At 46.4% G+C, this 72,089-nt stretch overlaps 2 protein-coding genes across 2 annotated transcripts; one reads left to right on the top strand and one right to left on the bottom strand.

Moving 5' to 3' along the window:
* Positions 1–13,929: 13,929 nt before the first annotated feature.
* FBXO15 (F-box protein 15) lies at positions 13,930–54,056 on the bottom strand (the record flags this gene model as incomplete). Its single annotated transcript, XM_082853061.1, has 10 exons — positions 13,930–14,303; positions 15,770–15,894; positions 32,431–32,573; positions 33,539–33,621; positions 34,803–34,929; positions 38,094–38,303; positions 38,871–39,113; positions 42,626–42,730; positions 46,765–46,875; positions 53,929–54,056. The coding sequence occupies 10 exons, from the start codon at positions 54,054–54,056 to the stop codon at positions 14,034–14,036; spliced, it is 1,545 nt and encodes a 514-aa protein (XP_082709187.1). The 3' UTR covers positions 13,930–14,033.
* Positions 54,057–54,779: 723 nt separating this feature from the next.
* Positions 54,780–62,173, top strand: TIMM21 (translocase of inner mitochondrial membrane 21). Its single transcript, XM_082853382.1, has 6 exons — positions 54,780–55,324; positions 58,813–58,875; positions 58,971–59,068; positions 61,323–61,396; positions 61,483–61,588; positions 61,684–62,173. Exons 1-6 carry the CDS (start codon positions 55,024–55,026, stop codon positions 61,777–61,779), a joined length of 738 nt encoding a protein of 245 aa, XP_082709508.1. The 5' UTR covers positions 54,780–55,023; the 3' UTR covers positions 61,780–62,173.
* Positions 62,174–72,089: the final 9,916 nt, after the last annotated feature.

Genomic DNA, 72,089 nt, shown 5'->3' with positions numbered 1-72,089 from the left:
CCACACCTACCTCTACCCCCGCTTCCCCCCGGCAAATTTTATACAGGGAGGACCTCTGTCCTGTCGCACCATGCTTGGGCCACACCGGACGTTTTTACTTTCATCGCTCATTGATTTCTTTGGAGAACTCCACTCCACGGGACCCAGGACACGCGGATTCTCGCTGTGTAGAAAATGCACGATTGCCTGCTCAGAGAGCGGCGTGCTCTGCCCATCATGGGACCACCGAGGAAACAGCACTGAGCTCCTGGTATCGAGCTCCCGGAACGTTCCCTTCTGGCTCCTCTACCCGACCGGCCGCATCTTCCCTAGTCAGGCCGGGCCCTCCTGGCAGCAGGAGACGCCTTGGCTCGGCCACAGCGTGGACACTCCCTCCCTGGAGGTCACAGTTCCCAAGAGAGGCCCTGGCTAGGCTGTGTGCATCCTGAAAGCAGGGAGGGTCTGAGGTATCCCCAGGTACATAGACCAACACCCCCATGTGCTAGGAGCTTAGTGAGGGTTTCATGAATGGATTAATGAATGAATGAATGAACGCACACATGCATTCCTCTTAGATTCCTTCTGCTAGTGGCAGTTTCTCAGGTGGAAACCTACAAACGTCAGTTGTGCCCTGGTGGACTCAGGGCAGATAGAGAAGGAAGAGTCTTCCTGCCCTGACCAACCACCATTACACAGGATCGGATATCCATTCGTGGCTTTCAAGAGGGACATTATGTTTATTCAACGAGAACTTAGCAAGTGAGTCTTTTATGAGCTAGACCAGCGTGAAGCTTCTGGGACACTGTCCCAGAAAACCAGCCAGGGTGCAAGCCATCTTACCCAGCCTCTGCTGCTCTTTCTGAGCCCTTCTTAGGACCGTTTCTCGCTGCGACTCCCCACTGCTCCCTCAACCCCCAATCTTCTTGACCGTGACCCCCGAGATGGCTCACTCCACACTCTCCCGGAGTCGGGAGCTCCGCGTAACCTCTCCTCTGCTCTGGTTCCTGACGCTCTGGTGACGACGTCGGCCGTGAGGGGCTGCCTGGAGACCGGTTCTCGAAGTGGGGTCCCAGGAGCAGCAGGCTTGCCTGCATCCAAGAACCTGCCGGCAGTGCAGGCTCCAGGGCCCCGCTGCAGGCGTTCTGAATCAGCAATTCTGCGGTGGAGCCCAGCGAGGGCATTTTAACAAGTCTCCCCTGACTCAGCCGTGAGCTAGACGGTGCGAACCCCGGCTCGAACCTAACCTAACAACCCCGAGACCCTCCTGGGTGACTCTGGCCAAGAAGGGCAGTTCTGGGGCTCGGACAAGCCCTCAGGAGGGACGTGTCTGAGTGGAAACTGCAATCGGGGCGACAAGCACTGGGGACGGGAAGTGGGGACACTGTGCCACCAGGGTCCCCAGGGAATCGGCACCAACGGGAGACAGCATGTGTACGAGTGATTTGAAAGAACTGGCTCGGTTGTTTGTGGGGACTAATAAGTCCAAAATCCATCGGGCAGACCTGCAGACTGGACCCTCGGGCAGCAGCTGTGCTGCAGTCTTGGGACCGAAAGCCACCTTCTCTGCAGGCAACCTCAGGTTACTCTGAAGCGGCCGCAAGATAACAAAGGGTCATCTGCTTCACTTAGCATCAGCGGACCGTAGGTGTTAACCACCATCTACAAAATACCTTCCCAGCAGCAGCCAGGTTAGTGTCGGATTAAACCACAAGTACCCTAGCCCGGCCGCCGTGACACATAAGACCACCCACCACAGACTCCAGGGTGGAGATTTTCTGACGACCAGCATCAGAGCAGACGGTCTCATCTAAGACTGCAGTTCCCCGGGACCCCAGTCCCAGCAAAGGCAGAAAACCTGAGGTTTCAGCATTACGTCTCAGCCCAAGGATCACATGGCCTGAGGGTAACATCAGATCAATTTTGCTGCCGACACGAGTAACTGAAGTCACAAAATAGTTATTGAACAGCTACTAAAGACACAAAATCAGGCACTGGGGATATCCAGTATGTAAGACAAAATCCCTAACCTGAAGTTTATTGAAAATCATTAGCATAATTATTAAGGAATCTGAGTTTGATGAATATTTATTAAGACATTGTGTTCTTCATTAGCTTATCTACTGCTTTAATCATTTAATTACATTAATTCCCCCCCCATCAAGAGAAATAGTTGAAGAATTATGCACGGGCGCAAAATCTCCTTCCCCAACATTCCTGGAGAAATCTGGGAAACAGGACAAGCACTTCTGCTCCCAAATTTCATTAGGAAGCTAAACTGTCAGAAAGTACTGCACAGCGCACAGCGTAAAAAGGAAGCGCTAGTGCCAACTTGGAGGGTGTGGCTTAGACACAAGGCATGGGTGAGGGATCTGCCTCCTCCATCCCCACAGTCCCCTTTGCCAAGTTCCGGGGCACAGACTGTTCCAAAACGTTCCCTGTGCCCACCTAGCAGCTCCACGTCTGTGCAGAAACAGTGGAAAGGGGGAGGACGGGAGGTGGAGTCTGGCCCCAAAGCCACGTCCAGTCTGTGCCTGAGGCCGGAAGCACAGAGGGGACAAGACCCAGGATCCTAAGTTCAGGGCACAGTAAGCTACCCTTTTGTAAACAGAGCCACTCCCTCTAATTAGGGCCTCACTACTCCAAGTGTGATCCCCTGGGAGCTGGTGAGAGATGTGTTAGCTCCGGGCCCACCCGGACCTACTGGATCCCAAAATGTACTTTATCAATATCTGCAGGTGAAGCATCAGCATATCAGGACACACCTGAGAGCTGCCAGTGGGCAGACGCGAGGAGGTGAGCGGAGGAGAGCTGCAAGGGTGAGGGACACACCTTCTCCTTCCAGACACCCCTCCTCTCAAAAAATATTTAGAGATTTAAGCCTGTAAGCCTAGCAAAACCAACCTAGAGTAGGGGTTGTGCTACTCAGAGGAGAACCTCAGCTCCTGGGGAACTCAGACACCTTGCCCCCCAGCCCATCCTCCACCCACCCCGTCCCTGACCCCACTCCGCACCCCCCCACTCCCTACACACCCCAGCCACGACCGCAACACACGGACGTTTTCTGTTGTCCTTCATCACCTTCCCGGGCTCAGTTCAGCCACTGCCTCCAGTCTTCCCTGACTTGGATCAGAGCACGGCAGTTATTAAGTTAAATCTAAGGCAACAGCCGCTTCCACTGGGGGGGGCGCTGGTCTGCTTTCACCCCTCCTAGATAGACAGGGTAAGAATTAACCTCCCGGCTCACGCCAGCCCTCGCACTGCACCGAGAGGCCCTGTGGCCCACAGTGATCAACTCTGGAATCCACTGCTCCTTTCAGGGGTAGGGACAGACTTCGACAACTAAGCGAGTTTAAGAAACCTGCCCCAGGTCACAGAGCCAATGCATGTCAGAGCCAGGTATGAGCTCAGACCGTCCCGCGTGGGCCGGTACCCTCCAGGCCAGGCCGCGACGCACGAGGTCTCCTAAACCATGACCCATAAATGTCCCTTCCAGCCCCACTGAGAAGACAAGTGCTTGCTGTTACACTTTTGCACATAAACATGTTTCACTCTATTTATATAGGACGGCAGGAAGTATACACACCTAGGGTCATTTACAAAGGGAAAACATTATGGGTTGTCATGTGTGAAATCAACTAAACTGGGTCCTGTAACATATTAATTTAGAAAAATTAATAACAACGAGCTGTATAATGTACAAACTCTTTCGATGCTACTTCGATAAACTGTGCCCACCTGAGCTGCCAGGCGACACCATCACAGCCTGTTGTCCAGGACTCAGCCACACGCATCGCCCCTAACAACACACAGCAGTACTGACGGCACCTGGAAACACCACCTGCCTAGCGGGTACCAGCTGGCGATGCATATGCTACCCAGGCACCGGCACGGACTGAAAATGGGAACTGCCGAGATCACTGACAAACATCAAAATGATAAGATTACACCCCAAAAGGCCTGTGAGAGACACTGTAACAATGATAGTATATTTGACTCCACTGAGGGAAAAGGAGAAGAACCCCTGGACTCAGGGGTGCAGCCTGCCCCTCATACCACTTCCCCCCGCCCTCCCTGCTCTCTGAGCCCCCATCCCACCGCCCCGCCCCCCCATCTCTGTTTCTCCCCTCTGACTCCCTCTGCCTCACCTTCTACCCTGGCCTCCACTTTCCCTTTTCACACTCTTGTTCAGAACCTTTCACTGATGGTGAGCATTTGGATAAACGAGCTCCCTCCTCAACGTGAAAATCAGGCCTGCTGAATATTGAATAGGAAACCGCTGGGGATTTCTTTCACATCTTTTTCATACTTTCTTTTCCATTTTCTTTCCTCCCTTCAGGCCCTTTTTTATGCTCTTCTCCCGACCCGACAACCTCAAACTTACACAACAAAAATCAACCCGTATTTGCCTTCCCAGCTCCCGCCCACCGAGCCCGACCCTAGGCCGGGGGGCTCTACAACCGGCTTTACCAGTCAGTGCGGTCGGTACCTCTTCAGCTTTGCATCTGCAGCCCCCAAGGCAGCGCCTCAGCACCCAGGGCAGCGCCTCGCGCTCAGTAGGTGCTCAATAAATGTTTGCTGGGTTTCCTTCTTAGGGTCACTGGTCGTTGCTGAAGGGGAAAAAGCTTTCCCCTCTGTGGTTTAGGATGAATGCCGGGAGGTATGAGCAGGACCTTGCAACAGAAAGGTCCCACGCGCTCTGGGGTTCAAGGAGAACCCACGCGGCTGAACCCCAGAGCCCGTGGGGAGTCAAAACGCTCATGTTCCTCTGCCCTTTCTCAAATTTCATAGGCTTGAAGGCAACCCTCAGTAGTCTGTCCAAGGAGCCGTATGCCAACTGCTGGCACGGGGCCAGGTTTCAAGCCCGCACAGAACATCAGGGGGGACAGTTCCCTCCACGGTCCAGCCACCCACGGATTGGTGGGGGGACACGCCACACACATGGCGTGATGCTCCCCGCTGCGATAAGGTTTTGAACATAAATCACAGTGATTAAGGTGCATGGTTATAATTCTTAATGTTAACAACACCCTTGTGGAGTAAATGCAATGGTGACATAAATCCATGTGATTACTTCACCTGCTCTCGGCCTCCAGAATGAAACTAACCTTTTCCTAATTCCGTTGTGGAAGGAGTTCCATTTTTGCCCCCACCCCCACCCCATGCAACAAAGTTTTGCCACCTGGGGACTTTCTCCTACAGAAAGCTTTGAGAATCACTTTAAAAGATAGTTATAAATGTCCCATAATTATCTCCTCGTGCAAGAGAGAAAAGAAGAGCCTCCAGCTCACGCTGGCCTGTTTCAGGGGCGCGGAGAGCACGTCGTGAATAGGAGCATCAGCTTGGCCACTTCAGAGAGCTGCCGCAAAAACAAATCCCTCCTGCGTGACCATTCACTCCACTTACGCAGAAGGAAAAATCGGGGCAAATTAGCAATTTAGTTGTGGAACAGTGGCCAACAGCATCTTATTACAGAAAGAACATATCTTGTTCTTGAAAAATGGGCGGATGGGGTTTATAAACCTTTATGAAATACCACTTAGTATCTTATTCCATGACAACTGCAATTTCTTGTGCCCTAATCGAAGGCAAGAAATCAATATGCATTGGAAAAGCACAGGAATCAGGGGCAACAGAGGACCACGGGGGTGTAGGTTGTATGTAAATAAAAGATCAGATAATTTTTATTGCAGGCCCCATAGTCTAGTTACGTCGGAATTTAACAATAGCGTTCATATTACCATGACCTAAATTTCAGGTTTTTAAGTATTTTATTACATTATAGCAACGTTGATAGAATTACAAATAAAATGTACTAGAATCCCATGACTTCAACAAATCAAACTGCATTTCTTTGTCCATTTCTCCTTCTGGTCCCTGGGACCCTGCTAAATAAAAATAACTTCTGCATAGCTTAAAGCGCACTTCAGGGAAGAAGTACTCGACATTTGAAATCAATACAGAAGGTTTTAACCCCATCATTTTGACCCTGAGGCTGTTTAGACTCTGTTTATCAATAAAAACATTTTCCTTAGAATTTAGCAAGATTAAATGCCAATAAGTCAACATAATCCTTTGACCAGCTTTCTAGAGCACACAAGTAAACTGTGTGCATATTTTCATTTTCATCAGGACCAATCCCTTTCCATGTATGTTTCACAGCACAGATTTAATGCACTGATTTTGGGGGGTGCCTATCAAATTAACAGTTTTTCGTCACTAAGCATTTTCTTACATGCTCATTATTACTTCCACGTCTAATGTTCTCAGGTGATGATTTAGCTACCATCAGTCTTATTTTGGGTTTACGATTTCCACCAAGTCTAAATTTCCCTAATAATGTATGTAATCAAAATATCACTGCAGCTAAAATGGTCGAGTCCAGACACTCTGCTTTATTTATGCATACATTACATAAATAGACTTCTCTTTTTTCTCGTAGGGGTAATCACCCATGACTGACTGAAATCCCCTTAGTAACTTAGATTACTCCTCAGGCTTCCTCAGCTGATCCTTTGAGACCTGCTTCAGCTTCCCAGTAAAAACAACAGAGGTAGGACCAGGTGGGATCAGACTTCCTCTGTGCATCTCTGTGGGGCACTTAGAGGCCGGTGTTGGCACAGCACAGGGAAGAATACTCAGCACGAGTTATCAGAAGAGGGAGTATGTTAAGACCTCCCTGGCGGTCCAGTGGTTAAGACTCCGCGCTTCCACTGCAGAGGGTGCGGGTTCCGTCCCTGGTCGGGGAACGGGGAACTAGGATCCCGCATGCCGCGCAGCGACCAAAAAATTAATTAATTAAAAATAAAGAACACAAACACGAGTAAGGATTGTTAAAAAAAAATTTAAAAAAAGAGGGAGTATGTTTCTGAGACAATGAGGGTCATGTTTCTAAAAGAGTTAAAAATGGTGCCCGAGTTGAGTGCCCACCAGGGATGCCGGCACGTGGAAATACTGCCCAGACTGTCTTTTTTTAATAGTGGTAAGAACGCTTAATCTAAGATCTACCTTCTTAATACATTTGTAAGTACGTAATACAGTATTGTTTGTTAGCTACGGGCACCATGCTGTACAGCCGAGCTCTGGAACTCATTCATCTGGTGTATTGATAACTGGAACTTTACACCCACTGAACAGCAACTCCCCATTCCCCCCTCCCCCCGCCCCTGGCAGCCCCCATTCTGCTCTCTGCTTCTGTGAGCTTCACTATCTTAGGTACCTCATGTAAGTGGAATCATCCAGTATTTGTCCTTCTGCGACTGGCTTATTTCACTGAGCATAATGTCCTCAAGGTTCAGCCCTATGCGGCAGGATTTCCTTCCTGTCTTAGACTGAATAGCATTTCATTGTACGTATACACCACGTATTCTTCACCATTCATCTGTTGGGAGATATTTAGATTGTTTCCATAGCTTGGCTATTGTGGATAGAGCTGCAGTGAACATGGGGATGCAGAAACCTCTTCGAGATCCTGATTTCAATTCCTTAGGCTATATACCCGGAAGTGGGATTGCTGGATCACATGGTAGTTCTATTTTTAATTTTTTGAGGAACCGCCATGCTGTTCTCCATAGCGGCTGCACCATATTACATTGCCACCAACAGTGCACGAGGGTTCCGGTTTCTCCACACCCTCACCAACACTAGTTGTCTTTGGGGGTTTTTTGATGGTAGCCACCCTAACAGGTGTGAGATGACATCTCATTGTTGTTCTCATTTGCATTTCCCTGATGAGTCGGGTTGAGCACCTTTTCACATACCTGTTGGCCATCTGTATCTCTCCTTTGGAGAAATGTCTATCAAGGCTTCCACCCATTTTTTAAAGCGAGTAATGTGGGGTTGTCTGTCTGCTTTTTGCTCTCGAGTTGTAGGATGCCCATACTGTCTCCCAGAGGCTTTCTTATTTTGCTCTTCACACTTAGGTCTACAGTCTAGCGGGAATGTGTTTCTGGGCACGGCGTGGGTGGGTTCCTTTTCTTTCCTCCAGACTGCCACCTAGTTGTCCCAGCGTCAGCCATTAAAGTCCCCTCTCCTCCTCTGCCCTGATGCCACCTTTACCATCAACACGTGTCTGTGTGCGTCTGTTTCTGACAGAGTCTGGGAAGGCTCTGCCTTCTGCTCCGTCTGTCCCTTCTTTCCTTGCACCAAGGGGCACCCTCATACTTCCCGGCTTTACGCCGAGCCTTCCTCGTGGGAGAGCAGGCCCTGCTCCTTGGCTTCTTCAGAGTGACTGGGTTAGTCTTAGTGTTCACATGGGTACATGCCAGTTTCACTGGTTGAAGGCGTAACCCCTTTGAACAGCTGTATCCCTGTCGGGCAGGACTGGCTTCACTGCATGTACTTATTTACGTGATGCTGTCTACTTGACGGCATTTTCTCAAGTGTTAGATGTCCCCGATGGTGCGTATACCTCCCGGAGCAGCGGGGCACACGGCAGAACACGGTCCGCGGATGTGGCACAAGTGAGGCCACCGGCTTCAGACACAGGCAGGTCCTGGCTTTGTGCACCTCTGGGTGTTTAACCTCTGAGCCTCGCTCCTCACTGGACGATGTCACTATCGTACCATCTACCCCACAGGGTTTCCTTCAAAAGGTACCGGTAAAGCTTGTTGCACAGTGCCTGGCACACGATAAGCTCCCAGTTTTTGTAAACGGAAGTTGTTATTATTCATCACGGTGAACTGCTCGCTTTCTCCGCAGGCAGCATTAAGTCGGTGAAAGATCACAGGTGTCTCATCTCAAGTCCGTGGACACTTTTCTGAAGCAGACACATAAAAATGAATGTGTGTCTTACACCCATTTCACTGTGACTCAGTCACATGACTGTATGTCAATCAGCAAACACACATTTGCCTTTGGTGCAGTTCCTGGAGTTCACTGTATCCCCTGAGAGGCTGGAAAGTGAAGTGAGAGGCTTAACTAAGGTCAGCAGTCCGGGCTGAGGCTGAGCCAGTTCAGGAAGACTCTAAAATCCCACCTTCCGAAAGCAAATCCCAATTTCTACACATTTCTCAGAGGACGCACTCATCCTGTGTGTCATCTTCAGGGACAAAGCGGCATTTTACGTGCACCTGAAATGATACGTGTGTGAGTCCGAGTCCCCGCCTGAGCAGCTGGCTTCTCTTGCTCCGCTGAAGGGCCCAGCACTATCTACAGCTGGCCTCTTAGCCCACTGTGGCCCCAGACCAGCCCTTCCTTTTCCCAACCTCCCAGCACTGGGACATGCATCGCGGAGCCGCTCCTGACCATGCCTTACTATGTTACTCCACAGCAGCGCCTCGCTCCTCTGGGCATCCTACCACCCACCCGCTCCACCCCACCTCGTGCTGAGTCCTACCCTGCTGTGCTCAGTGAGCATGGCTTTCAGCCCCCGTGGCATCTGCAGCCCAGGGCTTGCCTAGCGGAAGCTCATAGAAAATCCACGTGTTACTCCTTGAAACCGCAGGAGACCACAAAAGACGCCCTGTGCTGAAGCTGGATGCCATATTATTCCATGTACAAAATACATGCGGTGTGTAAGACCAACACTTCTGCATGCGGCTTTTTAAAGGCACATTTCTTTACACTACAAACACTGGAAAAACATTTTGCACAGAGTGACCTGCCTGTGTGAACATTTTCTTTCTGCAGCAGTTATAACCATTAGACTTATAAGGAGATGTTAATAAAAATAATAGGCAACTGTCAAGTCACATATAAAAATCATCTTTGCAAAGGCCAGTCAGATCTTTGGTCTCATTTTAAATCCGACAAGATTTCACATGTGGAGTATACTTCAAATAAAAGTATGTCTCTTTGACTGCACACTAGTGGTAGGTACGTTTCTCTGTGTGTAACTCACACTTGTTTCCTTTGCCAACTGCATACGGAAGGGTTTGCACCCGTTACTCTTCTTGAATTGATTCAACTCAACGAGCCCTGCTCCTGGATCCTTTGTATTTAAGATATCCCAGCATAAGTTCTCTCGCTTTGCAGACAAAGAGGCTTCCTGACAAAGGACTATGATTAGCAAATGCTTTTATTTCGTGCCTGATACCGTAATTTCAATACATATAATACTAAGATGGCCAGACCCCAACAGGGCTAACTTATTTATACTGGGCAGAATCTGTGGACATTCACGACATGCAGAACTAACACAGTGTCAGTATGTTAACCCTTGAGAAATCCCACCTTCCCCCACGTCCATTCCTGCAGCAGGCGGGGTGCGGGACCCACATGGCCCAGGCGGGGTGCAGAGGCTGCACACGCAGGAGCAGGGGCGCAAGAGGCATGAGGCGCTGGGGCCCCGGCAGAACGGAGAGCGTTTCCTCAGGGCACGGCACCCCACCACAGCAAACGGGAACCGGAGAGGGGGAAGCACGGGCCAACAGGAAACTGGGTTGGGATGTAGCCTTTCCGGGTCCCTCCACTGTGGACTGACTGTCCTCTCCTTTGTTAACAGTACGTATCTTGTGGCAAGATACTCTGAGACTACATCAGTATCCTGTTTCTCATCACACTTTGACCCACTAACTTAGCGCTGATGATTCTTGCTGTAGTTTTGCCAAATGGTGAAGATGAAAACTTTTTTGAAAACTAAAATTGATAACCCCAGAGACCGGTGTGCAGGGTTGCAAACTGCCGCCTGAAGGCCAAATTCAGCCTGGTTGGTAAATCAAGGTTTTGTGGAACACGGGCCCTTCACTTGTGTACTGTCCGCAACTGATTTCATGCTCGACGGCACAGCGGAGTAGGTGCAACAGACACCGTACGTTCCACAAAAGCCAAAACTACCATTGGTCCCTTTACAGAATAAGTCTGCCAACCCCTGCCTTAGAGAAGAGACTGCATTTATGAAGCAGGTACAGAATGTTTTATATGCAGTTAGAAAAAAATTCGTATAAAGTAAAATCCTGGTCATCAAAATAAAAAAGAAAATTAGCTAAAAGGGTTGAAAAATAAAACTGAGACACTATTACAGAAAGCACAACAAAGGACTAAGAGACAGAAGATGGAAAAAATAAGAGACTTCACAGGATCCATCCAGAAAGGATTACAGTTGATTAATAAAAGTTACAGAAAAATACAAGAGAAAATACTGACAGATTTTTTTAACCCATAGCTGAAGTACACAAATTCTTAGATTAAAATGACCCATAATGAAGGATAAAGACCCACTCCAAGGTACCGAGCATAAATTCCAAAAGCTTCCAGAGAGAAGAGAAAAAGAACAGAGCACATGCAAAGGAAGACCAACCAAAATGGCGTCATATATGTCAAGGACAACCACAGGATAAATGCTCACGACAAAATGTCCTCCAGGTTCTAAGAGAAAATATTCTTCCTGCTACAATTTGTACCCAATGAAACTATCTAACAGACGTTCTCAGAAATTCATGGATCCCAAATGCATCTCTTGTGTCACTTTCTTAGAGACCGATAGGAGAACGCATGCCACTGAAGAAAGGATACACAGCTGACCTCTGAACAACATTGGTCTGAACTGTGCGCATCCACTTATACTTGGATTTTTTTCAACAGTAAATACGACTGCACTCCACAGTCTGAGGTTGGTTGAATCAGCTCATACTGAGGAAGCTCAGATATGGAGGGCTGACCTCACGTTATACTCAGATTTTCAACTGTGTAGAGGGTCCACATAGGCACTGTTCAAGGGTCAACTTTAAATCAAGAATGAAGACAACATTCCATAAGGCAGGATTCACACAGGAAACTTCCCAGGATGTGGGCTGTCCAGTAGGGCTAGAGAGAAGTTTAGATTAAAGCAAACAGAGGCAGATCTCAGGGGATGAGCCTGGCAGGGGAAGAAGTAGTAGAATTTAGAGATTATTTGACATGTTTAAGCATTTGGGGGGGGGAACACTGAAACGCTGACCAACATATGAAAGACTGGACAGATCTTTAAGGAAAATTTTAGGTTCGTTGAAAACCATGTAAGTAGAAAAAGAAGGCAATTACTAATCCAAGAAAAATAAAAAGTTGTAAAAGAGAGAAGCATCCCTGGGAACAACATTATAGACAGCAACAAACCACAACAACGTATTTTCAACTGCAGGAATTATCTGGTATGATGCAAGAGGGGAAGCAGCTGGTGTAAAAGAGAGATATTTTATCTACTGTAAGTCAATATATGCCCAAATTGACAAATCCAGAAACAGCCACAGATTATTTTAGAAATATGAAGCCAAATAACAGCTTTACAAAGCTGAACATTATCCCAGACCCGTGAAAGGGCAAGTGGGGGCCAGGCTGAGTCCTCCAGCATCACTTGGTGACATGTGGTGTGCACGCACGGCTTTGGGGAGGCGCCATGATGGTGACTACCTCGTTCACCCCTCCCCCAACACCTCCCGATAAACCTTCCTTCAGGAGTTAGCTCAGATGGGAAGGACTCCCACCCCCATCAATCTCTGCTTCCTGCACGCTCCCACAGCTGCTGGTATATCCCTTATAGTAGTTTCCATGGATGTAACAAACAGCTACTGAGGATGGATTACGAGCCCGGCATTGCATTACCTGGACCAGCCGACTGGGATGCAGACAAGTGCTGTAACTGTGAGCTCCACCTACAGGTTTCCCCACGGTATTGCCAACGTGAATTACCCGGCTCCCATTCCATCCAAATACCATTCAACCAGGGATAAAGAGATCAGCACTCTTTCTCCAGGGCTACCTCACTTCTACTACTATTTTCTAGGACATCTAGTCCCGCCACCATCTAACCCAGTGAGTCCAAGGAGTCACTACCCACACTATTCTGTGGTTGTTTCCAGTTCAGTCCTGCTGGTGACGCATGGCTTCCGCCACCTGCCTCTCGGGGCATCCTGTCCTCTTCTAACTTCATCTTGAGCTCACGGCTCAAACCACTGCCTCTCCACCCCCCAAATGCCACTCAGGTGGGGCAGGGGCAGGGGCTCCACATCCCCTTGTTGGCAAGACCACGAAGTAGCATCGCCCCGTGCTCTCAGTGTCTGACACGGATCTCAAATTTCTCCCTCCCCAACATCTGCAGCCCAAGACCTAGGACGGCGGGAGGGTGAGGATGGCTTCAGAGCAGGGATCCTTTTTACTCTCACGTTTCTTTGGTTGAGAACCTTTTCTTTTATTGCTGTCTTCAAGCTCTTTATTCTACACACAAACACCTCTCAAGAGAAAACTGATATTTCAATAAGAGAAGAAGAGAGATAGAGGGGGGAGGAGTTTAATCGTGTATGCCCCTGTGGGAGCAACATGGCATTTCAACGATCACTTCTGAGAACAACTTTAAGTGGGAGATAAAAATATGATAGAAAAAGATAATCGATACAATCTCAAACAAATTTAGAACCAGATCCCTGAAAAACGTGATTAGGTGGATGTTACCTCCATTTGAACCCCAGGTGTCTACGGATTCTCCTAAAGCACTTCTGCAGAGGGAGCGTCCTTCCCGCCCCGTCCCACGGATGCAGAGCTGGGTGTCTGAACTGCATGTGCGTCACGCTTCGCTCTTCTAAGGGATAGCAACTTCCTCTGATGGTTACAGGTGCATCTTTCCTTGTGAAGCAGGTCACTTGTCTATTTTACTTTGCTTTATTGAACACTAATGTGGCTGCTAAATGCCATGAACACAGCACTTTCTAATTTTAATGAATACCATGAAGTTCACATTGAAATGTATTTCTTTATTTGGGGCTCTAACCAATAAAGAAAAAACCCTACGTATACAACACACGCACACGCGCACACACACACCCTCAAGAGAAAACTGACCTGTTTTCAGTCTGATCCGTTTTCTTGTTTTTTTAAAGTGTAAGTGCAGAAGAGAAGCAAGTATCTTTTTTCTTTTTCTTTTACATGAATTTCCACTGTGATGTGCTATTTTCACGGTTTTAAAATTTAACTTAATCTTCTAACCTTAACTTTAAAATGACTCAGAAATCATGATTTCTAGTGTGAAATAAGAGGACATCGAACAGACTACTGCTTTATTTTAACTTCCAACAAACACCAAGAACAAAACCAGTCAGTCCAAAAGAAACAAACAGCAACAATAATTTGCCGCCTACTGCTAATGCTCAGTATTTGGTCCCAAACCAGTGGTTTATCTTTGCCACCCGCAGGTAGAGCGCCAGGCTGACGATAAAGTACTCTCCCGTCTCCTCGATCCACACCAGCTCCAAGTGCACCCTTCCCTCCGCGTCTGCGTAGTCCACACGGTACGTCTCCCCCAAGAAAGCAGGGCCGTCAGAGGGCCCGGGAGAGGGTCTCATGCACACCGGGGAACTGAAACACCAGAAGGGTTTCCCATATTCTTCCAAAAGAGTTAAGTCCATTACAGAGCAACTCTACAAAATAAACACAGATGTTCGTAAGTGTGAGGATAAAATGGCCAATTAGACCTGACTTCATAAATGTAGATGGAGCCTCGTCATGAAGGATTAAGTGAAGGAGGAGGGAGAAGAGGAAAGAGAACAAAATTACAGGAAGCGGGAACAGCATGTGACAAGCATGTGACAGTCCTCGGCAGGGGGTGTGGCGGGGAGGTGGGGAGGGCGGCCAGGTCAGCTCTGGCCATCACTGAACTGCTGCGCCTGCGCGTAGCAACCGGCACCAACAAACGCAGAGACTGCCTTTCCAATGGTCAGAGCTGGGATAAAGCTTTGTTTCCTGTACGATTACAACGCTTCCCTTCCCACCCCACAGTGGGAACTGAATATCTGCTTCTCGATTACCAAGGAACACAAAACAAATTATATTATTTTTATATTATGCTGACCCTTTAAGTCTGCCATGTTGATATTTTGCCTTTCTAGGTCCTCAAGGTCCATTGTGACTTCAACATTTTAGCACGTGTTTTTGTAAGACTCATCTAAATCCACTTTAAAAAGTCAGGTCTGTGCTCCTGAAGACATGAAATAATATTCCTGTGTATGTGATAAATCTTTCCCAAGGTTTAAACAACTGCTCACAAATAAACAGAATAAAACATCTCAGTATATCAAATAGCAAGTGGATCAAGAGAGAATCCTTAATGATACTGAAGTGCTTGCTTTTCACGCTCAACAACAACGCTACTCTTGGCCTCAGCCATCACCCCTAGTCACTGTCACAAGGCATCCATGCTTGTAGGCAGAATTAAGCCAGCTTAACTGGGGCCCTCTGCATCCACAGCAGACGCATCCTGTGGAAATCCTGTTCATCCCACAACACACAGATGGAGAGGAGTGACAACCAGGGCACCCACGGGCACAGGGATCACAGGAGAAGCGAGACTGCGTGAGAACCCTCCTCGCCGCCCCTCTGCCAGTCCCCGGCCACCACATCCTCCCTCCCCTCCATGTGGCTGGTTTGTGATAGAGGTAAAAACTGATTTAACTGTTCAAGGAAAAATCTGTATGCTGGAACTTATAACTGCAATAAACTTTAAGTTGGTGTCCTAAGATGTAACTGAAAAGTAATTAAGATGTTTCTGAGTAAATGTTACTTGCCTGGTCCAACCTACGGCTCCACTCTTTCTCCACAAAACGAACAGCCAGAAGGACTTGGAGGGAACAGAGGCTGCAATCAACACCGCTCAGCAACGCGCTGCGCGCCACCTACGCACCAACTCCACCACGCCCAGTGGAAAACGAAAGGCCCTCAATACACATTGGATAAATCAATCAACTGATCGCCACTGGCTAAGAGGACGTGCACAAATCTTCAGACACCAGAACAATAAATCTAGGACTTTCAAAGCAGCATCATACGTATGCATCAACAGACACATTCATTATACAGAAACCAGGTACTTTAAGAAAAGAAAAATTACCTTTATACAGACATCAAAAATATTAGTTTTCCAAGAAAGGCCAACTTTTCCAATAAGAGGTAGGTGTTCGGTGCTATTTTTAAAACTTATCACACTGAGCTTCATATATTCATTTTCAATGTATTCTGAAAAGATCAAAGATTTTTAAAATTACTATATGCCAACCAACGCAGGACAACAAGTCAAGATCCCTCAGATCTGCTGCTCTATAAAGGAAGCCTCGTGGAGCTAAGTACTGGGTTCAGGGGTGGAAGGAGACCCTGACACAGCTGACTCGGGCGTCTGGCTGAGGCGAGGGCACTACTATATCCACCTGCATTCCTGAGACAGAGAAATGAGCTTGTCTCAGTGGTGAGACGGGGAGATGCCTGGGGTGGACAGGACAGCACCCTGTCACTGATGGGGAGACAGCTACGAGGCAAGGGTTCCACTGATTTGATTAAACAAACCGCTAGGAAAATGGGAAACCAGAGCCGTGGAACTTAAGAAAACCGAGGCCGGAAACTGCACAGAAAAAGGGCATTAAATGTGAGGGAGGGGAGAGACGTCCAGAGAAAGGAGGGGTGAGAGCCAGTGAACGTGGAATGCGGTCAGGGAAGGAGCCCAGCGCACGTCTTCGCAGGACTGTATGAACAAGCAGAAATCCCACCATGTGCTGACCAAGAGCTGAGACCAGAGCCCGGCCCTCCCTGGACCAACGCAGAGCTGCCCGGGAGCAGCCTCGCCACCCAGGGCTGTCACGGCCCAGGTGCACGCACGCCCGGGGGCCTACAGGACGGCTGAGCCCCGTGCAACCACTTTAATGCGTCCTGCAAAGGGGAGCATCACCCGTGACGAGGTCACAGGCCTTCACTCGCACGCAAGCTCTCTTCAGAGGCAGCACCTGATCAAGGGTGAGATGTGAGTCACTCGCAGAGCAGAGAAAGGAGAGCAGAGAAAGGCACATGCTCTCCGACCCCATGCTGCTCATTTCACGGGACAAAAGAAAACCAGAACCAAGCTGCCCTGGGAGCCAGAGCCCCATTCTAGAAACTCTAGACGGTGTCCTCGCGGAACTGCGGCCAGAAGATCAGGACCAGGACACGAGCTCTGGGCGGGAGCCCCGCGAAGCGGCGCAGCTCCAGCCCTGGAAGGCCTGTTAGCCAGTCTGGTCCAAGGACAGAGGCTGCCCACATTCCGTCCTCTGCTGCTGAGTGCTCAGCGAGAACCGTGCAGCTTCTCAGGCGAGGCCTCGGAGAAGGCGAAGCAACGACTCCTGAACAGCAGATGTGGCTCTGCTCTGCCCTTGGTCACCACACAGCCACGTGCAGGACTGCCGGCTTGTCCTCAAGACATGGCAGAAAGTGGACCCCAAGGTACAGCAGCCAATAACAGCTCAACGGCAATTGTCTGAGTTGATAAACATGAAATCTCTGTAGGAAGCGAGGACTGTTGCTACTCTGTTATCACCAGACATCCTCCCTGTAGAACAGCGAGAACACTGTGGTATCTTAAAACGTCAGAGCTCTTCCCACTGACCCTGTGTAACTGCTTGCTTCTCTAAGACAGAACGAGGTGAAGCTCTCTGTACATGTAAGCGATCTGCACACAGAATGCATATGTGAAGGTGAATGCAAATAAAATAGGTCATGTTTTTGAGTATTTACTGTACACCAAGCATATGTTACATACTTTGTGTACAGCAGCTTAAAAGAATACCTTAGAATAGCACTATTAATTAGACACTGCAATTCTCTGAGCTCACAGGTGAGAAAGCTACGCGCCGAGAGGTGAGCAGTGCCTTCCTTGCTCGAGGCCACGCGGTGGTCAGCGGAAGAAACGTGACCCAGACCTGTTCTGCGTCTGGAGTCCATGTTACAACAGATTAAAACAGATATGAACATGGGGACACATGATCACCCATTGGTTTCAATACTAGCTGAGAATGTATAACGTAGATCTCGATTCTCATGGAGTTTTGTTTTCATTTTACTGCCAATAGAGAAAAATCTAAGAATGCACAGACAGATGCGCTGGGGAGCCGTTTATGGCTCCCAAAACTGTTGCTGATTTGCCCATGCTCACTACCTCCTGTTCCCAGCCCTCCCGTAACCAGGTCGTGAGTGGCCTGGCTCCTTCCCTGAGACGCGCCCCTGCTCACCTGGGTCAGAGTGAGCCGTGGGAGCAGGTAGAGAAGGGAAAATGCCTCTGACAGACGCAGGGGCAGAGGCCCAAGTCCTCGCAGAGTGGGCACGGGCAGCACTCTGGGGTCGACTACTAGGTGTGACAGGGCGAAGTTTTCACAAGAGAAGCCACAGTGTGTCACACGTATACAAACGCAGAGTCTAGCTCTTCCAGAGAGACGGTGAACTACTGTATCCTTATACATTCCTGTGCTGCTTAAACCATTCAGAATAAATTCTGTTGTTGGAGACTCTAACTTTAACCTACCAATACGTAAGGCCATCCTCAAAACGCAGAGAAATACAATGCAAGGCTCACCACTCTTGGCTTCCCGCGACATGCACGCACAAGCACGGACTTCAGAGTCGTAAGGAGCTCGTTCCAAACCTGCCCAGGCATTTGCTAGAGGTATGACCATGGCCAAGCTCCAAGCCAAGCAAAATGAGACACAAATAGAGAGCACTTTATAAAGCTTTGTGATGAGTGGAACAAGTAGTAAACAGTAACATTACAGGGTGAATTGTTATAAACGCCAGACTAAGGTTGCTAAGCACCTTAATGTATTATCTCAACCATAATACTCCCTCTGAAGAGCCAAGCCCACTGCCAAGCAGAAAGATGTACCATGTTCATGGAATGCAAGACTCAACACCGGTAAGGCATCCGTTTACCCAAATTGATATATAGACTTAATACAATCCAAATCATAATCCCAGCAGGCATTTAATAAATAATTTACAAATAAATAATAAGATGTGACAGGCTGATTCACATGGAAATACTAAAGACCTAAAACAGCCACACAATCTTGAAAAAAGAAAAATAAATGACTTCAAGACTTACTATAGAGCTAAAGCAATCAAGACAGTGTGGTATTACTACAAAGATACACAAACAGATCAACAATATAGAACAGACAGGTCCAGAAATAGACCAACACTTTTACAAGCAACTGATTTTTGATGAAGACATCAAAATAATTCAATGAGAAAAGAAAGCCCTTTCACAAATGGTGCAATAACAACTTGCTATTCATATGGGAAAATAACATGAACCTCAACCCTTACCTCATACTTCACACAAAAATTAAATTAGGGATGGATCACAGACCTAAATGTAAAAGCTAAAACCATAATCCAGCTGGAAGAAAGAACATCTCCATAACCTGGAGTAGGAAAAGTTTTTAAGACAGAAAAAAGAAAATACCATAAAACAAGAAAATAATAAATTAGATTTCATCAAAGTGAGAAACTTCTGATCACTAAAAGATACCACTAAGAAAATGAATAAGCAAGCCATAGACTGGAAAAAAATATTTTCAAAACATATATCTGACAAAGGACTGTTATCCAGAATATATAAAGAGCTTCTATGGTTGAGAAATAAAGAAACAAATACTGATTAAAAAAAAAAAGAAAACACCACAAAAGGATTAAAGACACTTCAAAAAAAGATATGCAAATGAACAATAAGCACGTGGAAAAGTACTCAGCACTACTGGCCATTAGGGAGAAACTACTACTACCATACACCAGATGAGCTAAAATTTAAAAGACTAATAACATCAACGGTTGCCCAGGATACGGAGCAGCCAGAACACTCACACACAGATGACGGAGTGTGAAATGGTGCAACAACTCTAAAAAAAAGAAGTTTGGCAATTTCTAATACATAAAAATTTCTTATACATAAAAAAAAAGACTGGCAACTTTTAATCCATAATTAAACCTGCTCTAATTCGACTTCCCAGTCCTAGGTATTTAGCCAAGAGAAATGAAAACATATGCTCACAAAAAAGACTTGCACAAGAAATCTATAGCAGCTTTATTCATAACAGCCCAAAACAAAAACAACCCTAATTCCCTCTCTATCAACAGGAAAACTGGTGAGCAAATTCTGGTATACTGGGCTTCCCTGGTGGCGCAGTGGTTGAGAGTCCCCCTGCCGATGCAGGGGACACGGGTTCATGCCCCGGTCTGGGAAGATCCCACGTGCCGCGGAGCGGCTGGGCCCGTGAGCCATGGCCGCTGAGCCTGTGCGTCCGGAGCCTGTGCTCCGCAATGGGAGAGGCCACAACAGTGAGAGGCTCGCGTACAGCAAAAAAAAAAAAAAAAAAAAAAGAGACGTCGGAATGGGAGCAAGAAGGAGGGACAGAAGGCTGCTGGACACATCCAGTCCCACTGACACGCACCAAGCCCACCCGGCAAACTGCACTGGGAAGAAGACCTACCTCTGGGTTTTTCAACATGAACCCTTCTTGCTAAGCCAGCTTTAGGCGAAGTTTTCTATGTAGAAAATTAGGTTCTAGGTAGCTTTCAAACAAAAAATAACTTTCCCATCTATACAGAAGTGTTGTTTTCTTTTAAAATAATTTTTGAATCAGAAAACGTGAATACATTTATAAGTGGAAGAGGAGCTGATGGAAAACTGGTTTGAAATAATGAACAGATAAGAGACCAAGGGCTAAATAAAGGTCCCGGAACAGGCAGGAGCAGGTATATTTAGGAATGGAAACTGGAAAATCTTTTGGCAAGACAGTGAGACATCTTTTTCTCTGAAACAGGAAAAATCAAGCCTACAAACAGACCGTGCCACCGTGGAGATGTGCTGGCAGGTGAGGGAGGACGACCAGTCTCAGCACGGCGGGTCGTGAGCCTTGAGAACGAGGAAGATGAGTGTGACTGTGTTTAAACAGCCTTTCTGCGAAATACAAGGCAGGACTAACAAGAGCTGATTAGAAGATTTCTGAGTAGCAACAAGGGATCAGTTGAAGTCTGACAACCCCAGTGGACATGCGTTTGTGACTTCCTGCAAGGAACTGCCGGGCATTCACGAAGTTAGACTCTCAAACAGAGTCAAGAGTCCGGAAATGCAAAAGAGGAGGAAGAGGGCTCATCACATAAAGGTTTGAGGCGCCTCCTCACAGGTCCCATGTTACCGCCGGGGCTGGCTTCAGGGGCCACAACCTGTGTGGATACAAGGGACCCCTCCTGGTTTAATGTGTTGCTGTCAGCATTTTGAACTTAATAATTTTCTACCGAGGAGCGCCGCGGTTTCATTTTGCACGGGGTCCCACAAATCACATGGCCTCTTCTGCTTCAGGGCAAGGACCACTGACTCCCTGCGAGCACTGACATAAAACGTATGGAGATGAGCGTTCTCCTGCTCTGTGAACAGAATCTGTAATGCTGATTTTTCATAATGAGTCACCAAAAGTACAAAGCAGGAAAAAATGTACTAACAACCACTGATGAAGATGATCTGAAGAATTATCTGTTCTACGTTTTCTAGATGATCACCACCTAGAAAGTACTGTATTATTTCTAATGCCTTCCCGTTATCACAAATGCTTAGAGAGGATAATCTGACCTAGAAACATAGAAAGTAATTAGTAGCAAGGGAACAAAACAGGGAACAAAAAAGTGTCTATTTTTGGAATCACAAAAATAAAAATGGGATAACATGCTATGTATGAAAAGTATCTTAAACAAACACTAAAAACTTTAAAAGTAGAATTTCTTAAAGAGAGGTTATCTGGGCTAACCAGTGTCTGCTGCGCAAAAGTTGAACAACCCTACTTTTTTCATAGAATAAAAATAAGTTTCTCAGGTCCATAACTTCTTTCAAACCCCTCAATATTTTCTATTGTGTCTTACAGAATAAGGCACTGAATACTTATCATTTAATCAGTACTTTAATGAAAAGCATATTGCAGAATCTCTATAGGAGATAGAACAAATCTAACAACAGATAATGGAAACATAATCTAAACATATTCCTTCACAATGGCAGCACAAAAATGAGTTGAGAAAGGTGAAGGACCTACATAAGAAAACATTTCTCCTAAGGGCAGAGAAGAAAACTTAAAGAAATGGAGAGATAGTCCAAAACCCTAAATAAAAACACATCAATTCCTTTCAAATTAATGTCCACATTCAATACAAATCTGATCAAAATCCAAATAAGACATTTAACATCTGGCCAGGTGACTATCAATTACATCTAAAAGAATAAGTGGATGGAAATAACTGAGAAATGCTGGATGAATGTTCACCAGTAAGAAATGTTACATCGGGACACATTTTCATAACACAGTTCACAAGTAAAGCTTGAACTGCCTTCCTGCCTGGTGGAGACACAGGGAGAAGGGGTGCCAATCCTCAGCAGAGAGAAAGAGCCCGAAGCGCAAAGGGCACAGGAAGCTGCAGGCTGCGTGTAATCTTTATGTTAATCAAAAGGAAGTGTGGGTTTAAAAAATGAAGAGAAATAATGTAAAGGAAACAGAGGTGAATATTCGCCTGATCTTGGCAAGTGAGTACTTTCTACGTGAAAAAATTTCGGAAGAAACAAGGAAGAAAGGACTGATTACGTACAATTAAAAACTTTGGAAGGATCCAAAGCAACATATACCAAATTAAAAGGCAAAAGACAAAATGGAGAAAACACTTGCAGCAAATATAACTCGTATAAATCTTGTAAACATTTAAGACAATGGAACCAATCAAACACAAACAGATGGAAATTCAATCAGGAGAGAAATGTAAAAACAAGACAACACTAGCACATGCCCACCTCCTGGAAGCACTCCTTACTTCCTCTCACTTCCTCACTTTAGTCCTCAGGGAACCTTACACGGAAGGTTCTCACGCTGCTGCACCATCACACACTTGTGACAGGTACTCCGGAATCTGGATCCTACGAAGACGCCCCTGAAATAGCCTACCAGAGAGCTGCTACGGTAGCCATAAACTTCTGCTACAGTCAACAGGCTTTTTTAAATAGCCAACCTAACATTCAACATTTGCAAATTTAAAACAATCAGATGTCATTTGCACCTCTCAAATCATCAAATATTTTTCAAATTAATGCTCATGATAATAGTGCTATAATCATGAAAATGGAGACCTAAATGCCCAACAGAAGGAGACTGGATCAATAAATCCTGATAAAACCAAACAATGGGTTGTCACACAACTTTTCAAAATCTAATTTTTCCAAAGAGTACTACTTAGTGACACAGGGAAAAAGCGAGCGCTGTTCACACAATGTCCACAAATATAAATACAGCTACAGATCTGAAGATGGGCCAAAATATAAACAGGAGTTGTCCTTGGGTGACTTTCACATGCTTCTTTAGAAGTGTTGATATATTCAGAATTTTCAAATCCCATAATAAGAAAAAGACATTAGTTTTTAAATGCATTTTTATAACAACTCAAATAAGTGACAGAAGCAGCATACCTTGTTACTTAAAAATTCTTTCCCACTACCAAACGTAAAACAGATAGCTAGTGGGAAGCAGCCGCATAGCACAGGGAGATCAGCTCGGTGCTTTGTGACCGCCTAGAGGGGTGGGATAAGGAGGGTGGGAGGGAGGGAGACACAAGAGGGAAGAGATATGGGAACATATGTATATGTATAACTGATTCACTTTGTTATAAAGCAGAAACTAACACACCATTGTAAAGCAATTATACTCCAATAAAGATGTAAAAAAAAAAAAATTCTTTCCCTTTGCTTCTTTACCATCACTCTCCCTCTCAATACTGATAAAAAGACTACAATCTGCTGTACTATGTAAAACCTTTTTCCCTCAGCTTCTGAAAATTGGTAATAATTAGCCTGATACAAAGATCAAAAAATATGCATTCTTTCATACTTTGCACTGCTCATCATGCTCTTTTTCAAGCTCTATTAACACTTCAAGGACACAGCTGGACTACTTCCCGTCTGCTGAAGCTTCCACTGGGCTGCACCCATTCTCATCCTGAGACCGTCTATTCTTATATTCTTAGCAAGGCCTGCCTGCGAGGCTGGCCCTTGGCTGGTGTCTGGGGATGGATTCCAGGAATGCCCCCGCCTCACCATCCCTCACTGACAAGAGTGGGTCACCTGCCTGAACAGTCTGTACCAACAATGTGGTTCCTGCTGAATACCTTTCCACCTGGGAGTCTGGAGTTTGGGTGAGCCAGGCAGCAGGTGCCAATGTAAGCAGCCCCAAAAAGAACCCTGGGTGCTGAGTCTCCAACACACTTCTCGGGTGGGCAGCATTTCGCAGGTGTCCTCATGACTCCTGTGTGACCGCACATCCTGGGAGTGGACCCTTGGAAGCCTGCACCTCCTTCCCCTAGACTTCACACCTTGAGGCTTTTCCCCTCCACTGACTTTGCTCTGTACCCTCGGGCGGCAATAAATCTTAGCCATTAATAAAACCATACCTTGAGACCTGTGAGTCCTCCCAGCGGATCAATGAACCTCCCAGCAGATCCACTGGGTCTTGGGGACCCAATGCCAACAGTCTACCCACATTTGCAAAAGAACAGAGATCATAATGTGCACAGGAAAACCCACAATGCACTTTAAGAAGCTTACTTCAAGTTTCCATTTACAAATTATTTCTCTTATAAATCCAATTCAGGTAACAAAATATGTCTTCACTTAAACATCCTTTTAGTTTAATTTTAGTGGCAATACCCAAAGAAGCAGGTAGCAAACATGGACAGGCTCAGGAATCATGAACCTTCCTTTGAAAAAAAAAGGTAATACTGTTCCTTTTAAGAAAATTCTTAATGCAGCCATGACTCGTCAAAGTGACAGAACACATGAAAATACAAACAGAAAACATCCCAGGTCCTTGGGGGGAGGAATATGACAAAGTTCCAAGGAGAAGCAGTCAAAGGAACCTTTAGGGAAAGAAGAAAGGACCTGGATTCTCTGTATTCACCGTCAGCAGCGCTGAGAGGTAGGACATCCTCTCCCTGGACAGCGTCTGACTGAGGAGGATAATGTCTAGAGCTCGAGCTCTGCACTGGCAAACTGGAGGACCAGGCAGAGCCACCAGCACGGAGCCTGCTCTGACCTGAAAGGCAGACAAGGTGAACAGTACAGCAGGCGTGGTGTCACCACGTGGGAGCTGAGTCCACCAGAGAAGTGTGGGAATTCACAGCCCAGAGGCGTTGGCTGTAGCCTCACAGTGCTGGCCAAGTGCAGGGTCCCAGGGTGCTCATCCCCCAAGGGTGAGCTCTGTGTCTCAGGGATCTCACTCCAGCTCCAAGAACCAACTAGGGTCTTCTGGTTTGATTTTAGTAACATGTATTGCAACTGCAACAATAAAAATCCAAAGAACCTGGTAGCACAGTACATGAGACAGAGTTAATAAAATAGAAGAGAGGGATATTTCATTCAGAGAAAATGCTGTGACCAAGAGGCAGAGAGCATAAAACGGCCAGCACTCACTGAGTGCTTCACTGCGGCTGCTCTGCATGAATATAAACATGGCGTGAATCTTCTGATGATCTGTAGTCCCTGAATATGAACTGACTGCACAGTCATTTCTGGAGATCATTTTAGCCCATCGTAGGCAAATTATTCTACACAATGCATTCTATACTAAAACTCTAGAGAAATATATACATTTCCTCTAAAGGATGAAGGCATGCTCAGATTTATAGACATATCGTGGTACAACTAATTAAAATAGCTACGAATTGCTATAAGTCCAATATTTATCAGAATACCTGACAAGAGAATCTGGAACTGCAAAAGATGTGCACGGTACCTTGGGCAGCTGCTGCTTCAATGATCCCATGCTTTCTCAGTCACTGTAGTTTTACTGTGTGTTTAACATTTGGTAAGACCAGTAGCCCTCTTATTATTTTCAAAATTTAATCAAGACCTGGATGGTGGTCACACAGTTGTTTGCTTTATGATAATTTGTTTTATGCGTTTCTCCTTGTGTCATTTAACAATACAAAAAAAGTTTAACCACGCAGGTGGCTTCAGAGTTACGGGTAATGGTCTACTTCTTACACTGTGTGGCGGCTACATGGGTTTTTTAATTGCTTATTTTTCTGTAGTCTAAACACACATCGGACAGAGAAAAGATGACACTACCTCACACTTAAAACTTTAAAACAAAAATTTTATCAACCATGCCATATTCATGTGTATTCGTAAATGGATTTTAGAGTCAACTTTTCAAGTTTCATAATAAATTCCCTTTGGGATTTTTTAATAGAACTGTAATGAATTTGTGGACTAAATTGGTACAGCCTCAGACGTTTTATTTAAAGATGGAATGCTGGAAGCGGTCCTACGAAATGACCAAACTCAGGCTCTGTCCATCAATTACATCATATTTAAAGTTGTACCTTTCCACTCCCTCCTACCTGGGTCTGGCCCACTCCCCATTAACCCGTCTGAGCGCCACCACTAGTCGCTTTACGCCGGCCCCGGCCCCCCTTGGCCTGCCCCTCCTCAGAGCCCTCCGGGAGCCCCTGGAGCCACCCTCCCCAGGGCCTGCGACCTGGCCCAGCAGGCTTCTCTGCACCCGTCATGGAGGGCAGGCGACACGCGTGAGACGTGCGCATCCGCCGCCAGCACACCCCCTGCATCCCGCCAGCAACTGTCAATGCACGCACCAGACACACAGATGGGCCTGGTCCCCTCTCCTTCCTGCCACTCCCCGTAGGCTGCCTCCTCAGAGCCAGGCGAGGATGCCCCCAGCTCTAGGGATGTGATGATAGAACATTTATCCTTGATGGGGTACAGTGCTGTCACCCCCTCCTGCAATGACATCGCTGGAATTTACTAAATATACTCCCTGGTACCACAAGACAGTTTCTCAAAAACTGTAGCAGGCGTTGGAGTCTGTACTCCGGTGAAATGTAACAACTCTGATGGCAATGGCGCCCCCTGCTGACCCTCATCGCAGAACTACATGCAGAGGAAGCACCTGAGTCTTGTGTGAAGTCTTAGGGTGAAAGTGTTCCTCACTGTGAAAACAACAGATGAAGGTGAATTATTCCCACAGAAGTTTCCTGTCCTCCTTCACTTTACCTGGCCTCCTGTGTGTCCTAACAACCATCTCACCTTCTCAGGGGTGTGTCAGCACTCCAGCAGAGAAGGGCCCCACCTGATATCTGTACAATGTCAACACCTTGAAAAGACAGAGTCACACACACAAGATCCACTCTAGAAGCACATCACTGCAAAGTACGGTGGAGAGGAGACAGCGGCCAGGCTCGGGTGCAGATGGAGCTCCGCCATGCAGCAGCTGCTCGTCATTCAAGAACTGGCCTACGGTCCACTCCAGCTGCCCTGTTAACAACACGGGAGAGATCACAGTGCCCAGCCCACAGGCTTGCCGTGGAGATTAATACAAATATGAAACGTTCAGCAAGCACCTCTGATGAGCGCCCATCCGCTTTCTCTGTCACCATCATCATCACGGGCACAGCTTAGGCATGAGGGACACACACAAAGCTCCATCAACATGATGCTGTATTTGCTGAGAACGAGGAGAAGGGGAATCCTCTCCTCTGAAGTCCTAGCATCTGCCTAAGACAGACCTCAACCCAACCCCTGGAGAACAGAGATCGTGTCAGGTAGGAAATGCTGGAAGTGAAGGGCCCCTGAGGATGCAGGGCTGGAGCCCTGGAGAGCGAGAGAACAAGTTCTCTGCCAACACCAGCCCCAGGCACACGAGTTTGTGCCCTGGGTATAGACAGGGGGCATGTCAGCAGTCCCCTCGACAGTGTACACCGGGAAAAGGGATAGATTTCATCCTCTATTTTAAATATCAGGATAAAGGTAAATGGGTTAAAATACAGAGAAGATAATTTGGGCTCAGTGAAAGGCCACATTTTCACACCTTCACAAAAGCGAGTGGGCTGTTTCCGGGCAGAGCAAATTCAAGCCCAGGAGGGGTCATTCTCTAGATCACCTCACCAGTCCTTCCTAACTCTGAGAGTCCAAGATTCTGGGCATAAAGACCACTGAAGAGGGCTTCCCTGGTGGCGCAGTGGTTGAGAGTCCCCCTGTCAATGCAGGGGACACGGGTTCGTGCCCCGGTCCAGGAAGATCCCACGTGCCGCGGAGCGGCTGGGCCCGTGAGCCATGGCCGCTGAGCCTGTGCGTCCGGAGCCTGTGCTCCGCAACGGGAGAGGCCACAACAGTGAGAGGCCCGCGTACCGCAAAAAAAAAAAAAAAGAAAGAAAAGACCACTGAAGAAAACCTGAAAATTAAACAATCTAAGCAGTCAACTCAAAAAAGCTAGAAAAAGATCAAAATAAACCTAAAGAAAACAGATGATTTCTAGAAAATCATATAAATACTAAAACTGATTCAATTAAAAGTAGAAAACCTGGGCTTCCCTGGTGGCGCAGTGGTTGGGAGTCCGCCTGCCGATGCGGGGGACGCGGGTTCGTGCCCCGGTCCGGGAGGATCCCACGTGCCGTGGAGCGGCTGGGTCCGTGGGCCATGGCCGCTGAGCCTGCGCGTCCAGAGCCTGTGCTCTGCAGTGGGATAGGCCACAACAGTGAGAGGCCCACGTACCAAAAAAAAAAAAAAAAAAAAAAAAAAGTAGAAAACCTGATTATAACAGAATCAGAAACAGATTTAAAACATAAAAAATAAAGGAAAACTGTACCCTGAGTTTAAATGGAAAATGCTAAAAACCAAATAACTGAAACCAGTACCTTAAAAATAAGCATACATGTGACAAGAGAAGCTTATCTTAGGGATTCTAGGATGTTAACCAATAGAAGATACATTAATGAAATTCACTATAATGGTGTAAAGGAGAAAAAAAATCATATCATCAACAGTTGCCCAAATGTATTTGATAACATTTAACAATTATTCCTGATTTTTTTCAAAAAATCCAACAAATCCAGGAATAGAAAGAAACTTCCTTAACTTGTAAGAACACATAACAAAAACCTGGAACAAACATACTTAGCGATAACGTATTTTATTAACTTAATTTCCCATTAAGTTGGTAATACCCTCGTAAGAGGGGAATTTGCCAGTGTTCTTCAAAATTACATCTGCATTTACCCTGTGAGCTAACAACCCTACTTCTAAGCAAGCCTCCCAAAGACAAGTTGCCGAAACATGAAGCAATGTGTGAACAACGCTATTCTTTGTATATTCGCTGTTCCACCACCTGTAACAGCAAAGACTGGAAACCACGGAAAAAAACATTAACAAACTACCTACCTATGGATGTTTTAAAAAGAGAGAATGAAAAAGATCTGTATCTCATTCTAAAGACTAATCTCCAGGGCTTCCCTGGTGGCGCAGTGGTTAAGAATCCGCCTGCCAATGCAGGGGACACGGGTTCGAGCCCTGGTCTGGGAAGATCCCACATGCCGCGGAGCAGCTAAGCTCGTGTGCCACAACTACTGAGCCTGCGCTCTAGAGCCCACGAGCCACAACTACTGAACCCTGCACGCCACAACTACTGAAACCCATGTGCCTAGAGCCCGTGCTCCACAAGAGAAGCCACTGCAATGAGAAGCCCGCGCGCCTCAACGAAGAGTAACCCCTGTTCGCCACAACTAGAAAAGCCCGCACACAGCAACGAAGACCCAACACAGCCAAAAATAAATAAATAATAAACAAACAAACCAACATGCCCATTAAAAAAATAAATAAAGACTAATCTCCAGAATAAATTATTAATTGGGAAAAAGGAAGGAACTTAAAAGGGAGTATAGTATGCCACATTAAAAAAAATGGAAGAAATATGAATATATTGATATATAGCATTATGTATTCAAAAAGAAACATTTAAAGAACAAACCTTAGCTAATATAAAGGGTTAACTTTGAAGGGAGGAAAGGAAGAGAAGTGAAGGGACAAGAGTAGAAGTAAATGTCTCTGAACTACATTGCTTTGTAACTTCAACTTTGGACCATATAAATGTTGTATGTAATTTTTAAATGTAAAAGTAGGAGCAAAGGAATCCTGAAAAAATAAAAAATCAACTGAAACAAATCACTCTAATTGTATATCAAAGAGATAGCATAGCCACAGACAGCAGAATTATTTTAGGTGACTTAACTTTTTCTAACATGACATATCTTAAACACATAAAGAACCACAAGGAAAATCTTAATTAAAATAACATTCAGTAGGTTATTACTAATAATTTCAGTACTGTTTTTGAAATTATTATATATTTTGATGTTGTTCGGCACAAAGACTTTGAGCAGAAGAAAAGAAATATAAGTGTATAATAAAAAAGGTTAATTAAAAACCCCAAGATCTTTAATTTAAATGAATGTATGATTTATTTCTACGTATTATAAAATCTACAAACCTCATAGCTCTGCCTACTGAAAACCCTAAAAGAAATGAAAACCCAAGAGTAATGTGCATCCCCAGGAGGCAGACTATGGTCTCTAAATACCATAGTGTAGTGGGAACGAAAAGGAACCAGAGCTCCTAGGGAAAATGGCCAACTCCAGGTCTGGGTAGGAAACAGACAAAATGAGCCTGAGGTATCTTGTCCTGTTAGAACACAAACAAGTTACCAAAGATGACCACACTCATATCAAAAGAACAGGAGATGAGATGAGATGACAGCACAATTTGAACATCACAGTAACAATAAAAATAATAATGACTTCAAGTGGACTAAAAAACATAACCTCTATTTTTTTAAACCATGAATTCATAATACCTCCCCCCTCAAAAAACTTGCAAGTTATCTTCAAAGACTATTAGAGCATTAATCACTATGTTGTAAATTAATGAAGAATTAAGCATGTACCATGCCTTTCCTATATTAATTATATTTCGTGGTAATTAAATAGTTGATAATAGAAAACCCTTCTTTATAAAAGAATGCTAATAACAGATGTAGAAGGAATGACAGAATTAGGGGATCATCATTTTACAATCTCTAATAAAATGATGGATATAAGTACCCATCATCTGGTAGACATTCATGGAGAAATTTACAATAGAAGAAGCAGGCTGAAAAATCCCTGAACCCACTGATCAACCTTAACCTATTTAATATTTAGGCAAATTGCTTGAAAGACGCAACATACCAAAGCTCACACAAGAAGAAATACATAACCTAAATAGCCATACATCTGTAAAAGAAATTGAAACTGTAGTTTAAAACCTTCCCACGAAGCAAGCTCCAGGCCCTGATGGTTTCACAGGTGAATTCCACCAACCACTTAAGAAATACTGCCAGTTGTACCCAAAATCCTCCGAAAAATTCGAGTGTTAGGAATACTTCCCAACTCATTCTATCAGATCAGCAGTGGCCTGAGACCAAAACCACACAAAGACATCACAAAACAATTAGGAGATATAATATCAGAAATAACAAAGATGAAATACTTACTAACAATCTTAAGAAATGTGCAAAATTAGTATGAAGAAAGTTCTGATACACTCCTACAAGACATAAAAGTATTTCTGAACAAACTGAAAGACACTCCACATTTATGGGTAGGATAAATCAACGACGAAGATGTCAGTCCACCCTAGGTTAATATACACATTTGTCACAGCTCTATCACAGGTGCCAACAAGCACAGAAAAATCTATAATCTTCCCGAGACAAATGCAAAGACGGCTCAGAGAAGAAAGGAGGCTATGAAAATGGCACAGAAGCCAGCCTGATGTGGATCCCACTGACCAAACTGGGGACTTCACAAAGAACAAACTTAGGTTCACAAAGAATAATGTCTGTAATTGATTATAAATTACTGAGTAAATAAAAACCGAAGAGTCCAAAGTGACACTAAACAAGAAAGACAGAGAGGAGAGAGTGCACTCAAAACCGTTTCCCACCACAGGAGGCGACAATTACATCACTTTCCTAATCTGAAAATTGGTGGTTAAAAGAGAAAAGATGCAAGCGTTTACCCTGCCATTACAGGAATCCACCCAGTTGATGAAGGAAAGCTCTTTACAAAAGCTCAGCTAATAAATGTGGACACAATGACATAATTTTAAAACCACCATTTTCTAAACTCAAAAAAACTGATTTGGGCAAGGAGTATTAATGGATGTCAAATCCATTAGCCAGAAGAATTTTGGGAACAGGATATTCAGAAACGAAGTGCATAGTTTCCCCTGTAAAATACTCTTACGACAAATGTTAAACTTCAGTCTATGCAAGTCTCTACACCAAACTTCAAGGTCATGGGATACAGAGGAAAGAGAGCAAGAGGAACCAGTCAGAGAAACCAGAGCAGGGCACACTGCATTCCCGCTTTTCCTCCTCTTGACTGGTGTCCCTTCTCTCCTCTGTCCGCCCCAGTCCGTGTCTCGGCTTCCGTGAGCGTGATAAACACGGTGCAGGACAGAGGGCTCACTGCCTTTACTCTCATCCTGGACGGGCTCGACACTGGCCCTGCTGGCAAATCGACCAAACTCCTCGGAGAAAGAAGAGCAGAAATTGGGGTGGGAGAGGGGGGATGTGGTAGGGCAAAGCAATAAGTGCCAGGAGAAAGGCTGAGCAGAGAATATTCCAGAAGGCAGAGCAGGGGTGACGGTGATGATGGAGACAGAGCCAGCAGCTGAGGAACTGCACAAGTCCTAGTGATCAGGGTCTGGGAGGACGGAGGGCCAGGACACGGTTAAGGGGCCAGCCAGGGGGCAATTCTTAACTCAGATATAAAACGTGGTCCCCTCGCCTCTCCAGCCTTGGAATTCCACCCTGAAACAAAAGACTCAATGAGTGTTACCTTTGCTGGTGGGGAGGTTGCCAAATGTGCCACACAGCCAGAAAACTCCCCCGCTGTGCATATCAACATGGAGTTGGTAGCCACTCAGTCCACACTCCGGGCTGTCATCCGAAAGGGGGGTATGAGGAGGCAGCTCGTAGGGGCTAAAAAGCAAAACAAAATGTACCTGTCAACACCAGAGGTAAAATGCTTGAATTGGAAATACGCTTTAAAAAACTAACACCCCTTCAAAGCACTAGCTCTCATCAACCCTCTACAGATTCCCAATCACGTTCAGTGCCACAGACGCAGAAGAATGGCCCCCCGTTCCTTCTACCAACTTCCATAGAAACGGGCAGAAGCGTGTGTTCCCTGCGCATCCGCAGACCACCATGACAGAACATGGTTCTGAAATCCACCCGGGGCAGCAGCTCCGCTCTGCTCCGCAGTGGTCTCAGCATCCAGGGGGCTGAATGTGCAGCAGGAAAATGCACCCAACAACAGACCTACAGCTCAGGGACTCCCCCGGAAGAAGACCCAAAGCCACAGTGAACGAGCTTTCATTCGGTAAGAAACGCGTTACTATATAACGTAACAAACTCAGAAGCACTGGGGAGCATTTCAGGTTAAAAAAAAAAAAAAAAAAGGCATATGGGAGTCTCAGGCCCAGGGGAAGGGTGAGAGGAGCAGTGAGCCGGAAAGCATGTCCCCCACCTGATGGCCCGAAGTCCATTAACAGACACACTGTCCCAACCAAGCAAAAACACATCTGCAGGTCAGGCCAAGTGGGCCACAGGTCTGCCTGCCTTTCAAGACATGAAAATGCGAACTACTGCAGAGAACCTGCAGCATCTCAGTGCACTAGCACCTGGCAGTAATGAAGCTTCCCTGCCCTGTAAATCATACTCCACAAGGTGCGTCACCCTGAACCCAAGCAAATAAAGCAAACAGCTACTGACGGATAATCCAATGTTTTTAGCAACAGCTACATAATTTTGTCTGTTGGCTTCTGTCTAGTGATTAAAGACAGAATGTCTTTGTAGCTATTCTCAGGATATTAAGATGGTATCAACTCCGGATCCTTTATGCTGACTGTACAAAATTTAATACACCACATACAAATACATACACAGCAGCCGAGCCTAACGTGCTCCTCTCCACAAGGTGATGGAAATGAAGATTTGCCATAACAAAAGCCAGTTCTTCCTCCCTCTGAAAAAGAATACATATTTCAACTGAAATATTTTAATTTTTCATAAGGTCATTGTGAAGATCGCAGCACACTCATCTTACAGATAGATGTGGTTTCTTACAATCTAAGATTCCTGCAGCACCAATGCATTATCACTGTCTAATAAGACTTATCTGTCACATTGATAGCAGGACCACAATGCACCCAAATACACAGAGCATGTGGTACCGAAAGGATGAACACCCTAGTATTTATGAAACATCAAAGTGCTGTCTGACATATGATGCCTGTGGAAATATATTTTGTTAGTCCCAGGTTGTTTCAAAGTCTTTTCAAAGATAAAGAGAAGGCTGGTAAGAACTTCACAAGGTTAATCCCACACACACTCAGCAGCTGTGGCAGGACCTGTTTGACTTGGCAAACCCAGTGGGAGGGATTAGACTCCAAGTCCACTCGTCAGCAGGTCGGGCAGCAGGAGACAGGACAGGATGGCACAGGAGCCGACACCCGTTTCTCCCCGGGCACAGCTGCCCTGCCGGGGGAAGGTGACCCAGACGGCAGCCTGAAGCTGCCCTTCTCCAGTGGCCGATGGGACGATGGGGTCAACCAGAGTCCTGGCTTCCGCTCGGCCAACCCGGATGGACCAACTCAAGAGCGCAGAGCGAGCCAAGTGCTGCCTGGCCCCCAGTCACCTTGTACAGAGGGACTGAGGGAGAAAGACGACCCGACGGCAAGAGCGGGACGAGGGAAGAAAGGGTCCGGAGGCTGGCGTGGGGACCGGGGTTCTGCCTGGCCGTCGTGTACGGATGTGAGTGCTATCCCCAGAGTCAACTTGGGAGCTGCCATCCTTACATAGCTCCAGGCGAGATGCATCTGAGGGCCCCAGGTGAAATGCACAGGAGACGCTCTGGCAGAGAAAGGGCGGGCGTGAAAGGAGCAGAAGGATGGAATGTGGACCAGCTGGAGGAGGAAGGGGAAAGTCCCAGGATGTTAAAGGGGTAACGTGAACCAAAGCGCCCGGGCGGAAAGGGCTCGTGTGTCACAGGTGAGGGTAGAAAGGCAGACCCGCCGCAAAGGTGCAAGGGCCAGGCAGCGGGGAACATAAAGTCCGTAGGAGGGTGCAGTCGCTGAACATCTAAAGGACTTAACCCTTGACCCCATGCACGACGGAGCAAACGTGGCAGGTACAGGCTGGGCTTACCTTCCAGAGCCCCACCACGAGGCCCGGGTGCAGGCAGAAGATCCGGATCAGCCTATCACAGCCAAGCATGGTGGACTCGGTTAAGTGACTCAGGTTGTACTTTGCAATTAAAGAATACCACCGAGGTCTTTGAACATCATGCCAAAGAAAGGAGAGAGAAAAATGAGCTCTGGCTTCCCCCGTGTTGTCGATTCTCTTTGGTACACCTAAAAAGACTATTAAGAACATGCCAATCATGCACACATTACTAATAAGGAGAAACAACTTGTATAAATAAAAGGCAAAATGGATAAGTCCAAATTTCTTACCGTCTATCTTATTCTCCCCACCCCCGCTCTTACTGTCACCTCTACGGCCCCGTCAGCAGTGAGCTGAAGAATCACACAGGTGAGGGAGAGGAAGAACTGTCTTCTGTCCTCTTCCCCTCAAAACCCAGCACAACGCTACGATCGCAATAGATTCTCAATGTATGGGATGCATAAGCAAAGATGAAATCCCTCAAATGACAAAAAAGTAGGGGGTCTACTAGGCTGCCTGAAAGCAGGTTAACCTTCTAAAGTTATTATCAAGAATAGCTCAGAGACAGTGAAAACTGTAACGTCGGAAAATAAATTTAAACCAAAATCATGAGTGTTTTCATGAAGGAGATACAGCATGAACTGGATTAGAATTAGTGTCTAAGAGTAAGTAACTCAAATGTGTAAGAAAACACAACTCAGCTCTACTGTTCATGACACGTAAAATCAACAGAATGAAGCATTCTCTCTGCTCTATCACGGCAGGCGGAGATGTCTGTCATTCCCAGAGGCAATTCAGGAAACCCTGAGGGAGAGGCAGTCTCAGTGGTCAATTAACACAGCTCAGCACCAGAGGAAAGTCTCCAAGGAGCTGGCGCCAAGGGTGCGCCTCCAGCACCTACGACACACACCAGCAGGTGACAGGTATTCAACTGTTCGTTAAGCAGAAGTTCAAAGCCAAGGCATTCCGCCGTGCACTGTCTCAAAGCAGAGGGGGCTGTAAGCGTGGAAACCAGATGCCTGGCTGCCAGACCATCCTGGCCCCTCACTCAGAGAGCTTCTCGCGCTGAGAACTACACTGGTCAGGGAGAGGCGTTCGGTGAGCGTGCGCGTGAGGGAGAACCTAAAAATATGCTCAGCACGGGAGAGCAGACTCGGGGGAAGCTGAACGCCAGGTTGGGGACCAGAGCTGAAACCTTAGCTTCAGCCCTACAGACTGCCTCAGCGTGACCTTCACCTGTGTCCAGGGAGACGGCCCCACCTTCGAGGGAGGGAAATGAAATGAGAGAACCTCCCCAGAGCGCACCGCAGCCACTGCTGTGACATCATGAGTGTGGCCACGAGGCGCCGGGGCTGGGAGAACACCCCTCAATGTGCCCGAAGCCCGCACCCTCAGACGCAAGGCTCCAGACCAGCTGGACGGACTCCACAGAGAACATGCTGGTCTCCCTTTGCCTTGGCCTCACAGGTTCGTCCTGGTGCAGAAACTAAGGCTGACATCTACCCCACATTTCTCAGAAGTTCGGGACGCAGGGCGTCACCTGCAGAATGGAAAACGCTGGCCACAGTGACAGCGTAAAGTGTCTGACCGGGAAGGCACATATGACAGGGACACACAAACTGCAAATTACATAGATAAGGCTTTCACTGTTTTAAAAAAAAAAGTCTCACGGAGGAAACAAGAAAGACCCAAATCAGAATCAGTGAGTCTCTCCTCTGCTGTCACACAGACGCGCACGAGGACTTGTTTCCGCACGATGAAAGCACCTGCTCACAAACTTGCGATAAAAGTGCCAATCAAGAGATTCCTGAAAAACACTTTCAGGGTTTGTTCACCACTGTTTATCAAGTGTGGTCTGAAGTCCATTGAGTTTTAATGTATATAAATTAAATAAAATGAATTTTCCCAATCAATTTTGGCATTTCTGTCACTGTGCAGTATCTAGTATTCCTGACCTGGATGACAATTTCAGGAACACAGTATCTTTAACTGAGCTTTACAATTCAACACTATCCATTTATGAACTTTCATGATCATTTAATTGATGTCAACAATTCTGTCCTAAGCCCTGTAAACCATATCTCATGATATCAAATAACATAGTGTTCAAACTAGTACAGAGGTTGCAGACTCATTCTCCAAATATAATTTCATGGTGCATAAAACCTAAAGACCGCATTAGAAAAATTCTGGGGTCCGTCATGATACCATATAGAATTTCAGAGATTTATGCAAATAAAGGTACCATTCAAATGTGTCTGTACGCAGGGGAACCAGGAAAGAAGGTGGTTCTTCTGTGGAGATGCAGACCCTAAAGCGAGATCTCAACACCTTCCATGGCAAGGGCTGGGAGAGAAGCCCGCGGTGGGGCTGCAGCTCACAAGGCGGTAAGAACAACGCCCGCAGATGCCCTGCAAGGTCACAGGGGCCTGAAAGAGGAAAGGAGGCAGCCGGGGGCAGGAAACCAACACTGGAGAAGGAGAAGGCAGCTACCTTCGCGTTTCCATACATTTTATGTCAGGAGGTCAGGGTGCTATGTGTGCCACAGTCCAGCTTTTGGAAGAAAACGACTAGTGGTGAGAAAAGTGAGCATGGGAGAGTTCTTGGGAAAAGCAAAAGCCTGATAATGAGTATGAACCCAGGGCAAAGCCATCTCATGAATAATAATAAGTACTCAGTAAGCATCAGCAATATGACACACACGCATCTGATTTATGCATTTGATGATGAAATGTTTCGCTCTTCTTCACAGCAGCCACGCATGCTGAACCCTACATCACGACTGTCATCACCCCATTTTACAGACGAGAAAAGAGAGGCACAGAAAAGTCACCTGCACAAGACTGCAAATCTAGCCAAGTTCAACACAGAAGTACATAAAAAAAAATTAATGACTTTATGATCTAGTGTTTAAACTATGATTACTGTATCCCTTACTAAAGAAGGAAAATATAATAGCTTTATATATCTTTGTATTAACATGGTTAAAACTAAAAACTTCCAAAGGCCGGCCATCTGTCATCCGGGAAATTATTATGAGAATATCATTCCCTAAGTTATAGATAACCAAGGTATGAGGAGCCTAAGCTCAGGCTGTCATCAGTGTGAGAAACCCCTGCTTTTCCTATATGACAGTGATCCAGAATGAAGGGAAGGCTTTAAGATGCAATCAAGGTATATACACCACTGGTATTTTTTAATGACAAAAGGAAGGCCAACTGGCACTTACATATACGAAGTCCTCACCCAGAGGTTCTGCTGATTAGTACTTACCCATTTTTCATGGGGGTTTGAGACCGGTTCAGAAACACTGGCGTCACCCTACACAAATCTAAGGTTGACAGTGTGACAAGACGTGGCCAGTCTTTGCCATACCACATTGCCGTGACTGATGAATCATTGAAGGAAAGATCAACGTGCTCCAGGATGTGTTCTTTTCCACTATTTTCTTTCAATATAATTACCCAACCTAAACCAGATATTCTGAAGAAAGAAAAGCAAACAAAAATGTCTGCCTAGCAGCAAAAAAAACACAAAAAACAAAAGAACTGCAGTCTATCACATGTCAACTCTAAAGCACCTGGTACCCTAAAGGCCAAAGCCAAAGTTCCTAGAACACGCTCGACATAAATTTTCAAGTCACAACAGTTCTCTCTTAGGACTTATCTCCTCACCTAACAAACACTCACGGAACAGCTGCTCTGTTCCAGGAACTGGTGATACACAGATAAGGAACACGAAGGGCTCTGCCCATGGAGGGATGCCTTGAATGAATCTCCTGCTTTACTACAGCTGACGACCAGGCTGCTTCTGCTTTTCATAAAACCTCTGATCCAAATATACGAATAGGAAAATACTATGTATTTTATAGATACACAAAAGCACAAAATATCCAACAGTCCCTCACAATACAAACCACACATCGGTCCCATATACACAATACTTGGAACTTACACCACCCTTCTTCTTTAAGGTGATGGTGCATCTCAGTGTTTAATGGCCCTCTCACGACCACCACACGCCCACCCCCAAGAAGCCACGCCTGCCTACCTGAGGGCCTCTTTGGTCTTAACTGGGAGGCCTGTGCAAGGGTGGAGAGGTTTGAGAACCCGAGCTAGAGCTGCTTTTACAGACGCTATTTGTTTTGTAATATATTCTTTCTTCCAATATCCAGCTTCTTTATCCCCAGCTGACAGTGAGTTCATAGACACGGCTGTCTTCTCTACTGAATTAACTTTCCAATTAGATCGTTTAGGTGAAAAGGCAGTTGAGTAGATTCTGATCCAAATAAAGCTGGGGGAAGAGAGGAAATATGTTAACTGTCTAAGAGACACTGTAATGCACTTGTAATTGGAATGTATTAAATTAGAGACATGCAATCATTTTTAAATAGTCTATTTCCATGAACAAGTCAAGCTGAACACTTACAGTTGTTCATATGTTAAACTGAACTGTAGTGTGAGGTAAGCGTTTTAGATTCACCAACCCTAGAAACACATACTAACAGGAAAAGCTTGCTTCCCAGGGCTGAGTTACAGTGAGTGATCTCATATTGTTTGGTACCATCCCTAATAAGAACTGCCGTCTTACACCAGTAATTGAAGAGAAGATCAATTATAGAAAAAAGCAGGAAGTGTATACAATATGATTCCCTATCTTAAATGCATAAATGTTTCTGAAAAGAGCAGAAAGGAGTTTTAGATAGATAGATAGATAGACACAGATATATACACACACAGAGACATGTCAACAGTAACTGACACGTTTGTAATTGTATGTTCTTTTTCCTTTCTATATTTTAATTTTTCAACAATGAACATGGACTGCTTGCACAAAGAGGAAAGAAATAAAGATGATTAATGACAACTAACAGTGACAGTTCACGTTTTTGAGCACCAGGTGTTGAGCGCTGCTTCAGCACTTCATATGCATTAACTCACTTCATCCCCCCAGCAAACCCATGAAGCTGCAACTACTACTGTCCCCACTGAACCGATGATGTGACTGAGGCCCAGATGCAAAGTGCCCTAGGCCAGATCTGTACGTAAGTGACAGAACTGCCACTGAATCCACGCAGCCTCAACCCCTGAATGTCACTGCCGCTTCAACAGCGCAAAGAAATGGGTTCAAACAACTGTATCCACATTCAGAGAGCCAATCAGCCACAACGCTGGAATTCGACTCCACACCTTCAGTTGGTTACAGTAACCATCCTAACACTCCTGTGATGAACCATTTTCACACACATTATCTCACTTAATTCACGGTCAGGGGAGCCTCAAGAGAATGAAAACGTCTTACGGAATTAAAATATTATATATATTGTTCCCCTTGATTCTTTATAAAACACAAAGTTCAAGTTTAGGATGCTTCTGACAGTCCCCAACCCCAAATACATTCATTTCTTGATCACAAAATGCTCCACCTTGTTAAAAAGCTAAAGCAGATCTAAGGACAAGAGCATATTTGTCTAATCTGACTATCAGTCAAGCACAGAAGAACTTCTGTCAGGTTGTTCAGGACATAGGGCCAGTTTAATGTTTTGATAAACAGTGTTTCCCAGAGGGCTGGAAAATAACCCCCCACGTGACGATCCAGATCCAGCCCGATGTAGGCCTCCCTGTTATCCCACGCAGAGACTGCTGCTCAGGCCAAGGGCTGCCCTACGCAGGGCAGGGAGGCAGCGCCACCAAAACGGCAGGGCGCCAGGGAGACCCCACCCTTGCAGCGGGTCTCTGGAAAGTCAGCAGTGTAATCGGCTACAGCAGGGCTCCTGTCCTCTCCTCAGACAATGCTTAGAAAGTACCACAAACTTTCCAGAAACATTCATCGTTTACCTATCCAGTTGTTAATAAATCCTTTTATGAAGTCTGGCTATGAAAGCACACTCTTAAAAATATAATTCAGGGACTTCCTGGTGGCGCAGTGGTTAAGAATCTGCTTGCCAATGCAGGGGACACGGGTTTGAGCCCTGGTCTGGGAATCCCACAGGCCACAGAGCAACTAAACCCGTGTGCCACAACTACTGAGCCTGCGCTCTAGAGCCTGTGCTCTGCAACAAAAGCCACCACTATAAGAAGCCCACGCACAGCAACGAAGAGTAGCCCCGGCTCTCCACAACTAGAGAAAGCCCACGTGCAGCAATGAAGACTGAACGCAGCCAAAAATAAATAAAATAAAGAAATTTGTAAGAAAATACAATTCAACTGACACAATTAAGATTCTCCTGCAAAAAAGGAAACAAACCTTATGAAGGCTAACTTCCTAAGAAGTTCAGCTTTTCAGAGGACAGCTACTTCCAAGAAAGTGGGATGGGCAAGTATGCAGAGACTCTCACTAGAGCTGAGCCCACGCATGCACTGAGAGGTCCGGTGCCCGCCCCGTGTGGGTCTTGGATAGAGGCGATAGAGACTAAGAAACTTATAATTTATTAGTTTATCTAAATAGTCTGAGTTCTATCCTTGAGTAAGGTAAGAACCTGCAAAAAAGCTACAGTTTTCAACATTTAGTTGACCCCTTCCTTGAAAAATGCCTCACCGCACTTTGCTTTAGTGAATGTCTTCATCTCTTACTAAGGGTCTTTAAGAAAGAGACACACAAAACTTGCCCTACATTCATTCTAGAACTATTTCAGGAATTGACACTGCGTGTATACTGACACAGACGTGTATTCTCTAATACAGGAAATATCTTTTTAAATTAAGAGATAAGAAAATCGCCCTGCCCAACCAGAGAATAATACGTGTCCCTTTCTTATTATGAGAACTTGGCTGTTTGTTAGTACAACCTGGAGAAATTTTAAACACAGATTCTAGAACACAGAGTTAAAATCTGCAGAAATGTACATCCCGGGGATCCAAATATTTTTTTGAACTCTCCCAGCTTTTCTAATGCAGCCACTCCATGGACCGGCATCTGAGAACCACTGTACAGATGTTTCCTGCTCACTGCGTTCCAACATTCAACAATATCACAGCCCTCCATCTGTTACTCTCCGTTTCCTCACCCTATTAAACCACCAGTGAAATCTGCATTCCCCCTTATCTTGCTCTTTTCCCTGGTTGATACGGGGGTTCCATGTGGGATCAGTATCTGTCTGATCTTTTGATGTTCAAGGACAGAGGGACCTCAAAGCCAAGACACCACAAACCTCACCAGAAGTTTGCAGGATTCCACCCTCTCGCTCCCAAGATAAACTTCTGAGCTGCAGACAAAGATCATAGCGACAAAACAAAAGAAGGGGTTTCATCCCTCTTTTCATAGATCTCCGCTAGCCCAGGGATGCTCCACTGGCCTCCTGCTTCCAGGGCAAAGGCTCCCTGAGCGTATGTTCTCTCCTATCCCGCCTGCTTTACGCTTCCCCACCAAGCAAGTTCCATGGCTGGCCAGTTTCGGTTCTCCCCACACATACCTAAGGAAGCCCCTTCCTTGTCTTTCTTTAGGGTCTGCTCTGCAAGGCCCAGGCTGGGGTTAGGCAGGGGCAGGCTCCACATTGCTGCTGCAGACTGTGTGGGTAAGTCTGCCTGCCTCGGGGACAGCAAACCCTCCCGGACAGCAGACCAAAAGCCACTTTCTCCAACAGTTACACCAGCAACAAGCTTCACCTTTTTCAGTTCATGCAAAGAGATGCAGAGAAATGCAAGCCTTTGAAAATATCACACATTAGACATATTTTTACTCATGTATAAAACTACTCTTGAAATTCTTTTAAATTCTAAAAAATGGTTTAAAAGCTCCTACTAGTTTTCACGACTTCCATCAAAACACCATCAAACACGACAGAGAGATTTGGTTTTTCTCCTTACTTGTCATTGGCCAGGTGATAAAAGCGCCTGTTCACACATCCGGCGCGCAGCAGGGCCACCGCATCCAAGTAGGACAAGATCTTCAGCAGGATTTCTGAAGGCAAACTGAGAGAGGGAGGAATCAGAGAAACATCCAGAAAACAACTGGCTGTGCATCTCCAAATGGAAGGCAACAAACAGACGCTTCCTGCACAAGAGGCACACTGCACCCTCGTCTTCAATCATTTCTCGATTGATACGCTCTGCTTGTTACAATTCTCATGACTTAAACCAATGCAGAGACCCAAGGGTACAAACAGCTAATTTCCTTGGTATTTTTAATCAGGTTTTCACACTGGAAATGGAAATGAAAGACAGAGGACGCACTCGTGGCTACAGGCAGACCTCAGATATTACTGCAGGTGGGTTTGGTTCTAGACCCACCACAATAAAGCGAGTCACAGGAATTTTTTGATTTCCTGGTGCATATAAAAAGTTATGCTTACACCATACTATAGTCTATTAAGTGTGCATAGCATTATGCCTAAGAAAACAATGTATGTACTTTATTAAAAAAATACTTTATTGCTAAAAAATGCTAACCATCACCTGAGTATTCAGTGAATCGTAGCAGTAACATCAAAGATCACTGATCACAGATTGCTGTAATATAGTGATAATTTAAAAAGTTGGAAATATTGTGAGAATTACCAAAATGTGACACAGAGACAAGAGGTGAGCACATGCTGTCAGAAACTGGTGCTGACAGACATGCTGACACAGGGTGGCCACAAACCAGCTGGTAAAAAACGCAGTATCTGCAGAGCACGATCAAGTGAAGTGCAGTGAAACGAGGTCTGCCCGTATTAATAAGAAAAACACAACCACCCCCGCTTCCAAAACATACGAGCGGAATAGGATACGTCAGCTTGTTCTCCCCCAGCCCAGGCGACACCCGCACCCTCCTCCCGCTAGACCTCACCCCTGTGATGCTTCCTCTGGGGCTTCAAGGAGACGCCAGGCCCCGGAAAGTTCTCTGAAGTGTCCTTTTCATTTCATTCATCTGCCCAAATAAATAGGATGTTGAGATGCATCCTTAATCTCCCATCTATTTCTATGATCTTAGAATTTTACAAAACACTGTAAGAATCTGAAACGCCTAGAAAGCATGACTGGTGTTAGAAGTCAGGAATGGGCACTTTTGAACCTCATGCGAAAGGAAAAATGAAAAAACAGCTACAGGAGATTGTACTCGGTGGCGGGGGGGAACGGGAGAGAGAAAGGGACAGAGGAAGGCGAGGGGCAGGACAGTCAAAGAAAACCTCCCCGAGAAAATGTAACTTGTGCATGCTCGTTCTCAGGGTGTGGGAATTCACGGTCCACACTGAGGACCCTCTGCAATCCCCACTCACGCTGTCCTTGCTCCCTGTTCCCACAGAGAAAGCCCAAGCCCTGCGGAGCCGCGTGCGGACCCACGCTCAGGTGCCCAGGCCCGTGTGTGTCCAGGGACCCAGCCCTTCCAGCCCTGCCTCCCCTCCGGCCGCTGCTCTTCCCCAACATCCGTATCAGCCTCCGAAAACCCTCCCCCGAAAGTGCACCGAGACAGTGCTCTCCTCGTCCCCCATCTCCTCTCGCTGCCAAGCTTCTGTCCACACCTGCTGCCTCCACCACCCTGCCTCCCACTTCCTTTTGGCTTTCTACATTCGGTGTGAAATATACACACACTACATGCGAAATAAAGTGCAGCCCATTGCCCGCCACTGGCCTGGAACAGCTGCAGAGGCGGACCCGCGCCCAGCACCGCTGAACCAGCCACCCCTGTTCTAGCAGCCAGCCCCTCTCCCGGGTCACATGCCACCCCCCTCCCTTTCTGGGACCTCGCTGGTCTTTCCTGCTCCCCGGTGGTTCAAAACGTCCCGGGCCCTCTGAGCTCAGCCCTGAGGCCCCTCCACTGCCACCTCCACACTCTCCCCGGCACCACCGGCATCCTCGCTGCCTGTGTCCAGTGCCCAGCTGTCACTCTGCCTCCCACCCCCAGCACTCTCCAACCCCACAGGCAGCACCTCCACGGACACACCGCTCAAGCCAACAGTCTGGGATTCCCGCCTCAGGTCTGTTTCCCCAAACACCCACGTCTAGTTCATAAACGAGTCATGTCACTTATGCCCCAAATGTACCTCAACTTGGCCAGTGTCTCTCCATCTCCCCTCCTCCTAGACAAGGGAGACAGGTAAACAAGTAAACAAGGTAATGTGAGAAATCAAATGGCATCACACCTCCGTGCTTAAAATCCCACATCATGGACTTCCCTGGTGGTGCGGTGGTTAAGAAGCCACCTGCCAGTGCAGGGGACACGGGATCGAGCCCTGGTCCGGGAAGATCCCGGATCCCACATGCCGTGGAGCAACTAAGCCCATGAGCCATGACTACTAAGCCTGCGCTCCAGAGCCCTCGAGACGCAACTACTGAGCCCGAGCACCACAACTACTTGAGCCCACGTGCCTAGAGCCCGTGCTCTGCAACAAGAGAAGCCACCGCAATGAGAAGCCCATGCACCTCAACAAAGAGTAGGCCCTGCTCGCCACAACTAGAGAAAGCCCGCGCACAGCAATGAAGACCCAATGCAGCCAAAAATAAGATAAATAAAAGAATAAATTTATTTAAAAAATCCCACACCGTGAATAAGGTCCAGACTCCTCCCCATGGCCTCTGGGCCCCTCCCCCTTGCCCACCGACCCTGCTCCTGCAGCAGGTCCAGGCCCCCTCTCTGCCCACCTGGCTTCCCCTCTAGATGCTCTTCTCCAAGCCCTTTCATCTCAGTTTTCAGTTCTCAGCTTAAATGTCAGCTCCTCAGCAAAGTCTTTCCTGACCATCCTAGCCCACTAAGCTGGATTATGGAGTCCATTTGTTTTCTTGAGAGCACATACCCCAATTTATAATCCATTCCTTGTTTTAATCTGTGTTCCCCCCACAAGACCGTAAGCCTCATGAGAACACGTGTGAGCGGCTCGCCACCTGCATTCTCCTCCAAGCATAGCACCTGGTACAGAGAAGGTCCTCGGATATTGATTAGAGGGACCAGCTGGATGCGTATCTGTCCTACTTCTCCTATCAGGTTATCATATGACAGATTCTATTCCCAGAGTATACAAAGTTTAAATCAATGTCCTTAATTAAATCTTTCTTTTTTGTCCTTTTCTTTCTTTTCAAAATCATAGTGAAAGTATGTACACTGTTACCTGACCTAGTTATGACATGGTATTAAAAGCCCAAAACTTGAAGTCAGGCAATTTACGTTGTAAATGCGTAGACCAGGTGCACCCCCCGCCCTGCACTGTAAGACGCTACAGCAGCGCCAAGCTTCCAGGACTCCACACAACACTGAGCGTACAGCTGGTGCTCCACAAACATCAGTACAGTACGAATCCACAGCATTTCAGCTTCAATCTCAAATAATACATTTTTTTAAAAGTTTCTACAGATCTTGCTGCTGAGGGTCACAGTACAGAACCTGCCATAGCAAAAGAGGCTCCCAAAATCCTGAAAGCTAAAAAAGTCAGAGATCTCGTAAGCTTTCAGAAGAACACACTTTAATCTTCTTTCTCGTTTTTCAAGGGTCTTTATCAAATGGGAAGTGAATAATTCTGAAGAACCTTTTTTAAAAAGGAAAACTAAATTTACTTGTCACTTTTAGAAGTTTAGCTTCATGAAACTAGTCTAATAATGACAGGCTGATGACTCATAATCATCCTCTCCGTGTTGTGCATTCTTCCGACACAGTTCTATTCTTAGAGAGCTCAAAAGAGCAACCCCATGGGCTTCCCTGGTGGCGCAGTGGTTGAGAGTCTGCCTGCCAATGCAGGGGACACGGGTTCGAGCCCTGGTCTGGGAAGATCCCACATGCCACGGTGCAACTAGCCCCATGAGCCACAATTACTGAGCCTGCGCGTCTGGAGCCTGTGCTCTACAACAAGAGAGGCCGCAATAGTGAGAGGCCCGCGTACCGCGATGAAGAGTGGCCCCCGCTTGCTGCAACTAGAGAAAGCCCTGGCACAAAAACGAAGACCCAACACAGCCATAAATAAAAAATAAAATAAAATAAAAAGAGCAACCCGGTATATGCAGCACCCCCAGAGCAGCAGACCACCTCTGCTCCTTACCCGTCCAGAGACACAGAGCAGCCGGTGCAGGATTTCCCACAGGGCTCATCCAGCCGGGCACGGTGACCCAGAGAGGCGCAGCCCGCGACCAGCCTGACACCTCGCCCGGTTCTGAAAACAAACATGGAAAATACAAAGTATAAAGGCGCCTGTCCATTCCCCTCTACAAAACATAAAGGATTCATAAACTCCAAAGACTACTCACTATGAAACTTCATCTACAACAAGGGAGGGAGGGAGGGAGGGCAGCAGGGAGGATGGTGAGACATTCAGCGTCCTGAGTAAACCTGAAAACTGGACTCAGTCTGACTGACGTGTTTTATTATAGGCTGTCAGCATATCAAAGAGCTGCTATAAAGTGTACGGAATGGAAATAAAAAGGGAATAGATAAAATGCATCAGCTGTCCAGTTCCAATAACACAACAGAAACCTAATAAAGATAACATCCACAGAGTAAAAAAATGTAAATTTGTGAACCAGAGCTGCCACCACAGTCTCCGAGTTTGCCGACCTTTGAGGAATAACGGCTGGTTCCAGCTCTGGCAGTCACAGCCACAGGAGGACCACACACTCATCCTCAAACTCGCTTACCCTTTACATCTCACATTCAATGGAACACGTTTTAATTGGCATTCTTTTTATTTTAGTGGTAAATAATAAACGTAAAATAATAGTGAATCTTATAGTCAATGGCTTTTAAGACTTAATGAGATCTAACATTTTATGCAGTTAGTCCTTTTCAGAACCTCCCAAAATAAATTTTTATTAAAATCAGTCCTCAAGACCAGCAGTACTCAACAGCAGCTGGGCAGGGATCTGAAATGCCCAGAAAGTCACCAAGCTCAGTTTCCCACTTCCAGGCAGCAGTGCACAGAGAGCGCTCCTGGTGGGCACACGACTTCTCCTGGGAAGATCTGGAAGCTTCCTCTTTACCCCCTCCCCAATGCACACACCGATAAGTACCCCACCTCCCGGCCAGCATGCTACTTCAGAAGTGACTAAACTCTAGAGCGCGCGTCTGTGTGCTCAGCTCGCCAGCGCCGCGGCTCTGAGGATGCCCTTTGTTCACCAAGGGTTTTGCCACTCCCCCACCCCATTCTTCCCACCAAGATGACTTCCTGGATATATTTAGACTGTCACTCAAAAAGGATATGGGCAATGACTGGGGGCAAAAGGAGAGGGGCCTAAGAACTTGGAAGTAAGGGCAACAGTCTCTCTGGAAGTGGAAGCATGAAATCCACACGGACAGATCTGAACAGAGGGTAGCCCTCAACCCCAAGCATAACCTGCTCTTAGGAGGCACGGGGAGTGTATCACCCATGGACTCGGAGTAGCCTGGCGCCTGCCACGGAGATGGACACGCCAAGATGTACGCGTCAGCAAGCACTCAAGTCGCCTGACGATGCCCCAGGTGATTCTGACCAGCCAGAGGATGAGCTTCTCTTCCCTTAACAGATTTTTCTCTTCAGAAACAAGCATAATGGCTGGCACACAGTAAGCCCTCAATAAACATGAGATATCCTCTGCACACTGCCACCTCAACCCAGGAGAGGCTGAAAACGGGAAACCATTCCAGATCCTGCTGCTCCCCACGCCTCTCCATCCCAGCTTCAGCAAAAGGCACTCAGGCGCTCTTCATCTTATCTGACTTCCTAGCCAGATGCAGAGCAGTAGGGAAAGGGCAAGGAGAAATGCTAATCTGGAGAGCTTTGCAACGCCCTCTCCCCCTTTGACCAGAGAACTCCGCCTGTGCTGTAATTTTATACTTCTGTTGTTTCAGCAAACATTTCCACAGAAGAAAAGCTTTAAGTCCATCGCCCTGGCTCTAACAGTAATCAGAGGTAAACTACAATTTCCTAATTGTATTAATTTCCTAGGGCTGCCTTAACAAAGTACCTTAAACTAGGTGGCTTATTGTCTCACAGACCCAGGGGCCAAATGCCCAAAATCAAGGTGCTGGGAGGGCCATGCTCCCTCCCAAGACTATGGGACAGAATCCTTCCTTGCCTCTTCCAGCTTCTGATGGTTGCTGACAATCCTTGGTGTTTCTTAGCTCATGGCAGCTAAGCTAACTAACTCCAATCTCTGCTCTCTCCTTACAAAGCCATCTTCCCTCTTTGTGTGTGTGTCTTCCTATAGAACAGCAGTCACATTCAATTTAGGACCCACCCTAATCCAGCATGACCTCATCTTAACTAATTACATCTGCAGAGACCCTATTTCCAAATAAAGTCACATCCTGAGGTTCTGGGTGGACATGAATTTGCGGGGGGAGGTGGGGGCACTATTCAACATGATACACAATTTTTTTAAGTATTTTTAAATGATTTAAAAGCATTCCTTATTTTAAGTGGTTAACTAATCCTGCAAACTCTATATGACCTGTGTTACAGATTCAACGAAAATATCTGCAGGAGACAAAGGTTTCTGACACTTAGGCTTTAAACAAAAGGAATTTCTTTTACCCGTCCATCAAATAATAACAATATCTACCCAGAGTCCCCCAGGTGGTGACCCTTAGACCACTACAAGTGTGAAGGGTCATGCCGAGAAGTCTAAGAGTCTAGACACACACTGATGAAGACTGATGAAGGACTCTCCCTGATACACTATTTTTTAACTTAAATGAACACTGCTGTGGTTGATCAAATATAAATTTGTCTAGAAGCATCAGTAAATTGATAACAGCTTTTTGCCATTATGTATTTCCTCAATCAAAAGATGCAAAAAAAAATCAAAACTATTACCCTAAACCTTTCCAAGGGAACTGAAGAAAAGTAAATCAATACAATCTATTGATCAGTTTCAATCTAGCAAGTTAGCAAAGACCAAATAAATGATAAGGACAAGGGCAGCTCCGCTGCAGACAAACAGGCATTCTCCTTCACTGCTGGGACCACAGATTGGTGCAAACACTATGGACAGCCAAGTCCTTAAAAGGCACAGGTTTTTTTAAGCCAAGAATCTCACATCTAGAAATATAACCCAAGGCAAAAAAATGAGCCCAAAGACTTCACTCAGGAATGTCCATCTCAAAGCTGTCTGCACCTGGAAAAGTACCAGAAACTGTATAGACATCAGTTAAACCCCACGACCTCTGTAAAGTGAGCCACGTTCAGCCAATAAAAAGGGACAGTTTCAATACAGGTGGAAGTGTTTGCACAAAAACAAGTTCGTGACATCTCCCAGATGTCTGCACGGCCAGCTCCCTCACCTCCTGGATACAGGCCGCCATTCAAATGTCACTGTCTCCCTGAGATCTTCTAGCCATGCTCTCTAAAAACGCCAATCCATATCCCGCGCGCGTGCATGCGCGCGCACACACACACACACACACACACACACACACACAATGCCCCCCCAGCACCTACCGCCATCCGACACCACTCATTTTGCTTGTCTACCTTGTTTGCTGTCATTGGGGTGTAAGCACCATGCTGGCAGGTCTTTTGCACGAGTTTTGTTCCCTGCTGATTCCTCAGCACCCACAACATGCCCAGCATGCAGAAGGCATTCGATCAATATCTGCTAAATTAATAACATCAACTGAAAAAGGCTATATCAGTATGTACTACATAATCTTATTTTTGTATTTCTCTCTTAAGGGAAAATGTAAACACATACATAAAAAGAAAAGCGATCTTCGAGGGAAGATAACAAGGTATTAACCGGTAATACATCCGATTCACAAGACTATGGAATTACAGGTGGTAGTTTTTAAACGGGGGCTGGAAGATTGAAGGGACAGAACACCATGTACTTTCTAATGTTTCTTAATATACTGAAAATGTAATGAATTGTGGGGGTTTTGTTGCTTTAAAACTGAGAGCCCATATACAAGAAAGTTTGGGAGCACAGTTTCACAGCACCATCCTTTAGGCTGGAGCCGTGGTTTTCAAAGGCCTACACAGCATTCTGGGTACCAGGCCCCCCGAAATCTTGGAGTACAGCCTGCAGAAAGCACAAAACTTCTTTGAAGTCTCTTATTTAATATTAGAAGTTAATGCAAATATTGCATTCTACTTGATATCTTATCATAAAAATGTATTATATGACTCACCAGTTATTTAACATTTTCCCCCAAAGCTGTTACATTAATTTTCCACGTCAGGAAGGCGCCCCCTGCCCACTGGCTCCTATCTGTTCGAAAAGTACAGCCTATTTGTTGCTGTTTTGTTTTTCCATAATTAAAATAGATCTCCTGAGTCCCTCCTTTCTAGAGCAGAAGACTAAGTCTCTAACGAGGCAGCCAACACTGACTTCTTCAAGGTCCCAAGCTAGAGGTCAAGAGCCCCAGGGCCCTCCCCTCCTGACTGTCCTCCAGCGCTCCTTCCACCGTGTTACTATAGTTACTATAGTTACTATACATCTTATCAGTATGGATTCTGGTACCATTGAAAGCACATCTCCATTTCTCCATAAAATAAACTAACTGCACATTTTCAGGGGCCACACAATTAACAATCAGTAAGTTCCATGCATGTGCTCATGGAGCTTGATCCCTAGCAGGGCCCTGTGGGGCTCCTGGACACAAAGCCTTTCTGTGCCCCCCATTTCTTTGATTATAGGAAATAGCCTTCATCCAGCCTCCTTGACCTTCCCTGAGTTCCAACAGGCAGATTCAAACAGTTGCTAATTAGGGAACGGAGGGGATACAAGACAAGGGAGAAAAAGTCAAGGAAAACAATAGTTCAGCCTTGGGGCAAGGTCCTGGTGCCCCATCAATGGGTACACACATCTTTGAGCTGTTCTGCAGATGCTAAAACGTCCTCCAGGTGGGAGAAGTCAACCATTAACGAAGGCATGCTGCCCACAAGTACCCACCGAGACACCAGACCAGTTGGAACCAGGTTGATGATGCCAACTCCCACTTACCTCACCACCAACCAATCAGAACAATGTCCACAAGCTGATTACGCCCTCTTTAAACCATTACTATAAAACTTCTCACTACCCTCTGGAAGGGGGTCACAGTTTTCGGAGGCGCTAGCCCCCTGTGCTCCCTCTTTGCCTGGCAAAGAAATAAAGCCACTTTTTTTCTTTCCTCCTAAATTCTGTCTCTCTATTTCTATTTGGCACCGGTGTATAGAAGCCAAGATTTCGGCAAAAAGCTCTGTACGTCTACAAAGTTAAGTACACATTTAGCTGATATAATTAGTAAGATGACATTTAGTTTAAAACCGCCTTTTTTCAAGTGACAAACTTTACCTGATTGCTTTGAATTAAGTTTGGTATTTTAAAAACCTACTTTCTGGGCCTGATTTTTAATATCTGACAAATCAAAGAAATTAGACCAAGTAGAAATTAAGCCAACTTGATATGCTTTCTGCTATATTTCTTACAGTTTAAGGTATTTATTTATACAAATTCACATTTTGGGTTAAAAAGGTTGACACATATCACACATTTTGTGTGATTCCTCGTTAAAAACTAATTCTTCTGCACTGAGACATTAAAAATAACCACCTACGTAGACCATAATCATTCTTAGGAGCTGACTTTTCTTTACCAAAAAGAACTTACATCTCACCAAATCACAGGTTGAGGTGCAGACTCCCAAGCCAGGCATAATTACAGGCATTCTAATTACATCATTTCAACAAAAAGTTCACTCAACTTTCAAAGTGATAAAAGATTCATCATATAACAGTCATTTCGCTTCCACTAAAAGCACATTATATATAAAGACTACTTTTAGTAATAGTGGCAAATTAATGTAAAGTTCAAGCTTCCTATTTTAAATTCCTGTCTTTCTCTCCTACATAATAGAAATTTTGCAGGCATTGTCACCATTTTGTCACGAGGCTTGTGATATGTCTAGCATTACAGCTATTTTCAAGAACCAACTATTACCGTAATACCAAGGGAGAGGGCCCTGCTTCTGAAACCAGTGTAAGTAGGGTTAGCAGATCCCAGGATGGACAGAGGACATAGTCCTGGAGATTAAGGGTTAAAAATATACCTTAATTAGTTGAGCTGGTAAGTAACAGAATACTTTTCTATGCTTAAACATAGGCATCTGGTTTGCTAGAAGGCATATTATGCCTGACTTTTTATATCTATAAATGGAGAATACCTACAAGGAAAAAGATAGTCCTCAAGAATGCAAACAGTCCTTAGCATTATCCCTCCACTTGGTAATCTAACTGGGATGATGCGTGCAGAGCTGGGACCAGCTCACGATAAAAGAAAGAGGCATTTAACAAGGCATCACGACAGCACGTGGATATTTCTGACAAACTGGATCACTCGCTTTGAGAAGTGAGCCATTATCCTTGGAGTTAAGCTGAAGTTCCTTTTGGAAAGCAGCTGCCGGCTCCCACTACCCGCTCCTTCCCCAGCTCACTCCTCGAAGTTGCCTTCTCTCACTGTGGAAGAGGACCACCCTTCAGGCCCATGGTACCCGAAGAGAAATGGAACCGAGACGAGCCTCCAAACACCAGAACAAAGAACGCCCCACGCCCCCGCGCTTGGGCATGAAGACGGCATTAGAGGATTAGAGGTAGAGCACCAAGGGGTAACTGTCTAGAAGGCATCCCTCCAGGTTTGCTTAGAAACTCAGACCAGGCCTTGACGTCGGAGGTGCAGCTCCCAGACCAACCTGCCTAACAGAGTTACCTGGTTAGGGGTTGAGTCCTCCGTTCGTGAACTGGGAGCGGGAGAGAAAACCGATAATGTTTGATAAGAAGAATCTACTTCTCTAAGTTATAAAGTCATAAAAAAGACAAAAGGTGACTCCCGGTCCTAGAATTAGGAAGCAACTTTGGGAACGCGTTCTGGAGGGGACCCTGCCAGCGAGCCGCGGGTGGAGCGCGGAGTTACGCACCAGCCCCCGCAGGTGAGCGCGTTCACGCGGCGGTTCACCGCGAGGGCTGCTCAGGGTCGCGGGGCTCGCACGCCGCCGTTCCCCGCAGGGCCCACTAACCGAACGGAGGAAAGAATACTCCCGGGAAGCTCCTCTACTTGTATCGTGACTTGGGGTAACCCCACGCTTCCAAGTTTTAGCGGCTTCCTCCCGCCGTCCTTCCAGAGCTTTCCCGCGCTAAAAGGAGCGGCGAGCGACCCGCCACGGCGGAACCAACGAAAATAAAGGGAAAGGGAGGCGGGGGAGTGAGGGGCTTTCCTCGCAGGGGCTCCCCGGGCGCGCGCCCCCCGAGAGTCACCTGAACCCCGAGCCCCCGGCTGCCTTCCCCGCTCTCCCGCGGGCCGAGCCGTCGCCGCCGAGTGGCGGGGTCCGCGCCATGAGGCCGCGCCAGGGCAGTTGCAGTTGCCGGCCGCGTCCGGTCGCCATGGAGACCCAGCGCATATGCTGCTCGGCGCGCTCCTCCTTCCGGCCGTCGCACCGCCCCGGGCCACGCCCACCCTACGCCAGCGCGCGCCCCATGCGCGTGCGCAGAAGCGGGGCAGGGCCGAGGACAGTACCGCTTTTCCACGGGCTCCAGGGGCGGTTCTAGAAACTTCCGGGGCCCGGCTTCTACGCACGCCCGACGTGCTGACGCCGAGGACGCCTGGCGGCCGCGTGGACTTTGTGGTGGCTTTGTCCCTTCCCACCTGCTGGCTCTGGGGTAGTTTGCACGGTTTCCTGTCTGGTTTCCTTAGGAAGAACAAACGCAAAGGCTACATCATCTGCCCATAAGGAATATGATAGCGACAATCAGAACGAGAATTTCTGTTTATAGGGGGCTCTCTAGGGGTCGCAGGAACAAGCAGTTTATAATTGCTAAATTGACTTTCGCAAGTTCTATTTGAATTAGCGCCAGGGGCACAAACCCCGCCACCACCAACACGGCCCCGCCTTCTTGTCGCGCCAGGTACTGCGGCGCGTGCGCAGGGGCCCGCGCAGGGGAGTCTGGGAGGCGGCGAGAGGTCAGCGCGCGCTCTGGTCGCCTTGCACTGTGGGAGATGTGGTCCTTGTGCCTTCCCCGCTGCGGCAACTCTGGGAGAAGTGACGTCCTCAAACTACTATTCCCAGGACTCCTAGGGGTTTCCCCGGTTGCTTTGCAAAGGCCTGACGGGGATGGGGTGAATGTCAGCATAGAAAGTAATCAAATCACTTTAATTCCAGTGAAAAGAGGGCCGAAGGGAAGGAGGACATCAACTCTTTTCGGGAGACTTTATCTTGATTTACGTTGCTGGAGCCAGAATTATCGGTGTGAACGCGAGGACTGGAGTCCGCGTCCGGCTGGGTGTGTGGTGGGTAGTGAAGGTTTACTCGTCACAGCTGGCATCTTCCCTAAGCGGAGCGGCTTTCCGGGAACATGATTTGTACTTTCCTACGAGCTGTACGGTGTACGGAGAAGCTGCACAGGTCCTCGGGGGAGCGGTTGTTTTTGGCACACTTTGTACTTAACAAAGCGTGCTTGAAGACTGAGCCCAATTGGAGATGGGAGCCGCAAGAGCAGAAGAGAACGGTGCGACCTAGGTGTCTTTTGGGAGTCACCCAGAAAACCATCTGGACGCAAGGACAGAGCCCGCAGAGAGCGAAGGAGGACGGCAGCAAACAAGTGTCTGTGCACAGAAGTCAGAGCGGGAAAACCGCCATCTCAACGTCACAGAAAGGTAAAAGGGAAGTCCCTGTAACGGTCAGTCTTTCAGCAAACGTGATGAGGGCTGCCAGTGCCCTTTTACACAAGTTCAGTGCTAAGAATAAACAGTTCACACAAATTAAAAGGTAGAACCGTTAAACACAGTTTAGAACCAGAGAATACAGGCCCACAATTTTCTTCACAGATCTGAACTCAGATTTGAAAGTTGGTTTTGATATAACTTTGCTGAATTATGTCTATAAAATTTTTCTCAACTTTTCTTAGTTTGGTGACAGCTATATAAAACTTAACCATTGTTTAGAACTTTATAATAAACAAGTAGATTTCCCAGATGTTAGTTCATCTCATTTGAGCCTCAAATTTACTGTTTCAGACAGACATTAGTACTCATTAGTATGTATAAGGCATATTTCCCCAATTTCACACAACTAAAAATTGAATGCAGATTTTTCCAGTCTCAGTTTTCTGATATCCAGGACAACCACTCCTGTATCTTTAGTCTTTCAGAATAGCACTGCCTCTGGCATTCCCTCTTAGATGTGATACTGCTTTTGATTTACTATTTTGGTCAGTAAGAGGCAGTTTCACAGGCTTTCATTGGACTTTACCCATTATGGTAGCTTTTAATCTGCCTCAAGGGAACTAAAGTAGGGACTGTTGTTGCCAATTACTGAGAATGTCCATTCCAGTTATACGTTGGGAATCAGGGAAATGACTGCCACGTAAGTCCATGGCCCAGCTGTGAACCGTTTACAAGCCAGGCTCTTTATTATACAGCCACCATACGTACATGACAGAGGGACCATAATGACTCCTTGGGGTATTGATGTCAGCTCAGACTCTGTCCAGCAGACCTTGAAGTGTTTGGGTGTCCCCCTTTTCCAGCATACAGTCACCAAGTGAATGGCCGTAGGGCTCAGGTGAAGGACGAGGGGAATCACATATACTTGCTCAGTATAGAGGCTGGTCTTCCTTCAGTAAATGGATTCCAGGTCTGAAGACTGATTCACGTCCAGAAATTGAGCCGTTCATTATCATGGTTGCTCCCACCTGGCTTCAATGCCACGGCCGTCCCCATGGCGTCAGGGCGCTTTGTTCTGTAACGATGTGAAGTGTTTTCCAGGCCCTCCTACAGGACAGTCGGCTGGTGGATTTTGCCCTCGGTGTATTATACCCACTGTAGCGTGCCCATAGTTTGCCATGGCAGTTCTGTCATTTTTACTTCACTTAATGTGGATCACGCTCATCTTTGCAAGAGCGAACGTAGCCATGCACCAGCTCCCAGGCTGCTTGTCAGACTTGAGTTTTTGCTCAGAGGAGAGTACTGCCCCTGTTGATCTCCTCTCACTTGTCCAGTTCTGTATTCTGTGACCCTTCACGCTGCCGTTAGGATACAGCCGGCTCTGCTGGTAGGGCTTCCAGCCCCTTTTGGGGATGGCCTGTTTCCTCTTTCCTCCCAGTTATGTTGTAACCTGGCCAGAGCACATGTCTCGCTAGATGGAAGCCCCCGCCAGGTCTTCAAGGAGGAAGAAGAGCTAGCCTTTAACTGGGAGGCATGAGCTGCTGCTTCACGCCAGAGGGTTCAGGAGAACCTGCGGACTCAAGATTCTGGAGTGCGTCAGCCTTGATACCCCCTTGCCAAGCTGCAGGCTCCCTCTCTTCCCAAGTCACGACCTTGGCCTTGGCACAAGAGACCTGGTGGGGTGAGAGTCCAGCCTCTCTGCTACTCTTTTGCCCTGGGCCTGGTCCTCAGCTTTTTCTGCCCTCTGGGTGCAACAAAGGAGTCTCCTGTTTCGCTGTGGAGGAGGCGTCTGACTTTCACACTTGACCTTCATTGGTGATCAGTTACCTCGTCCTCTCACTACCTTTCTCCAGTGCATTGGCAGCCCGCTACCACAGCCATCCAGTCCGAGTCCTTATAATTGCTTATTCCCCCTAAATTCCCAAAACGCAACACCCATCAGTGCACTCCCTCCCACCGGTGCTCCAGGCCACCAGCGGTGAGAGCCGCGGCAGTTGTGCGACCACTCCCTGCCGGGCCTCAGCTCCTCCTGCCACCAGGGACGAGTCCTCGAGGCCAGCCAGTGGCCAGTGATCCAGCTCCAAAATCCCAGTTTGGAGCTGCTTCCTAGGACCACTCCTGTAGTCCCGTCGTAGGGCGAATTCCAGGGAAGCAGACTCAGTGGGTTCTGTGGGCAGGAGGTTTGGGGGCCTCCCGTGGGGAGGCTGGGCTGGGCTGAGGGAGAAGCTGAAGCATGGGGCGTTTGCGATAGGGCCTCCGCCGGTCCTGCAGGAGCTCGAGGGCTGGGCTGGCCCTTGCAGTCCTCTCATCTCAAGGTGTGGGGCTTGGGCACCAGCCAGGCACTGGGTGTGGGGAGGGCCAGGGCCTTGGATGCAGGGATTCCGCCAGCCAGAAGCCACGTCAGCTCCCCGCACCGGGGGTGACGGGAGCCTCGGTCCTGCGGGAAGCACGTGGGTGGTCACCACAACACCCCTCATTGCAGAGACAGATGGCAGGAGGGGTTCTGTGTGAAAGTATATGGTCTGAAAGGGTAAAGAAGAGGAAGGTAGACGATGAGCAGCTTCTGCTGAAGAATAACATGATGCTTAAACTTCGAGAACGCGTGGGCTGAGTGATACTCGGTGCGGGCTTTGCACGTAGTACATACAGTCGATGTTTGTGGTTGAATAAACGGGGAAGAGCCTTCCCGAGAGCCTAAGCGAAGCAGCGGTGAGTGTGCCGGGCAGGAATCGGGAGCAAAGGTGTTGGGGCAAAGGCCTGATCTGGGTCACAGGGAACGTCGCGGCTCCTGACCAGCGCGGGGTGCCGTGTTCTCAGCGTGCCACCGGGCTCACAGCGGGCAGTTACTGCTCATTAAGTGTGTTTTGTGACCTCGGTAGAGAATAGAATGAGATGGGTTATTTTAAAAAAAAAGAAAGTGCAGTATCTGTGCAGGTTCTTCATTTTCTAAAGCAGTTCGATTCACAAATCTGCCTGGCCAAGCAAAGTCCTGTTCTAAATTCAGTTCTGTTTTGTTGTTTCACAGCCAGCAGGGTGGCAGGCTGGGAAGGTCACTGACTGTTGAGGGTCGAGGCCCATTTTGACTGCAGCTGACAAAGCCAACAGGTCTCTTACTGTGTGAACAGCAGACCGTATACAGTGGTGCCTAATCAAGGACTGTTGTTTCCACTCAGAGGGACTGGATCACTTGTTCAAAGGGTTTCCTCATCTTAGACAATAAGGAGGCATTAAAATCATAACGCTACCTAAAGTAAAGATTCGATTCCTAAGCCCTGCTCCCAGAATCCTGCCGCGGTTCTTTCAGAAAGTTTCTTCAGGTGGTCCTGATTCACAGAGATTTGACAATAGCTGCTCCAGAACATGTACCGACCCCCTCATTAGGTCCTGAGCCCACGTCTCACCTGCTAGAGATCCTGAAGCCAGACACATCCCTGCTGACGTCCGGCACACATGTAACCAGTGGTGTTTTCTCTTTACAGTGAAAGAAGCTGGAAGAGATTTTACCTATTTAATAGTGGTGCTTATTGGAATCACCATTACAGGTTGAAAACACAGCAAGTATAAAACCCCTGAATATCTTTTTCATTTTCCATTTGTCTCGCTCTCGCTTTGCTTGAGCTTTTTCTTTGATTTTCAGGTGGCTTGTTTTACACGATCTTCAGAGAACTCTTTTCTTCATCCAGTCCTAATAAGATATATGGAAAAGCCCTAGAAAAATGCAGATTAAATCCCGAGGTTAGTCCTCAAGATTGCGTTACACAGACTCTGATCAGGGAGAGGAATGTGGTGGTGGGAGGGGCAGGCAGAGGTCACGTGCTAGTTCTGAGACTAGTGGATTTATATAATAATAAAACCGTAGTGGTTGGATTGTGATTACGTTATTAGCTCTTTGTTCTGTACTTGAAATGCTTTGATTACGAGTAGCACCCAAAGGTCCATGCGGCGGTGTTTCCATCCTAAGGGTACAAGAGAGTCGTTGTACTAGTTGTCATCAATAATAAATGTTTAGAATATACCAGAGTATTAAACTCACTAGTCTTTTTAAAACCCTGATTCATGATCTTGTGATCATAATAGTAACTGTTGATGCTTATTGAGAGCACGTTATGCACCAAGCACTCTGCTCAGTGTTGGAGCACATCGTCTTTATTGAGTCTCACAAGAACCACTTGTGTTGGGTGCTACTATTATCCTGTTTGCAGAAGGAAACTGATATTTAAAGAGATTAAGTAACTCCACTAAGATGACTGAACCGGTAAGAGGGAGAGCCAGAACCTCAATCCCAGTTTGGGTGATTCCACACTTAGGCTCTTAAGCACAGCCTGCCTGAGCCACGCCCTGGAGGATGCAGATGTGGAAAAGCCGCCTCCATTCTTTTAAGGATCCCGTCCAGAGGAAGCTTTTCATAAGGCTTTCCAGTCACAGAGAGAAAGTGCGTGTAGCCCGTGCAGTGCCAGATTTTACTCCTGGGTGGAAAACGTTGGCACTGAAACATCTTACTCATTGACATCTTAATTCTTGTACTTTGAAAGAAAGTGGCAGGTGGCATCATAAATATCAGGGCTGCTTCTCACACAGACCAGGGAGTAAATGTCAGAGAAACAGCCGTGAGGCCCCTGGGGAGGGGAAGCTTTGGAACCCGCAGATCCTCTCAGCATCCATGCCCTGCCCTGGGTTTCCCTGGGGCACCACCTCCAAATGCTCCATGAGTGTCTCTAATCTTGTCAGGGTGCAAACGGCAGGAGCTAAGGCCTCTGGCATCTTTCTTTTTCCTGGACTCAGGGCAGTCTGAGAACTGTGGAGGAGAAGGCAGAGGGGGAGGTGTCCCTCTGAGTAAGTTGAAACTCAGCAGGGAGTAAAGGAGGTTCCCATTAGAGTTATTGGGGGTCCTAATTACCCCTGACAAGAAACCCTTTACAGGGTCCAGAAATAAACACGAGCAGTAGCATAATTACATGTCAGGGCGCATCTCTAAGAAGAGAGGAAGAGTTGCTGTGTTATTCACAAACTCGGTCTTTCATAGATCTTCAGCATTTTGAACAAAACAGAACTTCACAGAATAAACACAGAGAGCGAGGTATTATTAAGGTCATAACTTAATTTGCCGCCTAAAAGAGCTCTATGAAGAATAATTAAACTTCAACAGTTCGATTTTGTTAGGATTTATTAGGGGCCTATTGTTTGCCAGGCACTTTGCTTGGTTGAGAAATAGAAAATACTTATGTTTTGATACAGACATGTTTAATCTATTAAATTATTTGAACAATCGTTTCAGCTACACAGTTCTTAAATATGTCTCATCTTACATATTAGTCTCTATATGTGCCTGAAAATTTTGATACTGAAGATGCCCAACAGACCAAATAAGAAAAATTTCCAGAGTTGAAGCAATATTTGTTTTAGTTTGATATCACATTTCTGTTTTTTTGAAAAGGTTCCGAAGTATTTGCATTTTAAATTCAGTAAAAATTACATTTACACTTCATTGTGAGTTCTCCCATTGGGAATAATGGATTCCTACCTCTAGATCTGGTTTGTTTTAAATAAATCATTACTTGTTTTTATTTGTGTATTTAATAACTAAAAAATTATTTTGATCTCATAGCTTTTAGTATTAGACCCCATTGGGTAAATTTCACTAAAAATGTTCAGACATTTAAATATTTGAACACTTTGTTACATCGTGTTTCTTTTTGTAAAAGGGGAGTGGAAACAGCTCCACTTCAGCCTAACTGTTCTGAAACTACAAGTAACACCATAAAGTTACCTATTTCATTCTCTGTGCATGAAAAGTTTGAGTGTTAATTATGGGATGATTTTTGCATAATAACTCTTTTCCCAGTTTTCTTATCATTGGAGATATCATTTTGAAAGAGTCCCAGGCTTTTTTTTTTTTTCTAAAATAAACCACTCAGTTTGTCAGAAAATATTTCCCTAGGAAGCTTAAAAAAAGTAGCCCTGACTGAGGAAGCGTCACCTTACTTTGCAGGTGCTAAGTGTCTTCGGCGAGCCCCTTAAAGGCTATGGGGAGATGACGAGACGTGGCAGAAGGCAGCACGTCAGGTACTGCAGGCGGCTTGGATTTGAGAGCTTGGGGTGATGTTTAAGTGCGAGGAATTCAGGCTTGTGTGTTTTCATTGTCTTGACAGTTTTATTGAATACGTAAAAGATGGGCTGAAACACATGCGTGTGAAATTCTACATCCAGGGCTCCGAGCCCGGGAAGCAAGGAACTGTGCATCTTGAAGTGAAAGAGGTGAGATCGTGTGGGGATGGGGTTTCTTGAACGCAGACTCAACGTAAAGTGCCAAAGAGCAGGGAAGCACCTTGATACTCATTATTTTTTTCCAGAACCCAGAAAGTGGCGAATATGAATTTCAATATATATTTGTAGAACTTGAACCATATTCTAGAAGAACTATTGTCATTGAAGATAATCGATCTTAAGACAATTAAAAGAACAAGCAACCACGTGTTTCCTTATGGATGTGGAAAAATGCACATGAAGGCTCTGATCTTCACAGCCCTCTTCCAGAGTCTATTTCGAATAAAACAGGAAGGAGTGTAGCTCATAAAAGTGAAGGCAACTGGGTAGTTGTTGCATTTAGACAAACTGAATTAGAGGTTTTCTTGTACAGTGAAAAATCATGAAATAGAGCACACCTTATGTTAAATCATTGAATTGCTGATCATGAGCGGTGTTTCTGCTGTACTTAACATCATCTTTTATGATAAGAAATTTTTGTTATTAAAAATTTTACACCACATAAATAAGAAAATAGAGGTATTTAATGCTTTTTCATGTTGTATAACTGTAAAAAGTCTGTGAAATAAAATTGAAACTAACAGAAAGATGTCAGAAGCAGCGTCCTTCCACATATTTTGGAATCTGACTTGAGAAACACTTGAAAATATTTGAGAAATATAGGGAACCAAGTGATACACTCTCCAAAATTATCATAGATAGGTGTACGCGTTGCATGTTTTTTATTTGTTGTTTTTCTGTTTTTTCTTTTTGCGGTACGTGGGCCTCTCACTGTTGCGGCCTCTCCCGTTGTGGGGCAGAGGCTCCGGACGCGTAGGCTCAGCGGCCATGGCTCACGGGCCCAGCCGCTCCGCGGCATGTGGGATCTTCCCGGACCGGGGCACGAACCCGCGTCCCCTGCATCGGCAGGCGGACTCTCAACCACTGCACCACCAGGGAAGCCCAACGTTGCATGGTTTTTAGTAATCTAGTTTGTCTCATGTTTCCCCCTCTGTGAGTTGGGGTACTTGTGCACGGTAGGACACGTGCACGCTCTAAGTTGGGTGGACCTGGGCTCTCACCAGGTGTGTGGGCCTCTGCAGGTACCTTAGTGTTATCAGACCTCGTTCTGTCCCATGTACCCGGAGCCAAGTACAGGATACGTAAGAGCAGAAACCTGGCAAGTTTGGGTGGAAGGATGATTTTTAAAATACTGTGGTATGCAATCTCAGTTACGGTCTTAATGGTTGTCTCCCTGCAAAATTCATATGTTGAAATTCTAAGCCCCAGGGGGCGGGGGGGGTGCTTTGGGAGGTGATTAGGTCATGAGGGTGGAGCCCTCGTGAATGGGATTGGTGTCCTATAAAAGGGACCCCACATTTTCTAATAAAACTTTTTTTGTTACGACCAAAAAAAAAAAGGGACCCCACAGAGCTCCTTCACCCCTCCCCCAAGTGAGGACACAGTAGGACATCTGCAGCCTGGAAGAGGGCCTGAGTGTGTCCTTAGCCTAGTCTCAGCCTTAGAGTTTATCTGCCTTATTACCCTAAATCCTCAAGCCTCCCCAGACTATGCATTAGTATACAGATAGGTCAAAACCCTGTTTTCTGCTCTTCTCCACTATAATAACATTGTGTTCTTTCAGTAGCCTAACTTGTATCTAATTTTACCATTTCGGCTACACCTTTTTCTCCTTCCTGCATACATTAGTTTTAATCCATCCCCTACTCCCTGTTCCCACCGCCCCTGTGTGCTGGGTGCTCCCAGAGGCCTTCGGCCAGGAAGTTAGAATCGGCTTCCACACCAGTCTCTGCCCCTTGTCTCTCCCCAACTAATCTCCCTCCTCGTGGCACAAGAGCCGCTTTCTAAACTCTGGTCTGATTGTGCCCTGTGCCCACTCACATCCTTCAGTGATTCCCAGATGCCCTGAAAACGGTAAATCCCATCAGGTCCCAGTACTCTGCCTCAGTCCCCTCCCCCTGATCCCCCCTCCCCCAAGCCTAGTCCAGCCACCCTGGACCAGCTCAGACTCCACGGGGCCACTCCTTCAGACCCTTAAGTTCCAAAGTTTCACTGGTAGACTGTTTTAAGAAGGTTATGTGTGTTTTGCTACTAAACATTCTCAGGCACTTGGAATTTTCTTAATGCTTAATCAGGCCGGTCTTTGGCAGGGTAGGATTTTTCCTCCCCTCAGTGGCAGTTTCAAAAGCCTTCTACAGCATTCCATAAAATTCCTTGGGGTCACAAGGCATTATTTTTGCCCCATAATTATTGACAGTGCATTTACAGCACACAAAGAAGTAGACTGCCAAATCTCCTGCAGTCCCGGCCGTATGTCTGCAAAGCCAGAAACACCTCTTTTTTTTGTGGTACAGAGGCCTCTCACTGCTGTGGCCTCTCCCGTTGCGGAGCACAGGCTCTGGACGTGCAGGCTCAGCGGCCATGGCTCATGGGCCCAGCCGCTTCACGGCACACGGGGTCCTCCCGGACCAGGGCACGAACCTGTGTCCCCTGCATCGGCAGGCGGACTCTCAACCACTGCGCCACCAGTGAAGCCCACCAGAAGCACCTCTTGCCAGACATTCTCTCCTTAGGTCCTCACAGGTATAGGGGGCTGACTAGGGGCTCTAGTTTTACTGATGGGGAATATGGGGCTTTATTATTCGTTGGGAACCAGTAATAGGATTTCTCACTCATCCATTCAACCTTTTAGAGTCTTGTAACACCTGCTGGGTCCACCTGATGCAGAACAAGAGCGAGGGGTCGCTACCCACTAGGGGATTGGGACCAACCTCTTCTGATTCCCACTTTGTTTCACCTTCCTTTGCGCCTCCCAGACCCTCATAGTATCTCAGAAAGGACATATACACTATATGCCAACCAAAGCAGGGGACAGTGACAATAGAGGGAGCACGGCTAGGGAAATGGTCCAAGCGAAGGTCATGGGGCTGGCGAACACTGGACTCATCATACGAGAAAAGTCAGGACGAGACCTCCAGGAACAGGAAGCCTGGGGCCAAATCACGCTCCACCCACTGAACCGCGTAATCTGGGATGAACTCACCCCCTCAAGATCCTCAACTTATTCACACCTTGGGCCTTATAGGGTAATGTTCACAATGTGGACTTATCTTCCGGGGCCCAGCATTCAGGAGCAGCCAAGAGCATCTGCTACAGCAGCAAGGAGCTCGAGCTCATCCACTCTGTGTGACCTCGGAGCCTGGGATACGGACGGGTTGGTCTGACTCACGTCCTAAGCGTTTAACCTGATGCTGCCTTTCCCATTTCTTTACCTCTTTGCAATTCAGTTTCCTCGTCTCTCAAATGAGGACAGTAATAGCACCTCGTAAGGTTTTTATAAGGATCCCATGTGCTGGTGCGGAAGGCACTTCCTCAGCAGCCGGCAGCTGGTTAGACTGCAGCTATTGGAGGATCTCGTCTTCCCTTTAGGTTTAGATGGTAGACAGAGCAGGTACCATTTTCATTTTGGTACCATCAGTTCTTAGAGTATTTGGACGATAGTAGGTTTTCAAAAGTTCTATTAAAACTAAGCCTTAGAAGCATCTATAGATACCTCTAAAACAGGCAACACAATTCTCAGAGGGTGACTTTAAAAGCTGCTGAAGTCCTAGTATGCCAGCTCTAAGAAACAGAAGACTGCAAAAATTATGGCTGCAGTCTTGTCACAGTCCAGAGCATTCCTGCACCAGTAAAACAAAATAACAACCAAAATAACATAAATCTAATGCCTTTAAAAGATTGAAATTCCTCTAGGAGCAGGGTTGGAAAAAGGAAAACAGAATTCCTCTTCAGAACACACACACACACACACACACACACACATACACACACACACACACACACACTCCAGCAAAAGATGGTTCATGGAACAACCAACTTGTAAAACCACTTACTTCATAATATGATAAAACAAAAATGCAAAGAAAAGAAAGTAATATTTTGATCAAATAGTTAGTAGAACCACAGTAAATGCTTTGATTCATGTCTATTGATTTGACCCTAAGGTGTTTTGTGCACTTTTAGAAAAGAACGTTTTTGTGGTAAAACATTTCTTTGCAGTGAAAATTGTGTAACTATTTACTCAAAAACTCCAACATAAGCAGCTCAGAATAACCATTGGCATTAACCAGACTCGTTAGATATTCTGCAATTATCCACGGACTGTGCAAGGTGGCTTCCCAGGGCCACCCCTCTTCTCACCACAAGGCATGTGATGCTGCCAGCAGTCAGTGATTTACACAGAGCTTGTAAGGAAGGTGCCCCCCATCTCCCCTGACACCCAGACAACTTGCGGAGGTCCTCTGTCCCTCTTCCACCAACATCCCATCTCCAAATCCCCCACCCAACCTAGAAAAAATTAGTCAGTGCTTCTGGTTTACAACCATCATACTAAGATCTCTGGTAAATTATAAAATGCCTCTCCTTCTCCTCTTTCTGTCCTCTCCCCTTCTTCATGGAATTAATGGCAAACTTTTGTTAAAAACAGTTAACAGGGGACTTCCCTGGTGGCACAGCAGTTAAGAATATGCCTGCCAATGCAGGGGACACGAGTTCAAGCCCTGGTCTGGGAAGATCCCACATGCCACATGCCGCGGAGCAACTAAGCCCGTGCTCCACAACTACTGAGCCTGCGCTCTAGAGCCCGCGAGTCACAGCTACTGAAGCCCGTGCGCCTAGAGCCGGTGCTCCACAACAACAGAAGCCACCGCAATGAGAAGCCCGCACACCACAACGAAGAGTAGCCCCCGCTCGCCACAACTAGAGAAAGCCGGCACGTGGCGATGAAGACCCAACGCAGCTAAAATTAATTAATTAATTTAATTAATTTAAATTAATAATTAAAATAATTTATTAATTAAATTAATTTATTTTTTAAAAAACAGTTAACAGCAATGCAAAGACCTCATGAGATGTTTAACATGTGTCATTTCCATTGATTAAGATCTGAGCCATTTAAAAAATAATAATAAAAGGAAGCATGCCGAAACGAAAAGTTAGTTGAAAAGGTCAGATTCCTCAGCTGGAGAATCCTGACTTCACTGCAGGCAGTCGGTATCAATCGGGGCATGTATTGCTCACGTTGTATTTGATAGGTGTTGTAGCATCGAATTACGGGAAGGAGGCAGCACAACAATGAAGAGAAGAATCAAATGACTTGTCAGTAATGATGCTTCAGTCCAGGGGAGCCTCGTTTATGAGAACCCACTGTTCACATTCACGTACTGTTCCTGCCACATGAGAACGTGGCAATGGGAATGTTCGTTTATTTAAGCAAAACTGTCAGCACTGTTTCAGAGAGAAGTAAACAGTATAAAACAAATGTGTGCTGAGCGAGGCACATGGCTTTCTGCCTACAGAGGAGACACTAAAGGACCATGTACTGACTTCACAAGGACCCAAACAGGCACAGACGATGAAAACCAGCTATTATGTTTTCCCAAGAAGCCACTGTGTGTGATGGGCTGCCAGTAAATGCTGCCAATTTTGTTTAGAAACGATTCGGATAAAAACCATAAACCTATTAAGCTAAGTGTCACAGTCATTGGTATCAATTGTATTTAACCTACACTTGTACAAAATGGACATAATACATAAAAATAATATGTCATTTCAAGTAGTTTCAAATAATCGGATTGTAATAGGCTTATTGTTTTTCATGTCAGAGTTATAAAAATGTTAATTTTTGTCTTTATCGAGCATGACAGCATCATTTGTTTGTGTTATTATTAATACTGATGTATTTTATTTCTAATTTATGTAACCGGGGCATGCCAATGCATGTGCCCAGCTTCTCATTAGTGATGCCACCTGGCAGCTACCACTCTTGCAGGGCTCGCCTTACGCTCTAACAGTGGGGGACAGGAGTGCAGCCCGTGGCCTGATTGCTTCCGGCCTTTGAAGCGTTCTTGATTTGGTTCCTGTGGTTGTAGCCCCGAGGACGTGTTCTAAGTGGGCTGCTGACACTCCTCCTATACAAAGGGCACCTGCAGACTTCTAGAGGCTGGACTAGAGATTCGGGATTCCAGGGAGGGAAGCACACAGGGGCCACACACTCCAATAACCAGGCGACTTCGCAGAGAAGCTCGTGCCCTGGGGAAATGGCAGGATGCAGTCTCTAACTCTCGTTTAAAACCCATCAAGCCTCAGTTTCCCCCACATTCTTCCTCAGTGTGTCCCCTTCTCTCCATCACTCTCCGACTCTCTGTCTCTATTCTCTCCAGCCTCCCTCCTCCCTCCTCCATTTCTCCATCTTCTCCCTATTTGCTCCTTAACAGACTGTAATAAAGACCTACAAACATCTATGTTCCTTCTTCCTGATTTAAATTGGGCAAGATAGATCTTGTGGGTGTCACTGGATCAGGAGAGGTGAGGATGTGTCTCACCAATTGGAAGAAGCAAAGAATTAGAAATGTGTCATTTCATTAAGTCAGTTAAGTGACACCGGGAATCCCACCGATCTTGCTAACGATCTTGCACCAGGACCCCATTTTATTCTCGAAGCAGCTGCTCAAAATGTTGTTTTCTTATTTGCAGTGAATAGGTCCAAGGACTCAATCTACTTTCCTTAAAAAGCTATTTCGTTTTATGATCAAGCATTTGGGCTCCGGACTCAGAAAATCTTAACTGAGTTAAAGTCCCAATTTTGCCCACCATTGTGTGATACGTAATTTACTTCTCTGTAAAATGGAATAATAATAGTGCCTATCTCACAATTTCTTTTGATAATTATGTGTAAAGTGCTTAGAAAACACCTAGGAAGAAACATATCAAGAAGCACACAAGATGGGCTTCCCTGGTGGCGCAGTGGTTGAGAGTCCGCCTGCCGATGCAGGGGACGCGGGTTCGTGCCCTGGTCCGGGAAGATCCCACATGCCGCGGAGCGGCTGAGCCCGTGAGGCATGGCCGCTGAGCCTGCGCGTCCGGAGCCTGTGCTCCGCAACGGGAGAGGCCACAGCAGTGAGAGGCCCGCGTACCGCAAAAAAAAAAAAAAAAAAAAAAAAAAAAGCACACAAGAACTTCATAAAGAACAATTTAACGTTCTACTGAAGGAGATTAAAAGAAAAAGACTTGAATAAAGGAAAAGGCATCCTCTATTTTGAGGACAACATATGAATTCATTAGTATAGATCATCTCACTGTGCCTGCACATACTAAACACTCAGTAAGTGAAAGAAACATTGAGATCAAGAGTGACAAACCCCCACAGTCCCAACTAGCCCTGTAGCAAGCGCCAGCATGTAGAAACAAAAATGTAAACAAAGGATTGAAAACTAAAGCAGACAGATGGCAAATAAGCATATGAAAAGATGCTCCACATCCTATGTCATCAGAGAAATTCAAATTAAAAACAAATTGAGACACCACTTCACACCTAATAGAATGGCCAAAACGCAGAACACTGACAACACCGAATGCTGGCGAGGCTGTGGAGCAACAGGAACTCCATTCATTGCTGGTGGGAACGCACAAGGGTGCAGCCACTTTGGAAGGCAGTTTGGCGGTTTCTTACAAAACTAACCTCTTACAAAACGTATTCTTACCACACAATTCAGCCATCACGTTTGGCATTTACCCAAAGGAGTTGAAAATTTATGTCCACACAAAAACTTGCCCACAGATGTTTACAGCAGCTTTATTCATAATTGCCAAAATGTGGGCATCCTTGTCTTGTTCCTGATCTTAGAAGAAATGCTTTAAGCGTTTCACCATTGAGTATGATGTTAGCTATGGGTTTGTCAAATATGGTCTTTATTATGTTGAGGTAGGTTCCCTCTATGCCCACTTTCTGGAGAGTTTTTATCATAAATGGATGTTGAATTTTATCAAAAGCTTTTTCTGCATCTATTGAGATGATCATATAGTTTTTCTCCTTCAATTTGTTAACATGGTGTATCACAATGATTTGCATATACTGAAAAATCCTTGCATCCCTAGGATAAATCCCACTTGATCATGGTGTATGATCCTTTAATGTATTGTTGGATTTGGTTTGCTAATATTTGGTTGAGGATTTTTGCGTCCATGTTCATCAGTGATACGGGCCTGTAATTCTCCTTCCTGTGTGGTATCTTTGTCTGGTTTTGGTATCAGGGTAATGGCAGCCTCATAGAATGAGTTCGGAAGTGTTCTTTCCTCTGCAATGTTTTGGAAGCAACCAAGATGTCCTTTAGTAGGTGAATGGATAAGTGAACTGCGGTACATCCAGACAACGGATTATCAGTCAGAACGAAAATGAAATGAGCTATCCAGCCATGAAAAGACATGGAGGAACCTTAAATGCGTCTTACAAAGTGAAAGAAGACAATCTGAAAAGACTCCATACTTTATGATTTCAACTGTATAATATTCTGGAAAAGGCAAAACTATAGAGACAATAAAAAGAGTGGTTGCCTGGGTTGAGGGGGTGAGTTGGGGGGCGGTTTGCGGCAGGCACGGGGGATGAATAGGTGCAACACAGAGGATTTTTAGGGCAGTGAAAATACTCCACAGGGTACTGTGATGGACACATGTCATCATACATTTCTCCAAGCCTACAGAATCTACTCCAGATAAACACTAATGAGAACTACACCCTTTGGGAGATAAGGATGTGTTACTGTGGGTCCATCAGTTGTGACAAATGTACCATCTGCTGGGGGTGTCGATAACAGGGGAGGCTGTACCCTGCGTGGGGACAGAGGTTTGTGGAATATCTCTGTACCTTCCCCTCTACTTTACTATGAACTTAAAACTGCTCTAAAAAAGTAAAGAGTTGATTTTTAAAATAAAGCAGAAAAATGTCAAAAATAGAGAAGTCAAATTCTGAGGAACTAAAGAAAGGAAGAGCATCTATTAGGGGGTGGCATTGCAATAGACACCTTTTCCATGAGCCGGGCCCAGCGGGGCATGAAGTGACCAGGGGCTGTCGGCCATCAGAGGGCTGAACCGTAAGGTCCCTGGAGGGAAGCAGCTGAAGGTGGGGTAGGAATGTCCGCGTGGTCCCGCCTTAGCTGAGGGTCGGGTCTGCATGAAGGATGCGCAGCGGCGAAGCTCTCGTTCTCCCTGCCGCCTCCTCTCGGCCCTTCCACGCCCCCCCTGAGCTCCCCTTTCCTTCCTTCCGCTGCACCCCCTCTCCCGCTCCCCTTTCCTTCCCTCCGCTGCACCCCCTCTCCCGTCCCCCCTGCCCCTGAGCCTCTCTTTGGTTCTCAGCTCTGCCTTCCCCTCACAGCCCAGCGCTGCGGCCCCAGGGTTGGTCTCCCAGGTGCCCCCTGTCGCCCTGCCCGAACCTTGCCCCATCTCCAAGCCTGCTGTCCTGTTTCTTTTGCCTCCCAGAAGCCTCCCCGGGGCCTCACAACAAAGCTGGGATGGAGCCTGGCTACGAGGAGAAAGGGCTGTGGTCAGGAAAATGTTCCCTCCTTTGCTGGGGAGATTACACCTCCTCCTCCCAGGGCAGGGTACCATTGAGAGGTCTTAAGAAAGAAGGTGACTTGTGTTGAAGATACTCTGGCAGCAAAGTGAAGACTGGACTAACGAGACGAGACATTAAAAAGAGGGAGGCTCGCTCAGTCTGTGCAGAGGTCGCAGGAGGTGACGGAGGCCTAACGGAAGGGCGATGGACACGGGGACACCGAGGCAGAAGGAGACCAGGGAGATGGTAGGAAGGAGGACTGACGAGGAATGGAAATGTACACAGGAGAGACGGAGACCAGAACCCCGAGGACCAGCTGTGGGCAGGGCCACGCCCCTCGGGGGCTCCGGAGGGAAAACAGCATCCTGCTTGCCTCTGTGCACCTCCGGTGCTCTGGGCGCTCCTCGGCTTGTGCAGCGTCACTCCCATGGCCGCCTCCCTCGTCGCATGGCCTCCTTCTCTCTGCGTGTCTCTGCCCCGCCCCTTCCCTCAAAAAGACACTTGTCATTGGGTGTAGAGCCCACCCGTATGGTATGGTCTCATCTCAAGATACTTGATTACGTCTGCAAGAGACTCTACATTACTCACAAGGACCTACTGTACAGCACAGGGAACTCTCAATATTCTGTAATGACCTACATGGGAAAAGAATCTGAAAAAGAGTGGATACATGTATATGTATAACTGAATCACTTTGCTGTACACCTGCAACTAACACAACATTGCAAATCAACTATACTCCAATATAAAACAAAAAGTTTTTAAAAAAGAGAGACTCTTTCCAATAAGGTCACAATCACAGGGTCCAGATATTCCAACAGGGACATATCTTTTTCCGGGAGAGGTACCATTTAATCCATGACAGGGCCCAAGAATCTGTCATTTTTAATGGATTCATATCCAAGTAACATGGACCAATTGGGAACAACCGGCCAAGGGAACGCCCACCGTCGGCTCTACCTGCTGTAGCAAGCTCGTCACTCTCTGACTTTCCTGTTCATGCTGGTGTCTCTCTAAGGAGGCCATCTTCTTACTGCAGATGAGAGCCTTAGCAGCGGGTCGGTAAACACACAGTCCTGGACATCCCTGGGTTGTGCTCGCACA

This window comes from Leucopleurus acutus, assembly GCF_964270905.1.
Source record: "Leucopleurus acutus genome assembly, chromosome: 13".
Classification (NCBI taxonomy): domain Eukaryota; kingdom Metazoa; phylum Chordata; class Mammalia; order Artiodactyla; family Delphinidae; genus Leucopleurus; species Leucopleurus acutus.
The sequence above is the reverse complement of the archived record's forward strand: the minus strand, read 5'-3'. Positions and strand labels throughout refer to the sequence as shown.

Excerpts from the sequence above, each read along its gene's own strand:
- TIMM21 (XM_082853382.1), top strand. The coding sequence starts at position 55,024 with ATGATTTGTACTTTCCTACGAGCTGTACGGTGTACGGAGAAGCTGCAC. Across the intron at positions 61,397-61,482 it reads GGCAGAAGGCAGCACGTCAG|TTTTATTGAATACGTAAAAG; the intron begins GTACTGCAGGCG and ends TTGTCTTGACAG. Across the intron at positions 61,589-61,683 it reads TGCATCTTGAAGTGAAAGAG|AACCCAGAAAGTGGCGAATA; the intron begins GTGAGATCGTGT and ends ATTTTTTTCCAG.